Source organism: Triticum urartu, chromosome 1A (assembly GCF_056163025.1).
Source record: "Triticum urartu cultivar PI428250 chromosome 1A, HENAU_Tu73, whole genome shotgun sequence".
Classification (NCBI taxonomy): domain Eukaryota; kingdom Viridiplantae; phylum Streptophyta; class Magnoliopsida; order Poales; family Poaceae; genus Triticum; species Triticum urartu.
The window spans coordinates 122,769,045-122,841,133 of NC_141873.1; the positions used below are offsets into that span (position 1 = coordinate 122,769,045).

At 48.3% G+C, this 72,089-nt stretch overlaps 1 protein-coding gene, 1 long non-coding RNA gene and 1 pseudogene across 2 annotated transcripts; 2 read left to right on the forward strand and 1 right to left on the reverse strand.

The window, feature by feature from the left end:
• The first annotated feature begins 8,619 nt into the window (after window positions 1–8,619).
• LOC125531599 (uncharacterized) lies at window positions 8,620–12,400 on the forward strand. The gene is made up of 3 exons (XR_007293353.2): window positions 8,620–8,816; window positions 8,883–10,908; window positions 11,983–12,400. It is a non-coding gene; the product is annotated as an uncharacterized LOC125531599 (long non-coding RNA).
• A 4,907-nt stretch (window positions 12,401–17,307) lies between these two features.
• On the forward strand, window positions 17,308–18,409 carry LOC147990331 (uncharacterized; annotated as a pseudogene).
• Window positions 18,410–21,976: 3,567 nt separating this feature from the next.
• LOC147990332 (uncharacterized) lies at window positions 21,977–24,441 on the reverse strand. Its single transcript, XM_087538070.1, has 3 exons — window positions 24,185–24,441; window positions 23,279–24,097; window positions 21,977–23,213 (listed from the first exon to the last, which is right to left on the reverse strand). The coding sequence occupies exons 1-3, from the start codon at window positions 24,439–24,441 to the stop codon at window positions 21,977–21,979; spliced, it is 2,313 nt and encodes a 770-aa protein (XP_087394196.1).
• Between the last annotated feature and the right edge of the window lie 47,648 nt (window positions 24,442–72,089).

Sequence of the window (72,089 nt, forward strand, 5' to 3'; positions counted from 1 at the left end):
TCGGGATCTCGTTTAATTCGAGATGGCTACTCATTTAAATCCGAGAATAATGGTTGTTCTATTTATATGAGAGATATGTTTTATGGTCATGCTCCTATGGTGAATGGTTTATTCTTAATGAATCTCGAGCGTAATGCTACACATATTCATAGTGTGAGTACCAAAAGATGTAAAGTTGATAATGATAGTCCCACATACTTGTGGCACTGCCGCCTTGGTCACATAGGTGTCAAACGCATGAAGAAGCTCCATGCAGATGGACTTTTAGAGTCTCTTGATTATGAATCATTTGACACGTGCGAACCATGCCTCATGGGTAAAATGACCAAGACTCCGTTCTCAGGAACAATGGAGCGAGCAACCAACTTATTGGAAATCATACATACTGATGTGTGCGGTCCAATGAGTGTTGAGGCTCGCGGTGGCTATCGTTATGTTCTCACCCTCACTGATGATTTGAGTAGATATGGGTATATCTACTTAATGAAACACAAGTCTGAAACCTTTGAAAAGTTCAAGGAATTTCAGAGTGAGGTTGAGAATCAACGTGACAGGAAAATCAAGTTTCTACGATCAGATCGTGGAGGAGAATACTTGAGTCACGAATTTGGCACACACTTAAGAAAATGTGGAATAGTTTCACAACTCACGCCGCCTGGAACACCTCAGCGTAATGGTGTGTCCGAACGTCGTAATCGCACTCTATTAGATATGGTACGATCTATGATGTCTCTTACCGATTTACCGCTATCTTTTTGGGGCTATGCTTTAGAGACTGCCGCATTCACTTTAAATAGGGCTCCGTCGAAATCCGTTGAGACGACACTGTTTGAATTATGGTTTGGGAATAAACCTAAGCTGTCGTTTCTGAAAGTTTGGGGATGCAATGCTTATGTCAAGAAACTTCAACCTGAAAAGCTCGAACCCAAGTCGGAAAAATGCGTCTTCATAGGATACCCTAAAGAAACTGTTGGGTATACCTTCTACCTCAGATCCGAAGGCAAGATCTTTGTTGCCAAGAATGGATTCTTTCTAGAGAAAGAGTTTCTCTCGAAAGAAGTAAGTGGGAGGAAAGTAGAACTTGATGAAGTGTTACCTCTTGAACCGGAAAATGGCACAACTCAAGAAAATGTTCCTGAGGTGCCTGCACCAACTAGAGAGGAAGTTATTGATGATGATCAAGATACTTCTGATCAAGCTCCTACTGAAATTTGAAGGTCCACAAGGACACGTTCCGCACCAGAGTGGTACGGCAACCCTGTCTTGGAAATCATGTTGTTGGACAACGGTGAACCTTCGAACTATGAAGAAGTGATGGCGGGCCCGGATTCCGACAAATGGCTAGAAGCCATGAAATCCGAGATAGGATCCATGTATGAAAACGAAGTATGGACTTTGACTGACTTGCCCGTTGAGCGGCGAGCCATATAAAATAAATGGATCTTTAAGAAGAAGACAGACGCGGATGGTAATGTGACCATCTATAAAGCTCGGCTTCTCGCTAAGGGTTATCGACAAGTTCAAGGGGTTGACTACGATGAGACTTTCTCACCGGTAGCGAAGCTGAAGTCCGTCCGAATCATGTTAGCAATCGCCGCATTTTATGATTATGAAATATGGCAGATGGACGTCAAAACTGCATTCCTTAATGGTTTCCTTAAGGAAGAATTGTATATGATGCAGCCGGAAGGTTTTGTCGATCCTAAGAATGCTGACAAGGTGTGCAAGCTCCAACGCTCGATTTATGGGCTGGTGCAAGCATCTCGGAGTTGGAACATTCGCTTTGATGAGATGATCAAAGCGTTTGGGTTTACACAGACTTATGGAGAAGCCTGCGTTTACAAGAAAGTGAGTGGGAGCTCTGTAGCATCTCTCATATTATATGTAGATGACATACTTTTGATGGGAAATGATATAGAACTCTTGGACAGCATTAAGGCCTACTTGAATAAAAGTTTTTCAATGAAGGACCTTGGAGAAGCTGCTTATATATTAGGCATCAAGATCTACAGAGATAGATCAAGACGCCTCATAGGTCTTTCACAAAGCACATACCTTGATAAGATATTGAAGAAGTTCAATATGGATCAGTCTAAGAAGGGGTTCTTGCCTGTGTTGCAAGGTGTGAAATTGAGCTCAGCTCAATGTCCGACCACGGCAGAAGATATAAAAGAGATGAGTGTCATCCCCTATGCCTCAGCCATAGGTTCTATTATGTATGCCATGCTGTGTACCAAACCTGATGTAAACCTTGCCATAAGTTTGGTAGGAAGGTACCAAAGTAATCCCGGCAAGGAACACTGGACAGCGGTCAAGAATATCCTGAAGTACCTGAAAAGGACTAAGGAAATGTTTCTCGTTTATGGAGGTGACGAAGAGCTCGTCGTAAAGGGTTACGTCGACGCTAGCTTCGACACAGATCTGGATGACTCTAAGTCACAAACCGGATACGTGTATATTTTGAATGGTGGGCCAGTAAGCTGGTGCAGTTGCAAGCAGAGCGTCGTGGCGGGATCTACATGTGAAGCGGAGTACATGGCAGCCTCGGAGGCAGCACATGAAGCAATTTGGGTGAAGGAGTTCATCACCGACCTAGGAGTCATACCCAATGCGTCGGGGCCGATCAAGCTCTTCTGTGACAACACTGGAGCTATTGCACTTGCCAAGGAGCCCAGGTTTCACAAGAAGACAAGGCACATCAAGCGTCGCTTCAACTCCATTCGTGAAAATGTTCAAGATGGAGACATAGAGATTTGTAAAGTGCATACGGACCTGAATGTAGCAGATCCGTTGACTAAACCTCTCCCTAGAGCAAAACATGATCAACATCAGAATTCCATGGGTGTTCGATTCATCACAATGTAACTAGATTATTGACTCTAGTGCAAGTGGGAGACTGTTGGAAATATGCCCTAGAGGCAATAATAAAAGCATTATTATTATATTTCCTTGTTCATGACAATTGTCTTTATTCATGCTATAATTGTGTTATCCGGAAATCGTATTACATGTGTGAATAACAGACACCAACATGTCCCTAGTAAGCCTCTAGTTGACTAGCTCGTTGATCAACAGATAGTCATGGTTTCCTGACTATGGACATTGGATGTCATTGATAACGAGATCACATCATTAGGAGAATGATGTGATGGACAAGACCCAATCCTACACATAGCATAAGATCGTATAGTTCGTTTGCTAGAGTTTTCCAATGTCAAAGTATCTTTTCCTTAGACCATGAGATCGTGTAACTCCCGGATACCGTAGGAGTGCTTTGGGTGTGCCAAACGTCACAACGTAACTGGGTGACTATAAAGGTATACTACGGGTATCTCCGAAAGTGTCTGTTGGGTTGACATGGATCAAGACTGGGATTTGTCACTCCGTATGACGGAGAGGTATCACTGGGCCCACTCGGTAATGCATCATCATTATGAGCTCAAAGTGACCAAGTGTCTGGTCATGGGATCATGCATTACGGTATGAGTAAAGTGACTTGCCGGTAACGAGATTGAACGAGGTATGGGGATACCGACCATCGAATCTCGGGCAAGTAACATACCGATTGACGAAGGGAATTGTATACGGGGTTGCTTGAATCCTCGACATTGTGGTTCATCCGATGAGATCATCGAGGAGCATGTGGGAGCCAACATGGGTATCCAGATCCCGCTGTTGGTTATTGACCGGAGAGCATCTCGGTCATGTCTACATGTCTCCCGAACCCGTAGGGTCTACACACTTAAGGTTCGGTGACGCTAGGGTTGTAGGGATATGTATATGCAGTAACCCGAATATTGTTCGGAGTCCCGGATGAGATCCCAGACGTCACGAGGAGTTCCGGAATGGTCCGGAGGTAAAGATTTATATATGGGAAATCCTGTTTCGGCCATCGGGACAAGTTTCGGGGTCATCGGTATTGTACCGGGACCACCGGAAGGGTCCCGGGGGTCCACCGGGTGGGTCCACCTGTCCCGGGGGGCCACATGGGCTGTAGGGGGTGCGCCTTGGCCTACATGGGCCAAGAGCACCAGCCCCAAGAGGCCCATGCGCCTAGGGTTTCAAGGAGGAAGAGTCCTAGGAGGGGAAGGCACCTCCTAGGTGCCTTGGGGAGGAAGGATTCCTCCCCCTTGGCCGCACCCCCCTAGGAGATTGGATCTCCTAGGGCCGGCGCCCCCCCTTAGCCCTCCTATATATATTGGGGAAGGAGGGCTTTTCATCCACGCCTTTGGTTGCCTCCTTCTCCCTCTCCAACATCTCCTCCTCCTCCATAGCGCTTGGCGAAGCCCTGACGGAGTACCGCAGCTCCATCATCACCACGCCGTCGTGCTGCTGCTGGAGCCATCTTCCTCAACCTCTCCTTTCCCCTTGCTGGATCAAGAAGAAGGAGACGTTACGCTGACCGTACGTGTGTTGAACACGGAGGTGCCGTCCGTTCGGTGCTAGGATCTCCGGTGATTTGGATCACGTCGTGTTCGACTACCTCATCCCCGTTCTTTGAACGCTTCCGCTCGCGATCTACAAAGGTATGTAGATGCATCCGATCACTCGTTGCTAGATGAACTCATAGATGGATCTTGGTGAAACCGTAGGAAATTTTTTGTTTTCTGCAACGTTCCCCAACACGCCTATGATATATCTAGCATGGAAAGTGTTGGGAACTCTAAGTCGTTTTTGTTGGTGGGAAAAGTATGCCTCTCAAAATGTTTTTATCTCTCAATTTTCGCTTTGAGCTCTGGCACCTCTAGAAATCCCTACCTACCTCTACGAAGGGCCTTTCTTTTACTTTATGCAATTTTTATTTTAATTTGAGCCTCCATCTTCTCTTATAAAGCACCAACTAGGGGGCACTATGATCGTACTTGATCATGGGGTGTAGCTAATATGCGAGTGTGTTTCATGAATGGATCAATGATTGAGCATGATGGGCTAGGGATAGCTTATTTTAGTGTTGATATTTTGAAAGACATGGTTGCTTGTTGGTATGCTTGAGTATCTAAATTATCATGTCAAAACTAGACTATTGCTTTGAACAATATAAAAGTCCAAATGTCCATGCTATAAAGAAAAGAATATGAGATGACATGTTAGGCAGCATTCCACATCAAAAATTCTGTTTTTATCATTTACCTACTTGAGGACGAGTAGGAATTAAGCTTAAGGATGCTGATACGTCTCCAACGTATCTATAATTTTTGATTGTTCCATGTTGTTATATTATCATTCTTGAATGTTTTATAATCATTTTATAGCCATTTTATATCATCTTTTGGTACTAACCTATTGACATAGTGCCAAGTGCCAGCTGTTGTTCTTTGCATGTTTTTTACATCGCAGGAAATCAATACCAAACGGAGTCCAAACGCAACAAAACTTTTTGTGGATTTTTTCGACTAGAAGACATCCAGTGGGCCGGAGAAGCGCCTGGGAGTGCTTCGAGGGGAGCACAACCCACCAGGACGCGCCTGGAGGCCCAGGCGCGCCCTGGTGGGTTGTGCCCACCTTGGGTGCCCCCTAAACCGACTCTTTGCTCTATAAATACCCCAATATTCCAGAAACCCTAGGGGAATCGATGAAAATCAATTCCAACCGCCGCAGAGTCCAGAACCACCAGATCCAATCTAGACACCATCACGGAGGGGTTCACCACTTCCATTGGTGCCTCTCCGATGATGCGTGAGTAGTCTCTTGTAGACCTTCGGGTCCGTAGTTAGTAGCTAGATGGTTCCTCCTCTCGTTTGATTCTCAATACAATGGTCTCTTGGAGATCCATATGATGTAACTCTTTTTGCGGTGTGATTGTTGGGATTGGATGAACTTTGAGTTTATGATCAGATCTATCTTTTTGTCCATGAAAGTTATTTGAGTTTCTTTGATCTCTTATATGCATGATTGCTAATAGCCTCGTATTTCTTCTCTGATATTTGGGTTTTGTTTGGCCAACTCGATCTATTTATCTTGCAATGGGAAGAGGTGCTTTGTGATGGTTCGATCTTATGGTGCTTGATCCCAGTGACAGAAGGGGAACCGACACGTATGTATTGTTGCCATTAAGGATAACAAGATGGGGTCTATTTCTACATAAATAGATCTTGTCTGCATCATGTCATCATTCTTATTACATTACTCCGTTTCTCCATGAACTTGATACACTAGATGCATGCTGGATAGCGGTCGATGTGTGGAGTAACAGTAGTAGATGCAGACAGGAGTCGGTCTACTAATCTTGGACGTGATGCCTATATAATGATCATTGCCTGGATATCGTCATGATTATTTGAAGTTGTATCATTTTCCCAACAGTCATTTGTTTACCCACCATTTGCTATTTTTCTTGAGAGAAGCCACTAGTGAAATCAAGTGCCCCCGAGTCTCTTCTTTAATATATTTGCCTTTGAGATCTATTTGCCTTTGCTTTTATTTTCAGATCTATTAAACCAAAAATACAAAAATATCTTGCTACAATTTATTGAGATCTATTTATCCCATCTATCATATTTTTATCACAGCCGTTTGCCAATTTCCGTTGTCGTTACCCGAAAGGGATTGACAACCCCTTTAATACGTCTGGTTGCGAGTATTTGTTATTTGTGTGCAGGTGTTGTTTACGTAGTGTTGCTTGGTTCTCCTACCGGTTTGATAACCGTGGTCTCATCACCGAGGAAAATACCTATCGTCGATGTGCTGCATCATCCCTTCCTCTTTGGGGAAATACCGACGTAGTCTAGCAGACATCACTACTCACCGGTAACAAACCCCAAGTTGGGTACTTTCGAGTATTTGGCTCAAAGTGCTACATTCTTGATAAGCATCATCGTTCAAAATTTTCTCCTAAATCTCATGAAGGTTTCCTACTCGGTTATGGTTGAAACTCTCACACTTACCGTGTCTAAAACAATTTCACACGAAAGGTCGAAGAGAAGGTAGATGTGAAGTTTGATGAATCTAACAGCTCGCAAGTAGAGCAATTGCCAATTGATGTAGGAGACAAAGATCCATCGAAAGCAATCCAAGATTTGTCCATTGGCAAAATTCGCTTAACGGAAGTGAAGGAGAGTACTTCGTCCATTCAAGCCGGTACAGTCATCAGTCCCCACTATCAGACTCTCCATGTACAGTCATTTTCTGATGACTCTCGTTTGTTGACCACGCTGACCACACCCCGCACCAAGCCGGTGGGCGATGGCGAGGCCCCAGACTGGAACGCCCCGGAGATGGGAAAGACGCGGCAGTGGAGTCGCTGACAGAGAGGAGTGGGAAACTTGACTAGTTCGGGTGCGGGGTGGGCCTACACTCGGCACAGAATAACATGAGATGCAGAGGAGTGGAGGGATGGCCTGGCCGTCGTCCGGGTAGTGTTTCGCTGCGAGGCGCGCAAAACAGCGCCGCTGGATGCCGAAGGCTGGAGCTGGGGCAACGCTGGGATTGAAGAAGAATGCCGGCCGTTGGATGTAAATCCAACGCCTTGCTTAGGCTTTGACCTTTGTATTTTTATTTTTTGTGAAAGTGCTTAGGCTTCGACCTACTGGCCCACATGTCAGCCAGTCCATTTGGTGGGCTGGGTGAAACAGTGATGTAGCATCTATGCAGCCCGTTTATATATTATGATCGAACTAGCGGGTGCACCCGCACATTTGCGCGACTAGATTTTGATAGATTTATTCATTACCTTGTATGCAATTTCTTTTAGCTTTGTATATGGTTCTTTGTAACTCCATCTACTCTTCACTTTTTCATCTATTTTATCCTTTGATGGTTTTCTGGACTAACGACATAGGCTATAAATTCAGTCTTACAATATAATTACTATCGTCTAGTTTCTCTTTAACAGGAACCAATTCACATGATAATTTGGTAGCTGAAACTTTATTATTTTTTGGCTGCAAAATAAATATGAATTTCCAAAATTAGACAAAAGTCTAAAAATATAGAAGTGTGTGCTGTGAATAAATAAACCACCTTTTTATCAAGCATGTGTTGCTTGTTCATTCCATGTTTTAACACGATGCCCACCTCATCGTCCATCAATTCCTGTGTAAGATTTATAGTTAGAGAACTGTAAACATGATACTTTGTTTTTAAAAGAAAACATCATTACCTTAGCATGTGTACGCGCACATTTGCAAGGCTAAAAATTTAAATAAAAAGTGGTTTAGTAAAAAATGTCTCCAATTATATTTTGTAAAGATTAGTATGAATGTTGCTTGGGTGTTTATTGAGCACTACCTATTATACCTTTTAGCTTCTTATACGGTGCTCATAGGAGTAGGGTGTGCGTGTGTGTTTATAGTGATGAGTGTATGCGCGTATATATGAGTGTTTGCGTCTGTATTATGTTAAAAAACTTGATAGGGTGTGCGTATGTGTTCGTAGGGGTGAGTGTATGCGCGTATATATGAGTGTTTGCGCCTGTATTGTGTTAAAAAAAACTTGCTTATATATCTTCATATCTATTATTTTTGCATTGTGATAATTACTGTTATTTTATTTTATACCCACCCATCATTTTTACTACTACTTGTGTAGCCCGTGTATCAATTATAACGGGATGCTATAGACCTAGTGGTTGTGATGTGGGTCCATTTGAGTCAGTAATAATGCTACCACTCTGTACTTTTTATTTTTATCTCAGAGAAAACAGACGTACATGTTACCCCTCCCTCCAGGCTCCAGTAAAAAAAAGTCCCCTGTTGGCTTCGCTCGAAAAAGGATAAAAAAGTCCATCCCCACCAGGCTACACATCCAGATGCGCCACCGCACCACCGCCTCCGATTCGCAGCCGGGGATGGAAGATGTCGTTGCTGACCTTCACAGAAGTAATTCACAGGCTACCTAGCTCTAATCGTTGGTTCTTTTCCTCTAATTTCTGTTTGCGAACATAGGATGCAAGCCCTAATCATGGAGATCCGGGGTGGACCAAGAAGCAGGGTCGAACTCTTTGAGTTGGGTGTTAGGTCGTTGGTAGCAGGCCATCCATGTCTTGGCGGCATTGAGAACAAAAAAATGGTTGCTGGAGGGAGGCTGATTGTGATGGATCTGAGCAGAGGAGACACACCGGCCATGGTCCATGAGAAGTATGTATCGGAGTATATCCGTATAAGCATATTGGGGGAGAAATAGCTATTTGCAGCCTTTTTAGTTGCTCATGTTTTTGGATTTGTACCAATGTACGTGTTGTACTTCATTGTGTCCTTTCTAATGCAGATTATCTTATGTGCTTCCTTCTAGGATATTATATTAATCTTGTGTTTTAGGAGATGGTTATGCTATTGAAGATTTTCTCATGGACTTCTTAAATTGAAAAGGCCATAAGCTACCAGTTCACATGATAATTTGGTAGCTGAAACTTTATTATTTTTTGGCTGAAAATAAATATGAATTTTCAAAATTAGACAAAAGTCTAAAAATTTAGAAGTGTGTACTGTGAATAAATAAACCACCTTTTTATCAAGCATGTGCTGCTTGTTCATTCCATGTTTTAACACGGTGCCCACCCCATCGTCCATCAATTCCTGTGTAAGATTTATAGTTAGAGAATTGTAAACATGATACTTTATTTTTAAAAGAAAACACCTTTACCTGTAAAAGACCAACAAAAGTGCATGTATGAATGTATTTGAAAAGAATTACAGTTTGCATCACACTCTTATCATATGATAAGATTCTTCTTATCTTGGTAGCTGCCAAGTACTCATACTATATCTACGTAAATAAATAGTCTGCCTTTACTATTCGTAAGCTACTAATCAATCGATCTTTTGGATAAATTCCTTGTTCACTTAGGCCTTCCATTTTCCATAGGCAAATATCAGAGTCTTCATCTTCAAGAGTTGTAATTACCTTTTACTTTTGCATGCACCAGTTTTTTGTTCTCGCAGGTATTTTTGCTTTCTTTCTACAACACTTGTCTCGGTGCGTCCATCCTCCAAGACACCTAATAATGCAATACATCTTCGTTTATCATAGTCATTGAGGAGTCCATATGATGATGATATTTTGTCTCAATGCCTATCTTTGTTCAGCATAGTCCCATTAATATCGTGTGGTTCTTTTTTCTTAGGCACCAGTACACATAACCTTTTCCTTTGTCGGTCATCATTATTCTGTGACTGCAAAATGAAATGCATTTAAGAATAATACATGCTTAAAAATCTAAAAGTGTGTATGGTGGAAACATTAATCTCCCTTTTAGCTCGCATGTCTTGCTTCTTCGTTTCTTGTTCCAACACGGTGTCCACTTCGTCATCTATCAACTGTTTGGCATACTGCAAGATAAGTCAGTGAGTAAGAACAGAAAAGATAGCACTTAGTTAATTATTTTGATGAATTAAATGCACCTTTACCTCCTCAGCTTTATTATTCAAGTACAACATCTCTAGCGAGGCATAAATCTTCTTTTTACTGCCTAGTTTTGCTTGCCAAAAATAAGAATACTATTGTTGAGCTTGAATCTAAAGATAATTTAACCTCGCCATTAGATGACAGACATCGCGCATCTGAGTCTTCATTGTTAAACGTTGTATTTTTTTTACTTTTTCTTCGATGTGTTATTAGTAGACCAGAATAGATAGTGTTTCATACTTGTGAAGAAGATCTTGAATTTTGGATATATCTAGATCCCTATGTATTCTTCGCACATGTTGACTTTATGCACAAACCCATCAACAATTAATCTATTACATATTTTTGTTTTGTAATTAAAAGATGAGATTTCGAAATTTATTGGACTTACAATTGCATTTTTGCACCATTGTTTAGGTCACTGTAAGGACGGTTTGGTTTTGGAGTACATATTCATCCAAATAATAAGCAAACATTCCGATATTGTAACTTTGGTTTCATCCCAAGATGTTAAGCCTGAAAATTTAATGCCGACCGCAATGGAGGAAGTTAAAACTTAAGACATTGGTATACACTCTGCACTTACTCTGGTATTGGAAAATAAATATCACGGATATATGACGGTTTGGGGTTCTTTGTTGTTTTTTTTGTTCCATATGCTTCATCTGGGTAAGTAGTCCCATGACATCTTTCAATTTGGTGATTAATTACCTCATAGTTATAATGATTGATTAAACAAAAATCTGATTTATAACTGTAACATACCTGAGCATTGCTTACCTTCATATGCTTCTTGTTGTAGTATGACCTTGGTATCAGACTCAAAGTAGTAATTAAATTCTGAAAAACTTTCAATAATCCTACATCTGTCAAATTGGTGATTAATTGCCACATAGGTAGAGTGATGGATTAGCCCAAAATCTGATTTACAACTATGACATACCTGAGCATTATTTATCTTCTCATATGCTTGTTGTGGTATGTCCTTGCTAGCAAACTCAAAGTAGTAGTTATGAAAAATTTCTGATTATCCTTTCACCTCCTTTCTCTGTGTATTATATGCAAACTTTTTCTAATATCATTGCTCAGCGGGCCATATTTTGTGCCTCCCACAATCTATTGCTAAATGAATAAATATATTTCTTAGTTATCCTTTGATTTATAAGTATCCATCTAATTTTTACGTATGGTAGCATGAGTTGTTTGGTCCTCTATCAAAATAACTAAACTATATACTTGTCAACTGTTGTTTGATACAATAAAATAGTCCACATTTCAAATTGTATAGAACAAACCTGCTCATCTGTCAAGATCACATCAAGACTCACTCATCGATTGTTTTTGAAACAATAGAATAGTCTGCAATTAAATATGTATAGCATAAACCTGTACATCCATCAAGACCACATCAAGGCTCATAAGTTCATCGGTTGTAGGATTGATTGTATCCCATGTTCTTGTTACTTTCACTTAAACATCCCAGTTTTGTCTCTTGTTGAAGTCTCTCAGCTTCTTGTATTCCCTAGCATTTTCACTTCAAAAGGATTAAAAAAGTAGTTGTCAATTGATAACATAAATATGAAGATTTTAGCTGAAAAAGTGAGTTCATAGTAATAATAATTACTAACCTTGTTGATTCAGGTGAGAAGGAAACTCAGATGGCTGGGTGTAACTTCTATAGAAATCGAGTTGCATAACATTTCATAATTTGGGCTGGCTTCGATATTTGTTGTGCGCCGAGTCTGAACATCTTGCGTTAGAGTCTGTTGGCTTCAATTTTCTTGGTGGTGGCATAGTCAAGTCATGGCATCGTAGAGCTGAATGGCTTCAGTTTTCTTGGTATGGTGCTGAGTCGCGAGTTGCTGGGGATTTCCATGGTGGGCGTGTGCTGGCTGATGGCTGCGGCAGGCTGTATTTTTATGGATGAGTTCTTGCCGTTGTTTTTATGGAGTCCTTGTATGTTTATATTTCCAATTAAAGGACATATGTGACAACATGATGATGGAAGCGGCCAGCCGTGTATTTTAATGGTGACCGTGTCCGTATGCACTCCTTTGCATGTGTATGTGTTTACGTGCTCTTGGCTTACCGAGTTAGGTACGTGTCCTTCCAAGTTCTGATTAGGCATTGTATGTGACAATTGTTGACACGTAACTTCTACTTTTTTCAATCCGCGTGTTGTGTTTTTTTTGCCGAAAGCATTGTTTCTGAACCGGTACGCATAAAGATGTGACAGTTCAATTTGCCGACACGTACATATTTACATGTTACGTAAAATCTTTAAATCCGAGCCATTGTTACTCTGATCAAACGGTGGTAATAATATAAGTCTATGTGGATTAATGTGGTGTCTTATTTGTCTTCTATTTTAATTATATAATAGATAGATAGATTTAAAGCCCATTTGCATTTTTCTCGAAATCCGCAGACTTGTTGAGCTGGGTGAAAATATCATGTTGGGCTGGACGGAAAAATGTTATAAAAACATAAACACATGATTGCACGTCTATTACTGCATTGGTCAGTAAAATCTTTGCAAGCTTATATACGCAATCACTAGCAGTTAACTTGTCAAGTTATATAAAAACAATTATTATTTTTATTTTGTAAGAACTTTTGATATATGAAATAAAATATCATTTTAATTTGATGAGTTAATAGGATGTGAGGTATTATTATTTTTTAAGCTAGACATGGGACAGTTGAGTTGGTTATAGGGAAAAGTACTGGGAGAAAACTCAAATTACATCGAAAAAGAAAGTGGGAGAAAATTCAGATATAGGATTAATGAAAACGAAAAATAAAGGAAGTGAGAAGGTCTATAAAATGGTTGGACGAACGACAGGTTTAACGGAACCTTATGTTGTTTCTATTATATATATATATATATATATATATATATATATATATATATATATAGGGTCGCGCTATTCGTCATCCTGGGTGAGGAATAGTTATTCTTCACCCCCCTCTATTTTACCATCAATGTCCCGTAATTTTACGTTCCGTAACTTTTCTCTTATTTCCGACGTAAAAAGACACCGTAAGAAAATATATAATCATTGTAAAAATATTTTATGTTATGTAAAATTACAAATATAAAAAACATAGTGTAAAATACACATGAACTACAAATTTTCTTGTCTTATGACTTATATTTTTATTTTGTTATGCCAAATTTTACGTAATGAATCAATAGGAATGTAACTATTTAAATTGCAAACATAATTTAATTATGAAATTATCGTAAGATTACCTCGGGTGAAGAATAACTTATTCTGCACCCTGGGTGATGAATAGTAACACTATATATATATGTGTGTGTGTAATAAAATAAAATAATATATATATATATATATATATACTATTATAGAAGGGAAAACATAGGTTTAATTTTGCTTTCTTATAGAAAAATAGATCTGAGTTGTGCATCGTCTTGAAAAAACAAACATAACTTGGACTGCTTATGTTATAGACAAGCTAGGCTGGGAGACCCAGAGACCGCTTGATACCTACTGGATCCAAAAAAAGTTGAAACATGTCATGGGCTGCCCATGTTAAACAACAAAACCTAGGCCATGGACATGGTGGGCCCGGGACTGTCAGCCTCTCGATGAACAGTCGTCTCTCGATTCCTCTTGTTTTGCTGACTATGTTGGGAAAGACAGACGGGGGAGCCGTGGCGAGAGCACCAAGGTGGAGGACGACGTCAAGACCTCGGACCGAACGAACCAGAGCGGGGGAAGACGCAGGCGGAGGGGAGTACGAGGGTTGACTTGTTCGGTGCAGGGTGGACCGGTGGAGCTGCCGCCGCTGGACAATGTGTGGGAGTAGATGGGTGGCCTGGCCAATGCCATAGGCTATGATGGGTCATCGAGGCGTGCGCGGCAGCGCCGCCAGCCGCTGTATAGGAAGAGGACGAAAGATTGAACAAAAAAAAAGAAATACAAATGGATAGGTGGTTGGTCCCATATGTTTGTGTACGAGACCTGCTGGGTCCACCTGAGAACGGGAATATGTTGGGAGGAAGGAGATTTAAAGCACAGCAACCGAGTGAACTAGTTACATACATAAGCAAATAGCTACTAAAAAACAAACAGGTTAATGGGTTTTTAGAAGAAATATTTTGAACAAAACAGATAATTACGACACATAGGCTAATGCATGAAACACTCAGATGATAAAGGTGCTTAAACAGATAAAGTACAACATCTAGACCTTCCTGGCACCCTCGATCATGACGCCACGGCTGTCTGTGTACTCGTCGGTTACGGGAAGCAGACACGCACTCATGTCCAAGATCCGCGTGTACATGTCATACCATGCGTATGCATCCTTGGTCGCGTAGGTTATGTAGGCTAGATTCAGAGGTACCTCCCACGTGTTCAGGTCCTTGGTATCGTTGTCTTCTTTCATGTTGGCATAGTAGGGGTCGATGATGGTCTCGGCGGGGTCAACCATGGAGTCCTTCTCCTGCCCGTTGCCGATGATCTTGTATTGCTTCTGGATGTTGACAAGCTTGTTGCACCAGATGGTCGAATCGTCGCGTCCTTCCTTCTCTCCACCATAGCGAAAGTGCAGTCGGCGCTGCCGATGAAATGGGCGAATGCTCCAGAACCTCTGATGACCATACAACAGAGGTAGACGAGAACCTCGTCCCGCACGCATACCTGGGCGACGGCGATCCGCTGGTCCCTGTCAGGAGACGAATGGATGGGCACAAGGTCTAGTCATGCAACCTTGTGCTTTGTCGTCCTGTAGGTACTGCTTGAACTCGGTGAGGCAGAGCTTCGCCGAGTCCGGATCATTGGTGTACATCACATTCAACTTGATGCAGCCATGGGACTGAATAGCGAACTCAAAGGTGAACTCCTTGCTGAAGTCCATATCCAGCAGGCTCACCCCTCGGATCACCATTGGAGTCTCTTCAAGTGAACGAGTGGGTAGGCGGCGGCAGTTCATTTTTCAGCTCTTGGGGAACTGGATTCAACAGTAAACTGAGTGTGTGCAGGTGACAACAGTTACTACCCCTCCCTCGCCCGCTGCACGCCCGACAGAACATGCACCCTCAGCGCATTCAAACGCCTCCACTAAGAAACCTATTCCGGCCACACGTCGGTTCACGAGCGGGTCTGTATTGGTATTGTAATAACAAGTGTTAGTGGTCACTTTACTTAAATTTAATTAGCTTTAATTGAAATTTATTCTGAAAACAAGCAATGCATTGGCTCGTTCTATCAGTGCCACAGGATCAACATGCACAACAATTAGAATTATTATTCTCAGGACACACATGATGAGCACATTTGTCGCACTTTCACACAGATAATACTACTGTCGTGGTGGGCGCACGACAGATGCCAAGGGATGGCTAAAGAGAGGAGGAGGCTCGAGGGCGCTGGTGGGCTCCAGAGGCGAGGTTGGCATTAGCAGGCGCGGGACGCCGGACATACCCAGGTTCGGGGCTCTCCGGAGAGATAATACCCCTAGTCCTGCCGAGTGTAGTTGGATGGTCGATAGTACAATGTTGCTCCTGGAGCTGTATGGAGGAGGAAGGAAGCTGGCCAAGGCTTGGGCTGCTCCTTCTCTCTGGTGTTGCTGTTTTGTGGCTAGTTCTATGCTTACTTGCTTTTCTCTCGTATGTGTCTTCTGCTTGCTTTCTCGCTCGCCTCTGATCGTGGGCTCCCGGGGGGTTTATAGTCCACCCCCCCGGGGGTACAATGGTAATGTTACAAGTCGGTGGGTCCGTATTGTTGGTGTCCGGGGACCCGGGCTAGGTCCCGCTGAGGGCTCGTGGTTCGCCAGGTTCCCCTAGGTGCGGGCCCCGCATGCCTAGGAGGACTGTGCGCCGTCTTGTCGATCGTCAGGGCGTGGCCGAGTCGAGTCGCGTATAGTGCTCTCTGCCAGGTTGCCGCTTGCTGTCGTCAGCGGTGAAGGCGGGGCACTGTAGCCACGCCGGCCCTGGTCAGCGGGTAGGTGAGGGGCACTGTTGCCACGTTCCTATTGACTAGAGGCATGGGCGGGGCATTGTTGCCTCGGTCACCGTTGATTAAAGTCTCGTCCCCATCATACGGCCTGGATGGGACGGGAGTTAACCCGCGGCTGGATTGCGTAGCACGCCACGGGCGGCGCTGGGTTGTTGAGGAGGCTTCGGTCGTGCCGGGTTCGGTTGTCTTGCGCTAGTTGTTGGGGCCGAGTCGACGTGTCTTGCCGGGTCGGCTAGTCTGGCCGGCTTGCGGGGCTTGGCCGGGTCGAGCGACCCGGCCAAGCGCGTGCCGGTATTGTGGGGTGGTGCCAACCCCATTGTTTTTTGAAGAGGATCCGGGTTCCATTGCCTGCCCGGGGTCCAGCCCCCCGACAGTAGTCCCCGAAGCTATGAAGGTCCGTCGTCTTCGGATGAGTGGGCCTTCGCAGTTTCCCCCTTAAGCAAGGTGGATTCTGCGAGCGCCGGGTCCGGCAACACCCACTGTGTGCCGGTTTTCTCGGAAACCGGATCGTGGCATCCCGGCCGTGGCAGGGACCGAGAAGTCCGCCGAATCTTGGGGCAATCCCTCGGGCTTTGCGCGGGCGCCACATGGTGCCCGGAAGTCGGAGGGGCCTGATAGGCCATGCGCGTGACGAGACTGGGCGGCGGGCTGGGGCCCACCATCGCGCGCCCTTGGCCCAGGCGCGCGGATTTATTGCGGCTTCCGGGGGCCGGTTGCTCTTCCCCGGGCAGTTACTACGCGTGTACGTGCGCACTTATTGCGGGGTAGTAGAACGGGTGCGTGCAGACGATCCCACTTCCCCACTTCCCCACGTTCAAACCGAGGGTTATAAATCGGGGGGCAGGGGGCGGACATTATACACGTTCGCGCCCTCCTGTCCCTTTGCTCTCGCTCCGCTCTTTGCAACTGACGCACAGCGACGCCCGCTGCTCCGAGTAGAACTCCTTCGCCGTCCATCTTCCTTCTTCTTCCTTTGATCATGTCGCTGCCATCGGGCTCCTGGATGGGTTCGAATGTTACCTCCGAGGACATCACCCAACTCTGGGCGACGCGGCGCCTGCCACGGGAGAGGGACGTCGGCGTCGGCCTACCGCGCGGCGAGCAGAGGCCTCGGCCCGAGGGGCAGGAGCGTGTGGTCTTCCTCACGCACTTCGAGCGCGGGTTTGGGCTGCCGCGAGCACCTTCTTCCGTGCGTTCCTGGAGTTCTTCGAGCTCCAGCCGCATCATCTTGGCGCCGGCGCCATCGTCCAGCTCTCCGGCTTCGTCACCCTCTGCGAGGGGTAACTAGGGGTCGAGCCTACGATCGACCTCTGGGCGCGCTTCCTCTTCTTAAAGCAGCAGGGCCTATCGGCCAAGGAGTTCGCCGATTGCAGCGCCACCGTCATCTCGAAGCGGTCGGGGGCGGATTTCCCCAAGATCCCGCTGGAGGATTCTACCAAGAAGTGGCAGAACTCCTTCTTCTACGTCCGCAACCTTGGTGCAGATCGCATCAACCTTCCGGCCTTCGCCATCGCACCGCCGCGGGCGAAGACGAACTGGGCTACTTGCCCAGGCGCCCGTCGCAGGAGATCGTCAATCTCTGCGAGCATGTGACGGTGATGAGGACGCAGGAGGGGCTCACCGGCACCGACCGCTTCGCCACGTTCGTCATGCGCCGGGTCCTTCCGCTTCAGGGGCACTCCTGCCTCATCGGCGAAATGGTCGGCCTTCAAGACCCCAACCGCATGGGGTCCACGCGGCTGTTCGCGGAGCAGATCACGCGCGGCGTGAATGACATCTCCAAGGCCAACCTTGGGGAGGACCGGCGGTTCGGCAAGGCGCCGCACAGCCAGTCGAACCCGGCGCCGCAGGTGAGTGTCCGGTCTTCTTACTTTGCTGCCGCGCACCTTCTCATCCATCCCGACACGACGCGTGGGGTACTTCTGAACGCGATTCGGCATCCTTATGCCCGGGCCTCGTCGCAGGTGGCGCTGGTGACGCCAGAGGAGCCCGCGGCTCATGGTGGGGAGGAGGAGGCCGAGTCCGACGCCGGCACTGGGCGTCGCGCGGGTAAGTCTTGTGTTTTTCTTCATGTGTCTTGAATTCCTGACCGAGGAACGGAACGGTCGGTGCCGACGCTAGTTGTCGGTGTAGTGGCGTTGGGCGGGGGAGGCGGCGACGCGGGCGGAGCCGGGTCCTCGCATGGGGCGCCGCCGAGCCGCCCGCATGGTAAAGACAGCGTCGCGCCGCGACCCCAGGCCCCGAAGCGCACGGCGGACCCGGCCGGGGCTGGGAGGCCGGCCAAGAGGAAGCGTGGCGGCGGGGACGGGAGGCCAACCCTGGTCCCAGTCTTGGCGGGGTAAGCTTCATCTCTCGTTTGCGCTCAGATTGTTTTCTTGAGCTAGTCTTGTTTCTTTTCTGCTCATTCTGCCTTCTTCTTCAGGTCGCCAATCGCGCTGGCGAGGGCGGCGACGGAAGCCGCGGCCGCCAAAGGGGCCGCGTTCCGCAAGAGCCGGTCCGACCTCGCCGACCAGGCCGAGGTGGAGGGATGGGCCGACTCGGACCTCGGCCTGGATCCGAACGACGCCGAAGCCTTGGCCTGGCGGGACAGGAACCGGGCCGAGGCGGAGCTGGAGGCGGCATCGGTCCGTGGTTGGACCGACGCGACAGCGGCATGGGCGCGAGCCGGCGCGGAGCCGGCCTGGCGCGAGATGCCGGAGGGCACGGTGGTGGCGGTGACGGTCTTTGAGCCGTCGTCAGTGAGGGAGCGCGGCCGTGGAGGCCGGGCTGAGGTGGTGATCCCCGATCGGAAGGTCGTGGAGGTGGCGGATGACACCCCGCCGCAGGCCGACGTGGTCAAGCGAGCAGGGACTGATGGTGGTGGAGGCGGCGTCGTTTTGGAAGAGACGCTGCGGACGGCGGTGTCGGAGGCGCCGCCGGTTTTGGAGGAGGCACCGCGGGCGGCGGTGCCGGAGGCCACCTCGGCAGCTGGGCCAGAGACGGCGACGCAGGGCGTCCCGGCGTCCGGGTCGTCGTCGGCACCGGGAGGGGCATCGGAGAAGGTGCTGGCCGCGTCATGAGCGGCCAGCGGGGAGTACGCCTTGGTGCCCCGACAGGGAGGGCGTCGAGCTACCGTGCCGCAGCCGGCGCGAAGCGGGGGTGCCGTTGTCTTCGGGCCTCAGAACCAGGAGGAGGCAGCGCTGGACGCCGTTAGTCGCCGCCTGCGAGGCCGGACGGAATGGCTCGAGGCCTTCGCCCAGGCCGAGGTGGAGCGGACGCGCGACCTGGAGTGCGCCGCTCTGGTAAGTCTTCTTGTAATTTCTTCTTTGTGGGGGCGCGCCAGCGCACCCACTGGGTGTAGCCCCCGAGGTTCGGGCCAATTGCGTAGTAGTTGGGTCGAATCTTTAGAGTATTGGCCTTGTTCTGATTTCTGCTTTCTTTAGCATCTCGATGCCTTCCGGATCGCCGCCTACAATCGTCTCCTGGCCAAGCACCGGGAGCTCATAGAGCAGCTTGTCGCCAAGGAGGAGGATCTCCGCGTCGCCGCAGGTATTCTTGTGCTCTTTTCTAGTGGGGGCGCGCTAGCGCACCCACTGGGTGTAGCCCCCGAGATTCGGGCCAACTGTGTAACAGTTGGGCCAAATCTTAAGTCTTGCTTTTTTCTTCTGCCGAGTCCTTCTTTTTCACAGCCGAGGTGCTGTCCTGGCGGACTCGTTGCCGAGACCGACTCATTGCCGAGACCGGCCGTCTTGGCGTCGAGGCGGCGCAGGCGAGGGCGGAGGCGGCCGTGGCTCGGAGGTCTCTTGACGAGGCCAACCGGCTGCATGAGTAGCTGGCGGGTCACAAGAGCCGCCTCGAGGCTGAGGCGGAGCACCTTAAGGCGGAAGCCACCAAGGTGGCAGAGGCTCAGCAGGCCCTGGTGGAGGCGGACCAGCAGCGCGGCCAGTTGGCCGACGACAAGGGCCGACTCCAGGCCGAGGTGGATCGCCTGCGGGGGCAGGTCACCGCGGCTGAGGGGGCCCGTCAGGACGAGGCCCGTCGCCGCGAGGCGGCCATGAAGGCGGCCGAAGACAAGGACGCCGAGCTAAAGGCGGACCTTGCCAAAGCGGCCGATCTGGAGAAGGCGCTCAAGGAGCGTGATCGCGCCATCGAACGGGAGAGGCGTGGTACGTTGCTTGAGGTGCATCACCTGGAAGAGTCCTTCTCCAGTAAGTGCCTTTTCTTGTCGTTTGCCGGGTCGGGATTCGGCCTTTCTTCCTTGTTGTTCTTCTTCTAACTCACTTCTTCCTTTGCGGCAGGGGCCTTCCCGGAGATGCAGCGGCTGGCAAAGGAAGCCGTCCGCCATCAGCGCGACCCGACCGGTGTCGTTGGGTCCGGGACGGATCCGCGGCTGGCCTGGACCTTCCCGGAGATCATCGCCACTGCCGAGGCCCGCCTTTAGGTCCTGGGAACGCAGTTGGGGCGGTTGTCCTAGGCCGGCACCGCAATGACGGCGGCCCTATGACCGGACTCCGTCCAACCGAGCAGCTTCTCGCGCCTAGCGCGTTGGTTGGAGATGGGGCCGGACCAACTTGGTGAGTGGCGCGTCTCCGCCGCTCATGCCGGTGCTGAGATGGCACTCCGGTTCGTGTTGTCCTGGCATCCGGACCTGCAGCTGGACGCGTTGATGGGCCAACGGGCCAGTCCGGAGCAGCTCTTGCAGGAGCAAGCCGGCCGGATCGCCTCCCGGGCCAGCTACATTGTCGAGTTTGCCTTCCACGACGAGTTCCATCCGGAGCGGACGGAAGACGGCAGGGCCGTGCGGCAACGACTACGGCTTGCTCCTCTACGATCCGGAGGGGAGCTCGGAGGAGACGGGCGTCTACCGTGACGCGGGTGCTGAGGAGGACACCGGCGCCTCGCTGGACCCGGAGGCTGCCAGGGGAGAGCCGTCGACGTCGCGACGCGGCGCTGGAGATGCCTGAGACACTTTGTGTAAAATCTGTTAAATAGCAGGTCCAACCACCCACTAGGGGTTTTAGGGTGTAATGAACTCGGGTCGTGGGCCTTTTCTTAAATACTTGTGTAGATGTCATGGGTGCTTTTGCTTTTTGCCTTCCGTTCTTTGGACCGATTTCGCGCGTTTTTCCTTTCTCAAACCTCCCCCCCGCGAGTCAGACGGCCAAGGCTCCGGTCCGTGACAAGGAGTTCGGTTCTTTGAAAGGAGCGTGTAGGACTTGGGTCCCTCGAAATGTTGAGCGTGAGCGAAACACCCACTGGGCCGGTTGGCGAGCAGCCGGTCGTGCGGCTGTTCATTTAATGAATGGTGAGCTGGGCTGATCGACCCGGCAGCCTTTGACTTAGTGTATGAAGCGTAAAGGAGCTTTGGCCCGTTGTGCTTGCCAGCCGACAGCCAAATTTGGATCTGTGGCTTTAGGGCGAAGTGGGGGACCGCGGCATCCTAACTTTATCAGGAATCACCAAGTAAGGCGGTGGGGTGGCGACCGAGCCGGCCAGCCCCCGAGCCCCTGGGTCGAGCGAGTCAGACCGGTGGCCGGGTTCAGTGGTATAGTGATGCAAGAAAATAGGGACATGATAAACTGGTCGACAAAAGGCAGCCCCCGAGTCTCGTTCGGGAACCCCATGGTTTCATGCGTTTACAAAAGGCGACGATACATACGCTCGTGCGGCTAACTGTAAAATGGGCAGAGGAGTTCCGCGTTCCATGGCCGGGTCGTTTCTTCACCGGCGGTGTCCTTCTTGCGCTTCCTTGACTTGCGTGCGTCGATGAGGTTGTAGGCGTTGCGGTCGCGCAAGGCCCTGCTCATGATGAATGGGCCCTCCCATGGAGGGGACAGCTTGTGCTGGCCTGCCTGCTCTTGGATGAGTCGCAGGACTAAGTCGCCCTCGCGGAACGCGAGGGGCTTGATCTTCTTGCTATGGTAGTGCCTCAGGCCTTGCTGGTAGATGGCCGAGCGACTGAGCACCAGGAGGCGTGCTTCTTCGAGCAGGTCGACGCCATCTTCGCGGGCTTCTCTGGCTTTGGCTTCGGTGTACATCGCGACGCGCGGCGAGTCGAACTCGACGTCGGTGGGGATGACGGCTTCGGCTCTGTAGACGAGGAAGAATGGGGTGAACCCGGTCGACTGATTCGGCGTGGTGCATAGACTCCAGAGAACGGCTGGCAACTCGTCAAGCCAACTGCCGGGTGAGCGGACGAGTGGCTCGACGAGTCGCGGCTTGATGCCGGATAGGATGAGTCCATTGGCCTGCTCGACCTGCCCGTTGGACTGTGGATGCGCAACGGAGGCCAGGTAGAGGTGGATGCCGGAGACGGAGCAGTATTGTTCGAGCGCGCCCTTGGCGAATTTGGTGTCGTTGTCGGTGATGATGTTGTTCGGCATGCCGTAGCGCACAGCTATATCCTTGATGAACCGGACGGCTGTTGGCCCGTCCAGTTTCTTGATTGGTCTTGCCTCGATCCACTTGGTGAATTTGTCCACTGCCACCAGCAAGTGCGTCATGCCGCCTCGAGCGGTTTTGAAGGGTTCCACCATGTCGAGTCCCCAGACCGAGAAGGGCCAGGCGATCAGTATGGTGCGGAGTGCTGACGCCGGCTGGTGGTTGCGTTTGCTGAAGCGTTGGCATCCCTCACACTTGAGGACGAGCGACTCGGCATCTTGGAGGGCCATGGACCAGTAGAAACCGTGGCGGAATGCCTTGGCCACTAGGGATCGTGATCCGGTGTGGTGCCCGCACTCACCCTGATGTATGTCGAGGAGGATGTCGATGCCCCGTTCCTGCTCGACGCAGTGCTGGAACACGCCGGTGGAGCTGCGCTTGATGAGCTCGTTGTTGATGATGCTGTAGGCGGATGCCCGGTGCTGCACTTGTCGAGCTTCGGTCTCGTCCATGGGGAGAACCCCGCTCTCCAAGAATTATGATATTGGGAGGGCCCAAGATGGGGCCGTAACCACGGCGAAGACGGCCACCAGGGTGGTTCCGAGTCAGCAGCCCCCGAGCCGGGTTGAGCAGCCCCTAGGTCGGGGATGGCGACGGCCGGGTCTGGGACGATGGTGGCCGGGTCGAGCTGAGCAGCCCCTAGGCCGGGTTCAGCAGTCCCCGGGCCGGGTTGAGGTGCGGCCGGGTCGTCTGGAATGTGGATGGACTCAGAGTCCGGCGAAGGCTTGACGGACGGCTTGCGCAGGTGCTCGAGGGAGACGCCGGACGGGATGGCTTGTCGTGACGAGGCGATCTTAGCGAGCGTGTCGGCTACTTTGTTCTCCGCAAACAGGACGTGGAGGAACTCGCAGCCCTCGAAGGATCCGGACAGCTTCTGGACGAGGAAGCGGTATCTTGCCATGTTGGAGTCGCGGGCGTCCCATTCGCGGGAGCACTGCTGCACCACCAGGTCCGAGTCGCCGTAGCACAGGATGCGCCGGATGCCGAGTTCCTCGGCAAGCCAGAGGCCGTGCACAAGGGCTTCGTACTCGGTGACGTTGTTGGAGGCGGCGAAGTGGATCTGGAGCACGTAGCAGAGCCGGTCGCCCTTCGGTGATGATAGTACGATGTCGGCCCCCAAGCCGAGTCGCATCTTGGACCCGTCGAAGTGCATGCGCCAATGCGTCGAGTCGGGAGGTGACGACAAGTACTGGGTCTCGGTCCAGTCGACGAGGAAGTCGGCCAGGGCTTGAGACTTGATCGCAGTGCGGGGCTCATAGAGGATGGTGTGGCCGGCTAGCTGGATCGCCCACTTGGCAACCCGGCCAGAGGCATCCCGGCACCCGATGATTTCTCCGATAGGCGCCGTGCTGACCATAGTGACAACGTGCTCTTGGAAATACTGCTTCAGCTTCTTGGCGGTGAAGTACACGCCGTAACACATCTTCTAGTAGTGCGGGTAGTTCTGCTTGGAGATGGAGAGCACCTCGCTCAGGTAGTAGACTGGGCACTGGACGGCTTGGATCTTGCCCTTCTCTGGTCGCTCGACCACCAGCACCGTGCTGACCGCCCGCGAGGTCACGGCTATGTAGAGCAACAGTGGCTCCTTGTCAGTCGGCGTGGCCAGGACTGGTGCGGTGGAGAGCATGCGCTTGAGGTCTTGGAAGGCCTCGTCTGCCTTGCTGTTCCATTCGAACGGGCTCGTCTTCTTCATCAGCTAGTACAGGGGTAGCGCCTTCTCGCCCAGCCGGCTTAGAAACCGGCTGACCGAGGCCAAGCATCCGGTGAACTACTGGACATCGCGCAGCCGAGCTGGCTTGCGCATGCGCTCAATGGACTTGATCTTCTTCGGGTTCGCCTCAATGCCGCGTTCCGAGACGAGGAAGCCGGGTAGCTTTCCGGCCGGGACGCCGAAGACGCATTTTTCCGGGTTAAGCTTGACCTTGTATTCGCGGAGGTTGGCGAAGGTTTCCTTCAAATCGTCGAGGAGCGTGAGGTGCTGCTTGGTCTTCACCACGATGTCGCCCACGTATACGTGGATATTGCGGCCGAGTTGCGGCAGCGGGAATTTCTGCATGTAGTGCTGGAAGGTGGCGCCGATGTTCTTCAAGCCGAACGACATGGTGATGTAGCAATACGCCCCAAAGGGCGTGATGAAGGACGTCTTCAGGGCGTCGGCCGGGTCCAGCTTGATCTGGTGGTAGCCGAAGTAAGCGTCCAGGAAGGACAGGAACTCACACCCACGGGAGGGCGAACGGATCCTTGGGACGGGCCTTGTTGAGGCCGGTGTAGTCGATACACATGTGCCAGGTCTTGTTCTTCTTCAGGACGAGGACTGGATTGGCCAGCCACTTGGGGTGAAACACTTCCATTATGAAGCCGGCCGCCAGAAGCTTGGCGACCTCTTCACCAATGGTTCTTCTCTTCTCTTCGGAAAATCATCGTAGGGGTTGACGGACAGGCTTGGCGTCCTTGCGGACGTGAAGTTTGTGCTCAACGTACTTCCTCGGGATACCCGGCATGTCCTTGGGGGTCCATGCGAAGATATCCCGATTCTCACGGAGGAACTCGACGAGCTCGCCTTCCTATTTGCTGTCGAGGCGGGCGCCTATGACAACATATTTGCTGCAGCTGGGGTCTTCTGGGTTGAGCTTCACTTTCTTGGTCTCCTAGGAGGGCTTGAAGGCGGCCTCATCGGCCGGGTCCGGGGTCGGGATCGACGCGGCGGAGGCCTCGCCTGCCAGGGCGACGATCCGGTCGAGCGCTTCTGGCGGCCTCTTCACCAATGGTTCTTCTCTTCTCTTCGGAAAATCATCGTAGGGGTTGACGGACAGGCTTGGCATCCTTGCGGATGTGAAGTTTGTGCTCAACGTACTTCCTCGGGATACCCGGCATGTCCTTGGGGGTCCATGCGAAGATATCCCGATTCTCACGGAGGAACTCGACGAGCTCGCCTTCCTATTTGCTGTCGAGGCGGGCGCCTATGACAACATATTTGCTGCAGCTGGGGTCTTCTGGGTTGAGCTTCACTTTCTTGGTCTCCTAGGAGGGCTTGAAGGCGGCCTCATCGGCCGGGTCCGGGGTCGGGATCGACGCGGCGGAGGCCTCGCCTGCCAGGGCGACGATCCGGTCGAGCTCGCGCCGCTCCTCGGCAATGACCAGTGACTCGGCCAACTTGGCGCCGTCTCGGGCGCACTCCAGGGATTTGCGGTAATCGCCGGTGATGGTGATGAGGCCCTTGGGACCCGGCATCTTCATCTTCAGGTACGCGTAGTGGGGAACCGCCATGAACTTGGCGAGCGCGGGCCGGCCCAGCAACGCGTGATACGCGCTGGACAGGTCCACCACCTCGAACCAGATCGGTTCGCGCCGAAAGTGGCCGCTGTAACCGAACAGGACATCTAGCCGGACCCGGCCAATGGGGGAGCATGAGAGGCCGGGCATGATGTCGTGGAAGATCGTTCGGGTCGGCTCCAGGTCCTCGGCCTTGAGGCCGAGCTTGGTCATCGTGTCGCGGTAGAGGATGTTGATGCTGCTGCCGCCATCGATGAGGACTCGGGAGAACTTGCATGTGCGCCGCGCGACGATTGTGGGGTTGAGGACGAGGGCGTAACCACCCGGACTCGACATGACTGCCGGGTGATCCTCCCGGGTCCAGGTGATCGGGCGATCCGACCAATGCATGAACTCCGGCTTGGCCGGGACGACGGTGTTCACCTCCTGCCGAAGGAGGCGCTCGCTGCGCTTGTCGTCGCCGAGGCTGGTGAAGACGATGTAGGCCGCGTTCTGGTCTGGGTAGGCGTCGTTTCCCATCGCGCCGCTAGCTGGAGGCGGCGGTGGAGGCGGAGGCGGCTGCCCCGCGCCTGGAGACGGAGCCGGAGGGGGCGGGACGTTGCCCCTCATGATGCGCTTGGTGATGGCGCACTGCCTAAGCGTGTGCGTGGAGGGTCTTGCGCCGCTATGGTGCTTGCAGGGGGCGTCGAGCATCTGCTCGAAGCTCATGGCGCCATGCCGTCTTGCCGGTTTGCCGGTGCTTCATCGCCGGGTCCGCCGCGGGCTCGGTGGCCGCGATGAGCCGGTTGTCGTGACGTGGCGCTGGCTGGTTGGCCTTGTGCTTGTTGTTCTGGTGATGCAGCTACCGGCTGCTTTCGCCGGCCGGCTTCGGAGGGGGAACCGGCTTCGCCTTGCCGGCTTCATCCAGCGCCACCTGGATCTTCATGGCGGAGTCGGCATTGGCGTACTTGTCCGCCATCACCATGAGCGTGGCCATGGTGGCCGGCTCGGAGCGTAAGAGCTTGTGCTTGAGGAGAGTGTCGTCTCGGCACCCGCTGATGAAGTACTGGATCGCCTGGACTTCATGGACGCCCTCGCAGCTGTTCCGGAGCTCGGTCCAGCGTGCGAGGTACTTGCGACCGGTCTCCGTAGGCCCTTGCATGCACATGGCGAGCTGGCTAGGGTGGCCGGGTCGCTTGTAGGTCCCCGTGAAGTTGCGGATGAAGGCTTCCTCAAAGTCCACCCACGTGTTGATGCTGCCCATCGGCAGGCTGTTCAACGACGTGCAGGCCGACCCTTGGAGCATGGGCGGTGCGTAGCGCACGGCGAGACGACGATTGACACCGGTGATGCCAATGGCCGTGGTGTAGTCGGTGAGCCAGTCTTCTGGCTTCACCGTCCTATTGTACTTGGGGGTGTCGCGGGAGAGCATGAATCCTTTGGGGAAGGGCTCCTCCCGGATGCGCGGGCCGAAGCATGCCGGCCCGATAGCGCCGCTCTCCTCCACCTCCAGGGAGCGAGCGAGCCGATCGAGGCGTTGGTGAGCATCGGCGTCGTCGATGGCGTGCGGGCCGAGTCGACTTGCGGCTAGGCCACGGGGGGCCGGGTCGGTTGGAGCCGGACGCCGGCCATGCTGGCCGGGTCCGCGCTGGATCTCTAGGACGGACTCGTCGCCCAATCTGCCGGCGGCTGGGTCGCGCCGAGTCCGGGCTCGGCCGGAGTGCACCTCGCTGGGTGGCGAGGAAGCGGTGTGCAGAAGTTCGCCGGGCCCGCCAAGGCGGGTGGAGCCGGATCCCGCCAGCTTGGCGAGCTGGTTGAGGCGGTCTTGCTGGGTGTTGGCGGCGTGGAGGAGTTCGCGCATCCGTCCGATGCGCTCTTTCAGCTCCTCACCCGCGAGCTGGTCCAGGCCCGCTGTGGCTGCTTGGGCAGCGCACATGTTCTTCGCTGGGGTCTCGTAGACGGTTGGGACGGCGCCGAGGGCCCGGCCGATCGCTCCTCCCCGGGCACGCACATCGGTGACCCGGCTTGGCCCGGCCGCGGCGGGCGTGAATCTGTAGGCGGCATCGCGCTCTAGCTGAGCGGCGTCCAGGCGACGCTGAGTGGCGGAGAGCGTCTTAGACAGGTCCAGCATCTGCTGGCGCCTTTCCTCGAGCTGGGTTCGGGCCTTAGCGATGTTGGTGGCGTCGACGTCGGTGCCGATGGGGATGCGGAGGCTCTGCCTCGTGGCACGCAACGGATTGGATGGCTTGATCCTATCCGCTGCGGCCCTGGCTTCGGCAGCCTTCCTCGTCTTGCTCGATGAGGAGGAGGTGCTGTCGCCGGTGACGAAGACCTCCACATGGACGTCCATTGCCCTGGTGGAAATGCCGCCGCCGAGGGAGAGGGGAGAGTCGGAGTAGCTGAGCACCTCGCTGGGGTACTCATCGGCCGCGAACGCATTGGAGATGCGCAGCTTGGCGAAGGAGGTGACAAGCGCGCCGATGACGTCGTCCGCCAGCGCGACGGACTCATCAGTGTAGGAGAAGGGCCCCGTCTGAAGCATGCTCCTGGACAACTCCTCGAGCTGCCCCACGGTGGGCGCCAACTGTCATGGTGGGCGCACAGCAGATGCCAAGGGATGGCTAAAGAGAGGAAGAGGCTCGAGGGCGCTGGTGGGCTCCAGAGGCGAGGTTGGCATGAGCGGGCGCGAGACGCCGGACATACCCAGGTTCGGGGCTCTCCGGAGAGATAAAACCCCTAGTCCTGCCGAGTGTAGTTGGATGATCGATAGTACAATGTTGATCCTGGAGTTGTATGGAGGAGGAAGGAAGCTGGCCAAGGCTTGGGCTACTCCTTCTCTCCGGTGTTGTTGTTTCATGGCTAGTCCTATGCTTACTTGCTTTTCTCTCGTATGTGTCTTCTGCTTGCTTTCTCGCTCGCCTCTGATCGTGGGCTCCCGGGGGGTTTTATAGTCCAACCCCTGGGGGTACAATGGTAATGTTACAAGTCGGTGGGTCCGTATTGTCGATGTTCGGGGACCCGGGCTGGGTCCCGCTAAGGGCTCGTGGTTCACCGGGTTCCCCTAGGTGCGGGCCCCACATTCCTAGGGGGACTATGCACCGTCTTGTCGATCATCAGGGTGTGGCCGAGTTGAGTCGCGTACAATGCTCTTCGTCAGGTTGCCGCTTGCTGTCATCAGCGGTGAAGGCGGGGGCACTGTAGCCATGCCGGCCCTGGTCAGCGGGTAGGTGAGTGGCACTGTTGCCATGTTCCTGCTGACCAGAGGCATGGGCGGGGCACTGTTGCCTCGGTCACTATTGATTGAAGTCTCGTCCCCATCATACGGCCTGGATGGGACGGGAGTTGACCCGCGGCTGGATTGCGTAGCACGCCATGGGCGGCGCTGGCTTGTTGAGGAGGCTTTGGTCGTGCCGGGTTCGGCTGTCTTGCGCTAGTTGTTGGGGCTGAGTCGACGTGTCTTGCCGGGTCGGCTAGTTTGGCCGGCTTGCGGGGCTTGGCCGGGTCGAGCGACCCGGCCAAGCGCGTGCCGGTATTGTGGGGTGGTGCCAACCCCGTTGTTTTTTGAAGAGGATCCGGGTTCCGTTGCCTGCCCGTGGTCCATCCCCCCAACAACTACTAAGTTTGGAATGTTTGTTATGGTTGCTGTCCTCTGCATCATCATGTCGCGTTTCTCATTTTGCAAGATTCAGAACCAACAAATAAGATTCAAATAATAAGTACAATAAATATGCCTACACATCTCATTGATTCCCAGCTTGCAAGATTCAGAACCAACAAATAAGATTCAAATAATAAGTACAATAAAGATGCCTACACATCTCATTGATTCCTAGCTTGCAAGATTCAGAACCAACCCATTAGAGCCTTTTGATAAAGTGAATATCGGGATTAAATCCATCTTGGCTAGCCGTGTCATACAACCCAAGAACTTGGCGAATGCTCTTGACCATCACAACATCTGTAGTTGAGTATTCCTGTTTGCACGACACAGATATTAAGGAGCATGGTTACTATAATAGTGGCACTACTGGAAGTCAACCTGCAGCTCCACTCGATGATTCAATTCATGCGACTTTTCCTGTAGTTCACCTGAAATCAAGTAAATATTGCATCATTCAGCTAGCAAGAAGTACTTGCTCTCGTGAGCTGGCAGGTTCTTCTTTAGTAGTTGCACAAAAAAATGAGTAACATTAAGGTTGGCTGTCCTGCTCATGTAAGGTGCAACTATAATTTGCTTATCCTTTTGTGCAGTTCCACTAAAATAAAGTGCCATTATGTTGACAGTGACGGCTCATCTTGCAAAGGCTAATAAAATGTTGCACAAGATTACCAGAGAATTTGACGAAGATTTTAGAAACTCCAATCACCATTTTTGTAAAGTTCCACCAAAATTGAGAGATGTTGTCCATGTGACATTTTAGTTGAACTGCACAAGACACTCATTCAAAAAAAGTGTTTTGTGCGGTTCACCAAAAGGTCACAATAGCAACAAGGTGAAATGGATATCCCTATCTGCACAAAAAGATAAAAAGAAAACAGTTGCTGGTCAATAAGAAGATACGGAACATACACGAAATGAAAAGAAGCATCTTAATTACGTCCATGGCAATCACGCAAGGACAGTAGAAATTTTAAAACGTCAGCAATGCTTCATGTTACCGGAAGCATTACGATCAACAATGACATCCCTCAAATATGGGATTACTTTAATGGTGGCGTTGCTTGTTTACCAGATACAGTAAATCAACAGTAGCTAAAGAGTTGGTTTAAGGGCATGGGACCGTGGGGACACCAGGACACTTCAGCAGCGTAAAGAAGCAACTTACTTATCATACTGGTGAAAACAACAGGAGTACCATTTGTAACACAGTTTAATTGCATCATATCACTGGAGGCATTAGATTAACAATAACACTGGTTAGACATGTCCGTAAGGTAACAATGTGATCGCTTCATTTTACATGCGCCCTTACATTAACAACAACAAAGAGTTGGTATAAGGACATGCGGCAGTGGACGCATCAGCACAATGTACCTACTAGGAGGCATAAAGTGGTGATGTCGAGTTTGTTCATATGCTGTGAGGGCAGCAAATCTAATCCTGGAGACCTTTTACTATGTGAGGGTAGCAAATCTAATCATGGACATACGCTGTTGACTTGTCCACCAGCCTCCACTTTCTATCCTTTTTTCAACCAATAATAGATCTGTTCCTTATCCAGTTTGTATTATGTTTTCCCTTTATTTCCCTTTTCAACCAAGAGACCGGTTGGGTATCCGGTCTCTACTACTTTCCCCTTGTTATTTCCTCTTTGAATCAAGTCCTAGATTCATGCTACGACATTCCCCCTTTCTTCATTGTTTGAACCAAGTCCTAGATTCGAATGCATGAAGTAGCTTTACCTCTAATAATACTAAAAATTTAGGTGGCTTTGGAAAAGCTGGTGGAAGTAGAAAAAGATGCACATGCAGACACGTGGGGAGCTGGGGCAGTAGAGCAAGGCCGCTTTTGAAGAACTTATGCCTAAGGGTCGTCGGGATGTCGGTGGCGGCATGTCGGATCTGGCACAATACGACAGGGAGGAAGAAGGGTCGAAGGACCTCCTGAGTCGGTGTTGTGTCGGAGAGAACAGCATGGGCAGAGGATTGGGCCCGGCCGATAGCTGTGGGTTTCCTCCCTCGTCGGTGATGACCGCGTGAATGATGCACCTAGTCCTCTACACACATCGGCCGAAGGGATCCGTCCGGATCTGTGACCAGCGGTGAGCAGAGAGAAAATGTCGCTACTGCTGTCTTGTTTAGACCTGGAGAGGATGAAGAGAGAAACCCTAGTAAAGCAAGTGCTCAGGCCCCCGTCTACATATATAGTGGAGTGATTGTCTTTTTCTCTCCACAACAAGCGTTTCAATTTGTGTACGTGGCATTAAAGAAAAGAAACTCTCTATTTAACGTGACTAACTGTACAACTCCTACTTACTAGTAGTAGTATTGTTCACTTGTGCTCCCCGGCCCTCCATTCATTAAACAACCCTGTCGGTGTCAAAACCGGCGGATCTTGGGTAGGGGGTCCCGAACTGTGCGTCTAGGCGGATGGTAACAGGAGGCAGGGGACACGAAGTTTTACCCAGGTTCGGGCCCTCTTGATGGAGGTAAAACCCTACATCCTGCTTGATTAATATTGATGATATGGGTAGTACAAGAGTAGATCTACCACGAGATCAGAGAGGCTAAACCCTAGAAGCTAGCCTATGGTATGATTGTCTGTAGTCCTATGGACTAAAACCCTTCGGTTTATATAGACACCGGAGAGGGCTAGGGTTACACAAGGTCGGTTATAAAGGAGGAGATATGCATATCCGTATTGCCTAGCTTGCCTTCCACGCCAAGTAGAGTCCCATCCGGACACGAGACGAAGTCTTCAATCTTGTATCTTCATAGTCTAACAGTCCGGCCAAAGAATATAGTCCGGCTGTCAGGAGACCCCCTAATCCAGGACTCCCTCAGTAGCCCCTGAACCAGGCTTCAATGACGATGAGTTCGGCGCGCAGTATTGTCTTCGGCATTGCAAGGCGGGTTCCTCCTCCGAATACATCATGGAAGAATTTGAACACAAGGATAGTGTCCAACCCTGCAAAATAAGTTCCACATACTACCGTAGAGAGAATAATATTTCCACAAATCTAATCTATTGACACGTTTCGGCAACACGGCATTATGCCATGGCCCGGTAATTATTCGAACCGTTTTTCTTCAACCAGCTCCACACATAACGCGAGGCGGTTTCTTGACACGTCTTGTCAAAGCAGAGATCGTGTTCCCCTAATTATGGGATTCTCATCAATACGGTCGTGGGTAACCCAACCGTATCTAGGACTCCTAGATTATAGGCAAGTCCCAAACGACTACGGAGAGGACGCTTGATATTCGCCTCTTTATAAAGGGACAAGACTTTTACTTTTTCCCTCCCGTGCTCAATCGAATCCTTCCCCCGCCTTGAGTTCTAACACCCAAAGCCCAGGTCAGGTGCTTCGGACCTTCAATCATGTCCGGATCTAGCCTTCAAGGCTGGTGGATGCCCTCCTCCGTTACGGAAGAAGATATCAAGAAGTTGAGGGAGGCTAGATACCTGACCGCCGAGGTTTCGCATCGGCTTCCCGCCCGAGGGCAGGTTATCCCTACTCCTGAACCCAACGAAGACGTCGTGTTCATCTCCCACTTCCTCCGAGGTCTAGGCCTCACTCTGGATCCCATTGTTAGGGGGCTGATGTTTTATTACAGGCTAGATTTCCACGATCTAGCCCCGGACTCCTTTCTCCACATCTCAGCATTTATTGTTGTATGTGAGGCTTTCCTCCGCATTACCCCTCACTTCGGCCTGTGGCTCAAGACCTTTGACGTGAAGCCGAAGATGGTCGAGGGGCAGCATGTAGCATGCGGAGGCACATTAATAAGCAAGTTTGCTGGAGCTCCATGGCCAAAGGGTTCTATTCTAGAGGTGTCCGGATTATGGCAACGGGAGTGGTTTTACATCACAGCTCCCAGAAGTGCCAAGTGGGCGGCTGCCCCTGCTTTCCGCTCAGGCCCTCCACCACAACTGATGTCATGGATTAGCAGAGGGCTGAGCTAGGGTCCAGCCAAGGACATGCCTGTACTACAGAGCCGCATTCAAGATCTCTTCGAAGGAGATTTTAGTTTGATTATGGTGATGGAAGTCATGCTGGTTCGACGAATCCAGCCATGAAAACGCCGGCCCCTTCGCATGTGGGAGTTCAACCCAGAAGGACCACGCGCTATTCAGAATTTCCTCGGCCTGACGCACGAGGAGATGTATAGATCATTCTTTGGACCCCAGATAGAGTGTCCGGATACTACCGAGGACGTGGGCCTGAGCAGCAACCGCACCGCCGACCAAGTAAGCTAGCCTCTAGCCGGACACACCGTCTTTCATTTATCATGGCATTATTCTGAGAAATCACTTTTTGACTAGGACTGGATAACAAAGGCGAAGATGATCCGGTGTTCGGGCCCCCTTCCGGAAGGCTTGGAGAATCCGATACTTGAAAAGATGCTCGAGCTAGCACCTTGCCCGGATCCCTCACAGGAAGATAAAGGGGGGAATAAAGGAGGAGAAAGCGGGCCTCCACCGCTACCCATTCCGACTGAGGGAATGGGCGCCTCCATGAGGGAGGATAACCAAGGGGAGGAATCTGGCATTCTCTCACCCCGGGGAAGGAAGAGGACTACCCCTGAAGATCCGGAAACCAAGGTTTCCAAACGGGAGAAGAAGTATCCGCCAGAGGGTCCTGCCTTGGAGGGTGCTCTTGCCGCACAAAGTCCGCGCGGGGATCTGCCTTCTAACGAGTCGTAAGTAATCAAAAAGTGCTTTAATAGTGAGGATATACTACTTTACCTCTGAGGAAAATAACCGAAGCATTTATCTTGCAGTTTGGATCTTAGCCCTTCTCAGCAGAGCTCGTCTTCGGGGGATCTTCTTCCGGAGATGATGGAGAGCGAAACGCCTCCCCCGGACTCCCCCGCTCAAGAAACGGGCGACCTTGAGGTGTTGTCATGGAGGGCCTCTCCGGATCCGGTGAGGCCAGAAGATAATCCTTTAGTCACCCGAAGTCCTCAGCGTCCGGCTCTTGAAGAGAGCAAAGAAAAGAGTCCGACACTGTCTGGTGTGCGGTCGAACGTACTGAGGGAGCTGTTGGAGTGAGCGGCCATCTCAGAAGAACATCGTACGTTAATGGGTACGGTGATGGAAAGAATTTCATCCGCCGAAAGCGGATTGCATGAAGCCTTTATGAGTCTACTGACCGGCTTTGAGGTACGTGATACTTTTTGATAGTACCGCACATTTTTAGGTGTGCCCTGTGTAGATAGTAGCCCCTGAGACTCTGGTTGTCGTCGAGAACGGCGGCGAATAGAGGATCATAGTCCCAGGTAGTAACCAAACCGCCTTTATGTGCAGGTGGTGGAAACTCCGGTGGCTAGTCGGACTAATGAGTTTGCCGAACTAAAGCGGCAACTGGATGCGGCAGATGCCGACATCGAGCTTGTTAACAAGCGGCTTGACGAGGCACAGGGTAAGTAATGCTTTCTGGTGAATGTCACATAGTAAGAGCAGCATGATGCCAGTATCTTTAATATGTTGTGACTGCAGATGGATCTGCCACTGTGGAGACCCTTCGGGCGGAACTTGCCCGAGCCAAAGAACAAGCAAGGAGGAGTAATATGGCTGCTTTGCAGGCGACCGAAGAGTTGAGGGCTGGGAAGGCCGCGCATTGCGAGACCAAAGAGAAAATGGCCAAGATGGCTGTAAAGTTAAAAGACACTGCCGACTGTTGCCAGTTCCCTAAAGAAGAAAACAGAGTGAAGGCGACGGACCTTGAAAAGGCCACGATGACGACCAAAGACACCTGCTCTGCTATGAGAGCGAAGAAGGAGGAGCTGCGTGAAGCCGGGGTTATTGCGGCTGGGAAGCCCTTCATGTTGCGGAGGAAGTTCAGAGATCCACGGTATGCCCCTCTGGATCGGCTGTGGAGTTCGGCAGACGCATATATGGACTTGGCGGCGAGCGCTGTCGATGCGGCCAAATACTTCCGAGATCAAACAGATCGTGAAGTGGACAAGCTGTTCTGGTCGCAATTTAACGTTCTAGAGCGTCCGCTTCCATTGACTAATCAGCTAGCCGAATGGGCCGAACTCAATAGGTTGTCTGGACTCTCCATGAGGTCTGTCGTGGATCAGCTGTGGCCGGAGAAGCCGAAGCCGAACAGCTATTTCAGCTTAGTGCAGCAGTTCCTTGGTGCGGTGCCGCACGTCAATGCGATGAAGAGGTCGGCGTGCATAGAAGGCTCGCGGATGGCCCTTGCCCGTGTTAAAGCATACTGGGCGGAGATGGATGCTACCACTGTGGCGGCGCAGGGTTCGGCCATAGGCCGAGTGGATGCCGAGCACTATTTCGAAGAGGTTCTCGAGGGTGCTCGTTTGATAGAGGCCCAGTGCTCAAAGAATATTATGTTTGAGTGACATGTATTCCCATTGTAAAAACAATGTTTTTATGAAATTTATTAGGGTTGTGTTTATACTTTTGCCTGAAAGTGATATGATGCCTCCTGTGTGGCCGTTTTATGTATACATGTGTATAACCTGAAAGATTGCAGTCGTCGGCTTCAGCCCCCACGCATATAATGCAGAGGTGTTCGCAGAAGATACGTGTTCACACTTAACCCAACGTCTTGGCCCTATTAAGGAGGTGATAGCGCAGCGAATGAGGCAACCAGACTATAATGCTTTAACACTTTCACTTAGCCATAGGAGTTTGACGGTGGGGCTACTATATAGCCCCTGGTGGCTCTGCACTCTCCCGAATTCGGGGTGCGTACATGCCTGGCCGGGAAACGGCCCTTCGTTAAGGCGGAGGAATTCTAACATTCCGATAGGTCATCGAGTGGTTGATCAGTCTCACGCTATATCATGACAGTCACTTTTCGGCTTTCTCTACTGAGGCGCTCGTCTGGGTGACCCGGGGCACAATCGCAGTAGTTCTCCTAGTGCTACCTTAGCCGATAGAGCGGAACGTAAGGTACCAAAACATAGGAGCCGGGCAAACCCAACATTTTACCAAAGACATGATTCGGAGCTGATGCATATAAGGCCAAACTCGCGACGCCGAACAATCCCTAAGGTATTCGGTCTTTATGGTATAAACCGGGCCTAAACAGTGCCCTTTGTAAGAAGCCACTGGTGTCCAGGTACGTGCATTATTCTGACTTGGCCACATGCCAAGATGCCAACATCCTTCTCAATTATACTGAGAATCCGAGGGATGTGTATCAACAAGAGACAGTAAAAAAGGTTGACGCAGGGTCTTAATCTAAAAAGAATCCTTGGGACGGGTCCCTGCTGCACGTCTGCGCCTGTGTCTCCGTTGTGCCGTATCCTGGACGGGTGTAGCACGGTGGTTATCTGTAAAAGAGAGGAACTTAGGTGAAAAGTTGTCGTGCAAAAAGGTAGGTTTTAAAGAAACCGTGTAAATTTCAAGATGAGTAAAAATTGCCACTTGTCTGCACGCGTTGAGCCCCTTGTATTTGTGATAGGGGTGTGGCCATCAATCCTGTACGAATTACATATAGCTGTGCCGGACTCGTCTAACCGTGTCCGTGGTCTTGACGACCTATCGAATACTTTAGTTGGTGAGGCCATGTTAGTGTGCGGCTGCCGAGGCAGCCGCACCCTCCTTGGTGCGTAGGGATCGCTCAATATTTCCATTTACTGTAATGATGCCATGTGGACCGGGCATCTTAAGCGTGAGGGAAGCATAATGCGGTATTGCATTAAAGCGAGCGAAATCTTCGCGTCCAAGTAGTGCTTGATAGCCACTTTGGAACGGAGCAATGTGGAAGGTTAAATTTTCGCTACGGAAGTTATCGGGGAAGCCGAATATAACTTCTAGTAGCAGGGAGCCCGTGCAATGAGCCCCTGGGCCCGGCGTTACTCCTTTAACGGTAGTATTGCTGAGGCAAATTTTCGTTGGGTCTATCCCCATTTTGTAGATTGTGTCCTGATATATCAGGTTTAGACTGCTGCCACCGTCCATCGGGACTCGTGTGAAGTGGTATCCGTCAATTATTGGGTCTAATACCAAGGCAGCCCGTCCTGCACGCCGGATACTTGCTGAGTAATCCCGATGGTCAAAGGTGATCGGTTGAGACGACCAGTGGCAGGACTCCGCGGTGATAGGCCCTTGGGCATATTTCTCTGGGAGTGCCGCTTTGTTTCTCCCCTTGATCACGTGTAACATGTTTACTGTTTTGACTTCTGGTGGAAATTTCTTTTGTTCATCAGTGTCTTGCTTGAGAGGCTCATCCTCGTCTTCGCTTGGTGTATCCTGCCCCTTGTGTACGACGTTGATCTTGCCGGACTGCTTGAAAACCCAACATTCTGTGTGGGTGTGATTAGCGGGTTTACCAGGGGTGCTATGGATCTGATATATTTGGTCCAGTATTTTATTTAAGCTGGACAGTTCATCTCTGGCGCCTTTAGAGGGCGGCTTTTGCTGACCTGGCCGAGAGCTTCTGAATCCGGCGTTTACCGCGGTGCTCTTCGGGCTGTCTTCTTTATTCCGGCGCTTATTATTTTTGCTGCGTCGTGATTTCCCGTTTTCATCTCTAACTTTGGATGTACTTGGGTCGCTGGTGCTGCATCTGGCTAGCCAGCTGTCCTCACCCGCGCAAAAGCGGGTCATGAGGCTTGTTAATGCTGCCATTGTTCTCGGCTTTTCTTGGCTGAGGTGTCTGGCAAGCCATTCATCGCGGACGCTATGCTTAAAAGCTGCCAAGGCTTCGGCGTCCGGACAGTCGACTATTTGGTTCTTTTTAGTAAGAAACCTGTTCCAAAGCTTTCGGGCTGACTCTCCGGGCTGTTGAGTTATATGACTCAAATCGTCCGCATCCGGGGGTCGGACATAAGTCCCTTGAAAATTTGCCCGAAAAGCGTCTTCGAGCTCTTCCCAGCTTCCAATGGACTTTTCCGGGAGGCTTTTAAGCCAGTGCCGAGCTGGTCCTTTGAGCTTGAGGGGTAAGTAGTTGATGGCGTGGAGATCATCTCCTCGAGCCATATGGATATGGAGGATATAGTCCTCAATCCAGACCCCAGGGTCTGTTGTTCCGTCGTATGCCTCTATGTTTACGGGTTTGAATCCCTCTGGAAATTCATGGTCCAGCACCTCATCGGTGAAACATAGGGGGTGTGCGGCACCCCTATATCTGGGTGTACCGCGTTGTTCAGATGTTTGTTGTGTTGCGTTGTATGCTGGAGCGCGCTTGCGTGGTCCGTAGATGGATTTGGTTGCGCCGTCCTTTTGATGCGAGCCCACGCGTGGATCGCGTATTGGCTTATGTGCGGTGTTGTTTGCCACTCTATGTTGGCCGTGAGGTCGTCTGTCCGGCCAGGTGGCCATTTTAATTTTTGGTTGCGGGGGGTCTAAGGCCTCCTCATCGAATTTAGGTAGCAACTTCCGCTTCGGGTAGCTCTTAGTGGGGAAATTACCGCCGTACTTCGCTACTGTGTCGAGTACTTTACTCCATCTGATTTTAAGTGTGTCTTGCGCAGCCTTGAGCCTTTGCTTCTGCTTTTATAGACTCCTCGCGGTGGCAACGAGCCTTTGACGGGCATTTTGTTGCTCCGGGTGTCTGTCCGGTGTGATGTCGTCCGGACTATTATCTTTGACAGAATCGGGTTGTTCGGTTTGATTCTCCGTGTTGCCGTGGTCCGGTGATGGTTCAGCCCACTCTAACGCTGGGTCTATATGATCGTTGTTTCTGCCGAGGCGGGATTTGGAGCGGCTCTTACGCCGCCGCTTTGACTGCTTCTCGAGGGGACAACCCTTCGTTGCGTCCTTCTGTTCCTCATCGTCGTTTTCTTTTGGTGTGTCCACCATGTATACGTCATGTGATGAAGTGGGCGTCCAGTGCCCCGTGGGCAGTGGTTCCTGTTCGTCTCCTGCATCGTCGTCCATACCGTCGATGTCTTCGGAGTCGAAGTCGAGAATGTTGGTTAGGTCATCGACAGTGGCTACTAAGTGGGTGGTGGGTGGGCGGTGAATTTTATCCGCATCCCAATCCTGCCGGACATAGTTCGGCCAGGATTCTCCTGACAAGGAGAGAGACCTTAATGAGTTTAGTATGTCTCTAAGGGGAGAGTGCTGAAAAATATCCGCGGAGGTAAACTCCATGATTGGTGCCCAATCGGATTCGCTAGGAATGGGCACAGGCGGTTTGGAGTCCGTGGCCGGAGAAGAATCCGACAGTTTAGCAACACGGCTCTCGTGCAGGGTAAGGTTGATGTTCGGCTCAATCATCACTGAGGGTAAGGCCTCCGTGGCGGGGTCCATCCACCCGTCCATGGAAGGCGCAACTGGCTCCGAATTAAGGGTCGGAGTAGCTGCCGGTGTGATCTCCTGAACACTGTATGATGGTAGAGCTAAACCGTACTCATCGTGATCGCATGACGCACAAGGCAGAGACTCGATTCTGTCGAAGATCAAGTCTCCGCGGATATCAGCCGTGTAGTTTAAGCTTCCGAACCTGACCTGATGGCCAGGGGCGTAGCTTTCAATCTGCTCCAGATGGCCAAGCGAATTGGCCCGCAGTGCGAAGCCGCCGAATACAAAAATATGTCCGGGGAGGAAAGTCTCACCCTGGACTGCATCGCTATCGATGATAGAAGGGGCCATCAAGCCTAACGGCGACGACACAGAGGAACTCTCAATGAAAGCACCAATGTCGGTGTCAAAACCGGCGGATCTCGGGTAGGGGGTCCCGAACTGTGCGTCTAGGCAGATGGTAACATGAGGCAGGGGACACGAAGTTTTACCCAGGTTCGGGCCCTCTTAATGGAGGTAAAACCCTACGTCCTGCTTGATTAATATTGATGATATGGGTAGTACAAGAGTAGATCTACCACGAGATCAGAGAGGCTAAACCCTAGAAGCTAGCCTATGGTATGATTGTCTGTAGTCCTATGGACTAAAACCCTCCGATTTATATAGACACTGGAGAGGGCTAGGGTTACACAAGTTCGGTTACAAAGGAGGAGATGTGCATATCCGTATTGCCTAGCTTGCCTTCCATGCCAAGTAGAGTCCCATCCGGACACGAGACGAAGTCTTCAATCTTGTATCTTCATAGTCTAACAGTCCGGCCAAAGAATATAGTCCGGCTGTCCGGAGACCCCCTAATCCAGGACTCCCTCAAACCCCATGGGTGAATAAACATACAATACTAGTATTTATATAGAACGAACAAGCTCAAACTATTTTCGCGCAGTTAAAAGTTGAGGGCAGGGCTTTTCGTGGGCAGTACGTGCGGCAGTTTTCGCGTACGCGGTTTGACAGAGAGGCGAGGAGGGTGAGAGAGTAGCGGATTCAACTTACTTACTGCTGGAAAGGTAGGGCTGTGGGATTTGACAGTGCGTTACTGCTGGAAAAACTTGTGATATGACTACTCACTATAGTCATGAATTACTGGTGCTACGACCGGGGTGATGCCCCCCTTCCGTTCCCCACTCTTATCTGGTGCATGACACGTCGACCCGGATGCTGGCTCTCCCACATGTCGGCGAAGTTGAAAGGATCGAGAAGACGAGTCTAGAGGGGGGGGGGGTGATTAGACACTAAGTGCCAAAAGTTGCAGTTTTTAATATTCTTAAGTTTAAGTGGAGTTTAAGCACAAGTTTAACAAACACACTACATATCAAGTAAGCATGCAATGAGTATATGAGCAGCGGAAAGTAAAGCATGCAACTTGCAAGAATGTAAAGAGAAGGGATTGGAGTATTCAAACGCAATTGGAGACACGGATGTTTTTGTCGTGGTTCCGATAGGTGGTGCTATCGTACATCCACGTTGATGGAGACTTCAACCCACGGAGGGTAACGGTTGCGCGAGTCCACGGAGGGCTCCACCCACGAAGGGTCCACGAAGAAGCAACTTGTCTATTCCATCACGGCCGTCGCCCACGAAGGACTTGCCTCACTAGCGGTAGATCTTCACGAAGTAGGCGATCTCCTTGCCCTTACAAACTCCTTGGTTCAACTCCACAATCTTGTCGGAGGCTCCCAAGTGACACCTAGCCAATCTAGGAGACACCACTCTCCAAGAAGTAACAAATGGTGTGTTGATGATGAACTCCTTGATCTTGTGCTTCAAATGAGAGTCTCCCCAACACTCAACTCTCTCTCACAGGATTTGGATTTGGTGGAAAGAAGATTTGAGTGGAAAGCAACTTGGGGAAGGCTAGAGATCAAGATTCATATGGTTGGAATGGAATATCTTGACCTCAACACAAGTGTAGGTGGTTCTCTCTCAGAAAATGTGTATTGGAAGTGTAGGTATGTTCTGATGGCTCTCTCCACGAATGAAGAGTGGGTGGAGGGGTATATATATCCTCCACACAAAATCTAACCGTTACACACAATTTGCCAAACTCGGTGGGACCGAATGGTTAAACTCGGTCGAACCAATTCAGCAAACCTAGTGACCGTTAGGATTTTCGGTGGGACTGAGATGCAACTCGGTAGAACCGATATGGTTAGGGTTAGGGCATAACATAATCTCGGTGTGACCGATTACACAAACTCGGTGGGACCGAGTTTGGTAATAAGCTAACCAGAGAGTTGGTCAGGCAAACTCGGTGGGACCGATTACACAAACTCGGTGGGACCGATTTTGGTAATAAGCTAACCAGAGGGTTTGCATTGTAATCTCGGTAGTACCGATTGCTCAAACTCGGTGAGACCGATTTTGGTAATGGACATACACAGAGAGATTACAATCCCATCTCAGTGAGACCGAGATCCCTATCGGTGAAACCGATTTGCTAGGGTTTGTGGCAGTGGCTATGACATTTGAAAATCGGTGGCGCCGGATAGATAGAATCGGTGGGGCCGAGTTTGACTTTTGGTTTAGGTCATATGTGGATGTGGGAAGGTAGTTGAGGGTTTTGGAGCATATCACTAAGCACTTTGAGCAATCAAGCCATTAAGCCACACCTCATCCCCTCTTGTTAGTATTGGCTTTTCCTATAGACTCAATGTGATCTTGGATCACTAAAATAGAAAATGTAGAGTCTTGATGTTGAAGATTGAGCCAATCCTTTGTCCTTAGCATCTTGAAGGGGTTCCACATCCTCTAGTCCATGCCACTCCATTGTTGAACTTATCTGAAACATAGTAGGTAAAAGTGTTAGTCCAACAAGAGATATGTTGACATTAATTACCAAAACCACCGAGGGAGCACTTGTGCTTTCAATCTCCCCCTTTTTGGTAATTGATGACAACATACATCAAAGCTTTATATAAAGATATAGAGAATAGCAAGTAAAGCTTTGGAAAGACATGTAACATGCATATGCTCCCCCTAGATGTATGCAATCATGTGAATATTGAATATAGGAGCATGTGAATGCGTAAACATGACAGAGTAAGCAATGTGTTACATGTATTTTGGCTATATGCATCAGAGCAAATGATGTGAATGTGAGAAATGTACCTTCATGCTCATGAGTCCTTCTTGCAAACAGTATGTACATCAACAAGAACTTCTCATTCACATGACTGTGATGCATATACTTACCTTGTGGTCTTGAGTTGGCTTAGGATGGGATGAACCTGCGCAAACAAGGTTAAATAACACAGATACACCTATTGACCAGAGCAAGCAAGAGAAACCACAAGAGAACCAAGACTAGGATGACACGTAGAGTGAGTACTAAGTACCACATTGAATATAGACATGTCCCCAAAGGTAAAGATATGCAATAAAATCAGAGATTTCCTTCCCTTAGATGTCTTGCTCCCCCTGAATCTGCATGGGATATTGGGAGAAGATAGGGAACAGAAAATCAGAGCAACAAAAAAGAAACAACAGAGCTTGAGCTAAAGCAAGCGACCAAACATGTCTTTCCCCTCTTAAAGACATGTGACATCTCTCCTCTTGAACACCAAGCATCTGGGGTCTTTGATGATATTACTTTCTCCTAGTTGAGAAACTCTCTCCCCCTGAGTATTCTCTCTTTCTCCCCCTATAGGAAGGATTAAGCTTTGATGTGATCTCTCTCTCCCCCTTTGACATCAATTTCTAAGAAGGGCTCTTCTGGACATGTGATACAAATGGGTTGGTCCTCGAGTCACAGAGCAAAGCAGCATGTCTAATATGATGCTGGTAGAGGACAAGAATCATTGAGTGGAGCTGGAGCAAACAGAAATCAGGAATAAGTGGCAAGTTGGTTTCCTGTGATGGAATCGGTGACTCCGAGTTGTGTGCTTCGGTTGCACCGAAAGATTTTGGTTGTGCCGAAGAGAACAAACCGGTGTGACCGAGTTCATCAGAGTGAAACCACTTGTCACCTCAGCTCACTAGACAAGTAAGATCTCACAAGGATATGCAAGGAATTTACTGAAAGATTTGCAATGAATTGGATGCAGAAAATGCAGAACAAAAAGGAAAGAAAAGAAACTAAAAGTTCTAGATGAAGTTTTTTTGAAAGGGGAAACAAATACGCAAATGCAAAAGCACGGCGAAGCACTAGAGAACTTCATCTAGAAATGGTCGGCGACAAAGTCACCTATGTTAGAGTATATTGACTTAGGAGTCAAGTGAGAGCACTTCATCATAGGTCATACTCATCGTTTAAGCTTAAAATGGGGTTACCATTTTTCGTTTAAGCCTTTTGATGTATTCACATCTTGTCGATTTGCTTTGACTCATGACTTGGAGTAAAGCTTCTCTAAGATGGAATAACATACCTTGGGTGGTGGTGTTGATATTGCTCATGTAGTTGAACTTGTGTGGGTTGCTCAAGGTTGATGTAGTTCATCAAGGGTTGGGAGCACCACTTGGAGTTTGAGTTCATCTACCTACATGGGTTAGCTTTGCAAGGAAGAGCACTTGTGTATCCAACATGACAATCATGAGACTCAACATAGAATTTGCTAAAGGATATGTTTGAATGGTTTCGTGCTTCCTTGTCTTCAACCACCATTGTGTAGAGACTTGGTGATGTAGAAATTTCTCAAGATGTGAGTGTGTGGCAATATCATAGATTTAGATTCATCCAAGTACCTACACGGGTTAGATACCATGCAAGGTACAAATATATCCAAGACATATGAATAGCATCATAAGAGAAATATCGAGGATTAGTCATAGGCTCATGCCCCGCATGTATCAAATGGAGTTCCTACTCCAAGTTTGAAGCATCAATGATGTTCAATTCACCTCTTAACCTGCAAAACACTTTCTCATCAAGTGGTTTAGTGAATATATCCGCCAATTGCTTATCGTTGCGAACGTGCTTAAGGTTAATGTCCCCTTTTGCAACATGATCTCGAATGAAATGATGACGAACTTCAATATGCTTAGTTCGAGAATGTTGCACGGGATTGTGAGAAATCTTAATAGCACTTTCATTGTCACATAGCAATGGAACGTGTTTCACATATATCCCATAATCTTTAAGAGTTTGGGTCATCCAAAGTAATTGAGCACAACATGAACTAGCGGCAATGTATTCTGCTTCGGCGGTGGATAAGGATACCAAGTTTTGTTTCTTGGAAGACCAAGATACAAGAGATCTACCAAGGAATTGACAAGTACCCGAAGTGGATTTTCTATCAACCTTGTCTCCGGCATAGTCCGAATCGGAGTAGCCAACAAGATCAAAAGAGGACCTCTTAGGATACCAAATGCCAAAATTTGGTGTATGGATTAGGTATCTCACTATCCTTTTCACAGCCTTAAGATGACACTCTTTAGGAGCAGCTTGATATCGTGCACACATGCACACACTTAGCATAATATCGGGACGAGAGGCACATAGATATAACAATGAACCAATCATAGAGCGATAAACCTTTTGATCAACCGATTCACCATCTTTGGTTAAATCAAGATGTCCACTAGTAGGCATGGGTGTAGTCATACCTTTGCATTCTTTCATATTGAACTTCTTGAATAAGTCCTTGGTGTACTTCGTTTGAGAGACAAAGGTACCTTCCTTAGTTTGCTTGATTTGCAAACCGAGAAAGAATTTGAGTTCACTCATCATAGACATCTCAAACTTCTCCGACATTAGCTTTCCAAACTTCTCACTAAAATGAGGGTTAGTTGAACCAAATATGATATCATCAACATAAATTTGGCACACAAATAGTTCTCCATTAACCCTTTTAGTAAAAAGAGTAGAATCAATTTTATCAATTTCAAAGCCTTTTTCAATAAGGAACTTGGTCAAGCATTTATACCATGCTCTAGGAGCTTGTTTAAAACCATAAAGGGCTTTGTGAAGTTTGTAAACATGATTAGGTTTCTTAGGATTGACGAAGCCGGGAGGTTGCTTAACATAAACTTCCTCCTCGATTTTGCCATTTATAAAAGCACTTTTAATGTCCATTTGGTACAAGGTGATATCATGGTGATTAGCATAAGCAAGTAAGATGCGAATGGACTCAAGTCTAGCAACGGGAGCATATATCTCACCATAGTCCATACCTTCAACTTGTGTATAGCCTTGGGCGACGAGACGTGCTTTGTTGCGAACCACTTGTGCATCTTCATCTTGCTTGTTGCGAAACACCCAGTTGGTACCAATGATGTTTTGGTTGTTGTCGGGCTTCTCGACCAATGTCCACACTTGATTTCTCTCAAAGTTGTGTAGCTCTTCATGCATAGCGTTTATCCAGTCCGGATCCTCCAATGCTTCTTCAACCTTCATAGGTTCAATGCTAGAGATGAATGAGTAATGTTCACAAAAGTTAGCTAAACGGGTTTTAGAGCGAGTGATTCTCCCGGTTTGGATATCATTATAGATTTGCTCGACGGGATGATCCTTAGCAATTCTTGCTCGAACTAGTGAAAGCTTTTGCTTGGGTCGGGGTGGAACATCCTCTTCATCTTGTGCTTCTTCTTGGCCTTCTTCATTGTTGACATTGTCGTTCTCTTGTCGTGGTGGAGAAGGAGGTTGTTGATGTTCATCTTGGTGCGCTTCCTCGTTTTCTTCATCTTGGCGTGTCCCACTTGTGGATGCTTCCGTATCAACTCTTGGTTCACCTTGTCGTGAGGTAGAAGCTTCCACCTGGACGGACGAGGTACTCTCCTTCACTTCCGTTGGACGAATCTTGCCAACGGACAAGTCTTGAATTGCTTCCGAAGGGTCTTTGTCTCCTACATCAATTGGCAATTGCTCTACTTGCGAGCCGTTAGATTCATCAAACTTCACATCTACCGTCTCTTCAATCTTTCGGGTGAAATTGTTGTAGACACGGTAAGTGTGAGAGTTTGAGCCATAACCAAGTAGGAAACCTTCATGAGATTTAGGCGAAAATTTAGAACGATGATGCTTATCAAGAATGGAGCACTTTGAGCCGAATACTCGAAAGTATCCAACTTGGGGTTTGTTACCGGTGAGGAGCTCGTATGCCGTCTTGCCGAGTAGCTTGTGAAGATACAAGCGATTTTTTGCATGACAAGCTGTCTCAACCGCTTCCACCCAAAAGTGCTTTGGCGTTTTGTACTCATCAAGCATCATTCTTGCCATCTCGATAAGAGTCCGGTTCTTCCTTTCAACAACTCCATTTTGTTGAGGTGTGTACGTAGCCGAGAACTCGTGTGAAATCCCTTCTTCGTCAAGAAAGGTGTCCACATTTGCGTTCTTGAACTCCGTTCCGTTGTCGCTCCGAACCTTCTTGATCTTCACGTCAAACTGATTTTGGGCCTTCCTAGCGAAGTTTTTGAAGATCTTTTGGACCTGCGATTTGTCATCAAGAAAGAACACCCACGTAAATCTTGAAAAATCATCAACTATGACTAGACCAAATGAGTTACCACCGAGACTCTTGTAGGCATTTGGACCAAAGAGATCCATGTGAAGTAGCTCAAGTGGTCTTCTTGTGGTCATGATGTTCTTCACGCGGTGACTTCCTCCAACTTGTTTCCCTGCTTGACAAGCACTACAAAGTCTATCCTTGTCAAATATGACATCTTTTATTCCAAGGATATGATCACCTTTAATAAGCTTATCAAGATTTCGCATACCAACGTGACCTAGTCTTCTATGCCACAACCAGCCTTTAGAAGATTTAGCAATTAAGCAAGTTTTAGGTTGAGCCTTTTTAGTGAAATCAATAATGTAAAGATCTCCTCTACGTATACTGGTAAAGACCATTTTATGATTATCTCTACGAAACACTTGGCAGTCTACTTCAGTAAATAGGACATTGAAACCGAAATCAGCAAGTCTAGATACTGAAAGTAAGTTGTAGCCAAGAGATTCAACGAGCATGACATTTTGTATGGAGCTATCATGTGAGATGGCCACCTTACCAAGGCCAACCACCTTACCCTTTGAATTATCACCAAAAGTGACATACTTTCGAGGGCCGTCATTTTCAGCAAGCTCACGGAACATGTCTTTATCTCCGGTCATATGATCAGTACATCCACTATCAAGGACCCATTCCTTTCCTCCAGCCATGTAGCCGCGAAGATTTGCCATAAGACCAAAGTGTCTCATCGCATCATCGATATCATAGTCACTATCATCATCATCATCCTCCTCATCCGAGTATACATGTTCAACATCATCTTGTGATTGATCAATTCCTAGAGAGGGCAATTCATTAGATAAATGATCATTTCTATAGTTATCTTTATGAATTCTAATAGCTCTAGAAATGATATTGCTAATGATTCCAACATCTCCTTTGGCACTCGTAAGATTAGTAAGCTCAATTAAGCAGTCACCAAATTTGGGATCATTGGAACTCATCTTAATCAAAGCAATAGACTTATGGAGGATTTCATCTAGATCTTTCAAGGAGTAATTTGGAAAGAGTTCCTAAAGAAATTTCCATATGGTGTAGGCACACTTAAGAGTCGGCAAACATCCAATCAAGTTTCTAGGCAAGCCTCTAATGATGAGCTCAACAGTTCTAAGATTGTGAATCATGTCAATATCTTCATCTAGGGTAGGGTGCAAAGGATCAGCATGAGGTGCACAAGGGCTAGTAATGTACTTGTTCAAATGATATTCATTGAAAATCTCAAGCATTTCATTTTTCCACTCATGAAAATACTCTCCATCAAGAATAGGCACTCTATGTCTAAGACTCCCCAAAGTAGACACATCCATCTTCCTCCAATGGTGTTTAAACCAAGGCAATGGAGACCAAAGCTCTGATACCAATTGAAAGGATCGAGAAGAGGTGTCTAGAGGGGGGTGATTAGACACTAAGTGCCAAAAGTTGCAGTTTTTAATATTCTTAAGTTTAAGTGGAGTTTAAGCACAAGTTTAACAAACACACTACATATCAAGCAAGCATGCAATGAGTATATGAGCAGCGGAAAGTAAAGCATGCAATTTGTAAGAATGTAAAGAGAAGGGTTTGGAGTATTCAAATGCAATTGGAGACACGGATTTTTTTGTCGTGGTTCCGATAGGTGGTGCTATCGTACATCCACGTTGATGGAGACTTCAACCCACGGAGGGTAACGGTTGTGCGAGTCCACGGAGGGCTCCACCCACGAAGGGTCCACGAAGAAGCAACCTTGTCTATTCCATCACGGCCGTCGCCCACGAAGGACTTGCCTCACTAGTGGTAGATCTTCACGAAGTAGGCGATCTCCTTGCCCTTACAAACTCCTTGGTTCAACTCCACAATCTTGTCGGAGGCTCCCAAGTGACACCTAGCCAATCTAGGAGACACCACTCTCCAAGAAGTAACAAATGGTGTGTTGATGATGAACTCCTTGCTCTTGTGATTCAAATGATAGTCTCCCCAACACTCAACTCTCTCTCACAGGATTTGGATTTGGTGGAAAGAAGATTTGAGTGGAAAGCAACTTGGGGAAGGCTAGAGATCAAGATTCATATGGTTGGAATGGAATATCTTGACCTCAACACAAGTGTAGGTGGTTCTCTCTCAGAAAATGTGTATTGGAAGTGTAGGTATGTTCTGATGGCTCTCTCCATGAATGAAGAGTGGGTGGAGGGGTATATATAGCATCAACACTGAAAGTGCGTTATATCGACTAGAGGGGGGTGAATAGGCGATTTTTATGAAAGTCTTCAAAACTTGGGAGTTCTGAAGACAAACAGTGAAGATTATGCCTATTACTACGCAGCGGAAGTTAGATTACACTAGGCCAGCCATGGTCATGTATTCACAGAGTGAAAGCACAGTGACAAACAGCTTCAGTGTAATAAGGATCAAGTGGGAAGAAGTTATGAAGCCACACAGATCATGCATTCACGTTAAGACAAATGATAAAGCAAGCATGCAATGACTTCACAATAAGTAACAGCAAGGGAAGGAAGTGAAGATGAAACCAGTGACTCGTTGAAGACAATGATATGTTGGACCAGTTCCAGTTGCTGTGACAACTGTACGTCTGGTTGGAGCGGCTAGGTATTTAAACCTTAGGACACACAGTCCCGGACACCCAGTCCTGAACACACAGTTCAGGACACCAAGTCCTCACCGTATTCTCCTTGAGCTAAGGTCACTTAGTCCTCGCCCAATCACTCTGGTAAGTCTTCAAGGTAGACTCCCAAACCTTCACAGACTTCGTTCACTGGCAATCCACAATGTCTCTTGGATGCTCTGAACGCGACGCCTAACCGTTTGGAGGATTCATAGTCCTCAAGTGTAATAAGTCTTCAGATCACACAGACAAGAAGACTCAAGTGATGCCCAATTTACTCTGGCTCTGGGCGGTTAGGGCTTTTCTCCTCACTAGGAATTTTCTCTCAAAGGCTTCGAGGTGGGTTGCTCTCAAACGACAAAAGCCGTGGACTGAAATCTGAGCAGCCAACCGTTTATGGTTGTGGGGGTGGGCTATTTATAGCCACTTGGCAACCCGACCTGATTTGTCTGAAATGACCCTGGGTCACTAAGGAACTGACATGTGTCTCAACGGTCAGATTTCAAACTCTCATGGCAACTTTACTTGGGCTACAAGCAAAGCTGACTTGTCCAGCTCTGGACAAGATTCGCTCTCATTGTCTTCACTCGAAGACATAGGTTTTTGATTTAGGCATCACTTCAGTCATTCTGACTGGTTCTCCTGGACCCCACTTAACAGTACGGTGGTTCCTATGACTCAACAAGAATAAAAAGAACTACGAAGGATCTAAGTCTTCGATTTCCATAGGCTTCATAACGTGTCTTCTGTTGTCATAGTCTTCAATGTGAATATCTTCATATACCACCTTTGTCTTCAATGTCTTCATTCATTTTTAGGGGTCATCTCTGGTAGTAAAACCGAATCAATGAGGGACTTCTACCTGTGTTTTCCTGCAATTCTCACAAACACATTAGTCCCTCAACTAGGCTTGTCGTCAATACTCCAAAACCAACTAGGGGTGGCACTAGATGCACTTACAAACACAAAATCTAACCGTTACACACAATTTGCCAAACTCGGTGGGACCGAATGGTTAAACTCGGTCGGACCGATTCAGCAAACCTAGTGACCGTTAGGATTTTCGGTGGGACTGAGATGCAACTCGGTAGGACCGATATGATTAGGGTTAGGGCATAACGTAATCTCGGTGTGACCGATTACACAAACTCAGTGGGACCGATTTTGGTAATAAGCTAACCAGAGAGTTGGTCAGGCAAACTCGGTGGGACCGATTACACAAACTCGGTGGGACCGATTTTGGTAATAAGCTAACCAGAGGGTTTGCATCGTAATCTCGGTAGTACCGGTTGCTCCAACTCGGTGAGACCGATTTTGGTAATGGACATACACAGAGAGATTACAATCCCATCTCGGTAAGACCGAGATCCCTATCGGTGAAACCGATTTGCTAGGGTTTGTGGCAGTGGCTATGACATTTGAAACTCGGTGGCGTCGGATAGATAGAATCGGTGGGGCCGAGTTTGACTTTTGGTTTAGGTCATATGTGGATGTGGGAAGGTAGTTGAGGGTTTTGGAGCATATCACTAAGCACTTTGAGCAAGCAAGCCATTAAGCAACACCTCATCCCCTCTTGATAGTATTGGCTTTTCCTATAGACTCAATGTGATCTTGGATCACTAAAATAGAAAATGTAGGGTCTTGATGTTGAAGATTGAGCCAATCCTTTGTCCTTAGCATCTTGAAGGGGTTCCATATCCTCTAGTCCATGCCACTCCATTGTTGAACTTATCTGAAACATACTAGGTAAAAGTGTTAGTCCAACAAGAGATATGTTGACATTAATTACCAAAACCACCTAGGGAGCACTTGTGCTTTCATAAGTACGTAAGAAGGAGCAAAGAATCATGCGGTATATATAGTGTATATACTAGTACTACTACTCACGTTGGAGGAGTGTGAACCACGGCAGCCTAGTGAACCAGCAGGCGATAGGCCATACTCCTCTTTGTTTGGATCCTTGAGTGAACCAGCAGTGTGAACCACAGCAGCCCAGTGAACCGGCAGTAGAAAACAATGTGGTGATATGGCCATAAAAAACAATGTGCTACAGTCCAGTCTGTAGCATGTACAGTACTACTCCTCTTTTGTTTGGATCCCTGAGTTAGAGCTAGTTTGGGCTGAAATAGCCTCAAAGTATCCAAATAGGAGGGGTTAGTTTGAGCTAGTTTGCTCTAGCCCAGCTAAAAAACTAGCTCGATGGAGAGGTTCTAATTGGGTTAGTTCTCCTTGGGCCCACTAAAAGAGAACTAAAAAATCTCCCCTGCCCGCACCAGATCGCTCCCTCCACCCCCCCTCGCATGACTCCTCTTTGTTCCCCATCGCGCCGCCCACCCAAGCGCTGCTCCGCCGCTCACCCTCTCCCTTCTCCGACCGGCTTCTCCCTCCGGCCTCCGACGCCCTCCTCCGGTCACCCTCTCCCTTCGGCCACCGAAGCTCGCCCATCTCCCCCTTCACCGGTCGTTTTTCTCCCTTTGTCATGCGCGGTGGCGGAGCATCTACCAGGGAGGTCGCGAGAGGGGTGAGTTTGTTCATTCCTTCTCTGTCTCACAGCCATATCATTGATCTTGCTCGCTCTAGCGCTAATTCTAATTTGGAAAAGTAGATCCTGACTAAACTTGGTATAGATTTGTGGTGCACGCATTGAATTGTTTGATGCTGCTTGAGGAGGTAATAAATCTTTCTAGAGGCCCAAAGATGCAATTCACTTTTCTTGGTATTTCAGTTTCAGGCTTGCATTATTTCTGGAGGCCCAAAGATTCAGTTCACCCTTCTAGGTATTTCTGTTTCAGCCTTGCATTATTTCTAGAGGCCCAAAGATTCGGTTCGCAGTCGTCGGCAAGCAGCCCTACTACCCATGTCAGTCTCGACCTCAACTCGCAAGTTCCCGGGGCTTGGGCTCTATAGAGCCTTCCTCTAGAGCGACGATGACGAACTCCTCCCTAGGTGCGTCGGGTTACGACTCCCTCCCTATCGTGAATGCCTTCCATGATGAATTAGCTCATGCTGTGTTTCATGGAGTGTAATTTTTTGTGAATCTTGATAGACGACTTGTATGTTTAAGTGGGATATCTCATTTGTATGACAAAATAAAATTTATCATGTTTTGCATGCTTGATTTGTAAACATGGTTCATTTATGTCAATTGTGAGCGGGAGCAGGCCACACAAGAGTCGGCCACACCAAATCCGGCAGGAAATAGGGTCCAAAGTAGTCAAATTATTGAGAAAAGAGCATTTATTGTCAATCTAACCCTGCCATCCAAACACCTCTTTGGTTAGAGTTAGTTCAGGGTTAGAATCTAACTCTAACCTCTAACTGAGTTAGAGTTCTTCTCATCTCGGTTCATCGCCATCATACTTTTCCCATTCCTGTGTTTTCAGTATCCTGCGAATCAAAGAGCCCCTTAGACTGGTTTAGGTCCGGTCATTTTTTATAAACGTGTTATGTCCAAAATTTAATGAACGTGCTCCAGTTTCTACGAAGATAATCCGGTTTCATGTAGTAATTCATTTTTTATTTATTCTTCTGCGCGGGGGGGGGGGGGGGGGGTTGCATGTAATTCGTGAGGTCTGAAATGTAAAGTACCCCGGCATGGTTGCATATGCTCCGAGTCGCAGTGCTCAACACTCCTATTCTACAACATGAGTCCCACCTGACAACTGCGTTCGTGCTACAGCTAGCTCTTCTCCCTCGTTTCTCTCTTCTAATTCTAAACTCAGCCGACACGCAGTGGGCGGGTGGGGATTTGCCGATGGTCGGTTAGCTCAACTACGGCCCCACCTCACAGTGAAAATGTTACAACTGGAATAAAAATGCCATATACTAATAAAACATTAAGGCCACGAGGCGATGCAGTGTTGGTTACAGGAGGCAAGAAGAAAGATGCATCCATCGACGATGTCCACCTCCTCGACTCAGGGCGTCGACCCACCGAACGGCGGCTAAGTAGCAGCGGTTTTCGTGGATGTTCTAAACAATATCGTTTCTAAGAGAGATGATCTTAGCGGGAGGAAAATACTTAGAGATAAAAGCATCTTTGCACTTATTCCATGAATCAATACTATTTTTAGGCAAAGAAGAGAACCAAGTTTTAGCACGATCTCTAAGAGAAAACGGAAATAGTAACAATATCATTATCCACATCTTTCTTCTTTTGCATATCACACAAATCAACAAAGTTGTTTAGATGGGTAACGACATCTTCACTAGGAAGGCCAGAAAATTGTTCTTTCATGATGAGATTCAACAAAGCAGCATTAATTTCACAAGATTCAACATCGGTAATAGGAGCAATCGGATTGCTAATAAAATCATTTTTGTTGGTATTGGAAAAGTCACATAATTTAGTATTATCTGGAGCCATCGTGACAAACAATCAATCCAACACACAATCACATAAGAAGCAAGTGAAAGAAGGAAAATGAAAAAGGGACGAATAAAATGACAAAGGTGAAGTGGGGGAGAGGAAAATGAGAGGCGAATGCCAAATAATGTAATGCGAGGGAGAAGAGTTTATGATGGGTACTTGGTATGTCTTGACTTGAGCGTAGATCTTCCTGGCAACGACGCCAGAAATACTTCTTGCTACCTCTTGAGCATGCGTTGGTTTTCCCTTGAAGAGGAAAGGGTGATGCAGCAAAGTAGCGTAAGTATTTCCCTCGGTTTTTGAGAACCAAGGTATCAATCTAGTAACGCAAGTCACCTAGTACCTGCACAAACAATTAAGAACCTCGCAACCAACGCGATAAAGGGGTTGCCAATCCCTTCACGGTCACTTGCGAAAGTGAGATCTGATAAAGATAGTACGATAAATATTATTGGTATTTTGTGGTATAGATTGGAAAGTAAAGATTGCAAAATAGTACATGAGATGCGATGTAAATAAAAGACATGCAATATAATAAGAAAGAGACCCGGGGGCCATAGGTTTCACTAGTGGATTATCTCATGATAGCATGTATTATGGTGGGTGAACAAATTAATGCCGAGCAATTGATAGAAGAGCACATAGTTATGAGAATATCTAGGCAATGATTATGAAATATAGGCATCACGTCCGTGTTAAGTAGACCGAAACGATTCTACATCTACTACTATTACTCCACACATCGACCGCTATCCAGCATGCATCTAGAGTATTAAGTTCATAAGAACAGAGTAATGATTTAGGCAAGATGACATGATGTAGAGGGATAAACTCAAGCAATATGATATAAACCCCATCTTTTTATCCTCGATGGCAACAATACAATATGTGCCTTGCTGCCCCTGCTGTCACAGGGAAAGGACACCGCAAGATTGAACCCAAAGCTAAGTGAGGGAGTCCTGGACTAAGGGGTCCTCGGGCGTCCGGCCTGCTAGCCATGGGCCGGACTGATGGGCTATGAAGATACGAAGACCGAAGACTGCACCCGTGTCTAGATGGGACTCTCCTTGGCGTGGAAGGCAAGCTTGGCGACCAAACATGTAGATTCCTTTCTTTGTGACCGACCTTGTGTAACCCTAGATCCTCCCGGTGTCTATATAAACCGGAGGACTTAGTCCGAAGGGGGAGATATTCATTACCATAACCATACAAGCTAGGCCTTTAGGGTTTAGCCATTATGATCTCGTAGTAGATCAACTCTTGTAATACTCATATTCATCAATATCAATCAAGCAGGACGTAGGGTATTACCTCCATAGAGAGGGCCCGAACCTGGGTAAACATCGTGTCCCCTGTTACCATCGACCTTAGACGCACAGTTCGGGGCCCCCTACCCGAGATCCGCCAGTTTTGACACCGACATTGGTGCTTTCATTGAGAGTTCCACTGTTTCGTCATTAAGAGGTTCGATGGCTCCTTCAATCATCTACAACGTTGCTGTCCAGGGGGGAGTCTTCCTCCCCAGACAGATCTTCATGTTCGGCGGCTTCGCACTGCGGGCCAACTCACTTGGCCATCTGGAGTAGATCGAAAGCTACGCCCCTGGACATCAGGTCAGATTTGGGAGCTTGAACTACATCGCGGACATCCGTGGAGATTTGATCTTCGCTGGATTTGAGACCGCGGTGACCGCTCCTGGTCACCTCGATGAACATGACCTAAATCTGTCATCGGACCGCATTCAGGAGATAGCTCTCAACCGCTTTGGCCTTAGATCCGGAGCATACTGTGCCATCCAAGGATCAGAGGCTCAACCTCACCACTGAGGCCACAGATTCCCCAATGTTGGAGCCGCACATGGACTTAACCTCACACGATATCTGTGTCACCAGAACTCCGGACTCGTCTCCGGTCATAAGTTTCAAAGCATGTGAGCCCACAGACGCCGAACTTGATTGTTTATCGATCTTCGAATTCAGCGCCGCAGACATCTTCCAGCACTCGCCTTTGGGCGATGTGCTAAACTCATTAAAGAACTTGTCCTTGGCGGGGGACTCATAGCCAAACTATGTTCAATTCGAACTAGGGGCTGGCAATGGAGAATTTTGCTTCCCACCTATCGTGGAATTGTCATGGCAGATGTCCTAGTGTGAGGACTTAGTCGTGAGGCCAACGCATCTATGTAGTAGCTTGAAGAGGTTGGTCGGAATCGAGAGACGCAAGGTTTTACCCAGGTTCGGCCCCTCACAATGGAGGTAAAAGCCTACATCCTGCTTCATTGATATTGATGATGATGATCACAATTACACAACTTCTCTAAATTGAGAGCTATAGACTTGTTTGTCTAACCCTAATCTATCTAACTTGTGGAACTTCTCCCTCTTGGGGAGCCCTTCCCCTCCTTATATATGTTGAAGGGGCGGCTTACATGACTAGTCCTATTAGGATTAGGATTACTCCATTACAAGTGGAGTCCTAGTCTTGCTTCCTTTGTAAGGGAATATTCCTTATGCTTTCCTCTTAAACCGGCCCACCATAATACAAGCCAGACTTCCATGAACCTGTTAGGGAACGTAGCAGAAATTCAAAATTTTCCTACGTGTCACCAAGATCTATCTATGGAGAGACCAGCAACGAGGGGAAGGAGAGTGCATCTACATACCCTTGTAGATCGCTAAGCGGAAGCGTTCAAGTGAATGGGGTTGATGGAGTCGTACTCGTCGTGATTCAGATCACCGATGATCCTAGTGCCGAACGGACGACACCTCCGCATTCAACACACGTACAGCCCGTTGACGTCTCCCATGCCTTGATCCAGCAAGGAGAGAGGGAGAGGTTGAGGAAGACTCCATCCAGCAGCAGCACAACGGCGTGGTGGTGATGGAGGAGCGTGGCAATCCTGCAGGGCTTCGCCAAGCACCACGGGAGAGGAGAAGAACTTGGGATAGAGGGAGGGGCTGCACCAAAGGCATAAGGGGTGTTCCAAGAGGCCCTCCTACCCTCACTATATATAGGGAGCCCAAGGGGGGGTGCGCTAGCCCTAGGAGATCCAATCTCCTAGGGGCGGCGGCCAGGGGAGGTTTCCCTCCCCCCCAAGGCACCTAGGAGGTGCCTTCCCTCCTTGGGACTCTTCCTTAGGGTTCCCCCTTCACCCTAGGCGCATGGGCCATAAGGGAAGTGGAGCCCCAGCCCACTTTGGGCTGGATCCCTTCCCACTTCAGCCCATGGGACCCTCCGGGATAGGTGGCCCCACCCGGTGGGCCCCCGGGACCCTTCCGGTGGTCCCGGTACAATACCGATGACCCCGAAACTTGTCCCGATGGCCGAAATAGGACTTCCTATATATAAATCTTTACCTCCGGACCATTCTGGAACTCCTCGTGACATCCAAGATCTCATCCGAGACTCCAAAAAACATTCGGTAACCACATACAAGCTTCCTTTATAACCCTAGCGTCATCAAACCTTAAGTGTGTAGACCCTACGGGTTCGGGAGACATGCATACATGACCGAGACGTTCTCCGGTCAATAACCAACAGCGGGATCTGGATACCCATGTTGGCTCCCACATGTTCCACGATGATCTCATCGGATGAACCACGATGTCAAGGACTTAATCAATCCCGTATACAATTCCCTTTGTCTATCGGTATGTTACTTGCCCGAGATTCGATCGTCGGAATCCAATACCTAGTTCAATCTCGTTACCGGCAAGTCTCTTTACTCGTTCCGTAACACATCATCCCGTGATCAACTCTTTGGTCACATTGCGCATATGATGATGTCCTACCGAGTGGGCCCAGAGATACCTCTCCGCTTACACGGAGTGACAAATCCCAGTCTCGATTCGTGCCAACCCAACAGACACTTTCGGAGATACCTGTAATGCACCTTTATAGTCACCCAGTTACGTTGTGACGTTTGATACACCCAAAGCATTCCTACGGTATCCGGGAGTTGCACAATCTCATGGTCTAAGGAGATGATACTTGACATTAGAAAAGCTATAGCATACGAACTACACGATCTAGTGCTATGCTTAGGATTGGGTCTTGTCCATCACATCATTCTCCTAATGATGTGATCCCGTTATCAACGACATCCAATGTCCATGGTTAGGAAACTGTAACCATCTATTGATCAACGAGCTAGTCAACTAGAGGCTTACTAGGGACATGGTGTTGTCTATGTATCCACACATGTATCTGAGTTTCCTATTAATACAATTATAGCATGGATAATAAACGATTATCATGAACAAGGAAATATAATAATAATCAATTTATTATTGCCTCTAGGGCATATTTCCAACAGTCTCCCACTTGCACTAGAGTCAATAATCTAGTTCACATCGCCATGTGATTAACATTCACAGGTCACATCGCCATGTGACTAACACCCAAGAGTTTACTAGAGTCAGTAGTCTAGCTCACATCACTATGTGATTAACACTCAATGAGTTCTAGGTTTGATCATGTTGCTTGTGAGAGAGGTTTTAGTCAACGGGTCTGAACCTTTCAGATCTGTGTGTGCTTTACAAATCTCTATGTCATCTCCTAGATGTAGCTACCACGTTCTATTTGGAGCTATTCCAAATAACTGTTCTACTTGGAGCTATTCTAAATTGTTGCTCCATTATACGTATCCGGTATCTCTACTCAGAGCTATCCGGATAGGTGTTAAGCTTGCATCGACGTAACCCTTTACGACGAACTCTTTTACCACCTCCATAGTCGAGAAAATTCCTTAGTCCACTAGTTACTAAGGATAACTTTGACCGCTGTCCTGTGATCCATTCTTGGATCACTCTTGTACCCCTTGACTGACTCATGGTAAGGCACACTTCAGGTGCGGTACACAGCATAGCATACTGTAGAGCCTATGTCTTAAGCATAGGGGACGACCTTCGTCCTTTCTCTCTATTCTGCCGTGGTCGAGCTTTAAGTCTTAACTTCATACCTTACAACTCAGGCAAGAACTCCTTCTTTGACTGATCCATCTTGAACACCTTCAAGATCATGTCAAGGTATGTGCTCATTTGAAAGTACTTTTAAGCGTTTTGATCTATCCTTATAGATCTTGATGCTCAATGTTCAAGTAGCTTAATCCAGGCTTTCCATTGAAAAACACTTTCCAAATAACCCTATATGCTTTCCAGAAATTCTACGTCATTTCTGATCAACAATATGTCAACATATACTTATCAGAAATTCTATAGTGCTCCCACTCACTTCTTTGGAAATACAAGTTTCTCATAAACTTTGTATACACCCAATATCTTTGATCATCTCATCAAAGCATACATTCCAACTCCGAGATGCTTACTCCAGTCCTCAGAAGGATTGCTGGAGCTTTGCATACTTATTAGCATCATTCAGGATTGACAAAACCTTCTGGTTGTATCACATACAACCTTTCCTCAAGAAAATCGTCGAGGAAACAATGTTTTGACATCCTATCTGCAAGATTTCATAAATAATGCAGTGACTGCTAATATAATTCCAACAGACTCTTAGCATCGCTACGAGTGAGAAAGTCTCATCGTAGTCAACTCCTTGAACTTGTCGGAAAAACATCGTAACGACAAGTCGAGCTTTCTTAACGGTGATACTTACCATCATTGTCCGTCTTCCTTTTAAAATCCATCTGTTCTCAACAGCCTTACGACCATCAAGTAGTTCTTCCAAAGTCTACACTTTGTTTTCATATATGGATCCTCTCTCGGATTATATGGCCTCGAGCCATTTATCGGAATCCGGCCCCACCATCGCTTCTCCATAGCTTGTAGGCTCATTGTTGTCTAGCAACATGACTTTCAAGACAGGGTTACGTACCACTCTGAAGTAGTACGCATCCTTGTCATCCTACGATGTTTGGTAGTGACTTGATCTGAAGTCTCATGATCAATATCATAAGCTTCCACTTCAATTGGTGTAGGTGCCACAGGAACAACTCTTTGTGCCCTGCTATACACTAGTTGAAGTAACGGTTTAATAACCTCATCAAGTCTCCACCATCCTCCCACTCAATTCTTTCGAGAGAAACTTTTTCTCGAGAAAGGACCCGATTCTAGAAACAATCCCTTATTGCTTTCGGATCTGAGACAGGAGGTATACCCAACTGTTTTGGGTGTCCTATGAAGATGCATTTATCCGCTTTGGGTTCGAGCTTATCAGCCTGAAACTTTTTCATATAAGCGTCGCAGCCCCAAACTTTTAAGAAATGACAGCTTAGGTTTCTCTAAACCATAGTTCATACGGTGTCACCTCATCGGAATTACGTAGTGCCCCTTTTAAAGTGAATGTGGTTGTCTCTAATGCCTAACCCATAAACTATCGTGGTAATTCGATAAGAGACATCATGGTATGCATCATATCCAATAGGGTGCAGTTATGATGTTCGGACACACCATCACACTATGGTGTTCCAGGCTGTATTAGTTGTGAAACAATTTCCACAATGTCTTAATTCTGTGCCAAACTTGTAACTCAGATATTCATCTCTATGATCATATCATAGATCTTTTATCCTCTTGCCACGATGATCTTTTAACTTCACCCTGAAATTACTTGAACCTTTCAATAATTCAGACTCGTGATTTATCAAGTAAATATACTCAACATCTACTCAAATCATCTGTGAAGTAAGAACATAACGATATCCACTACATGCCTCAGCATTCATTGGACTGCACACATCAAAATGTATTACTTCCAACAAGTTGCTTTCCAGTTCCATTTTACTGAAACCGGGGCTTTCAGTCATCTTGCCCATGTGGTATGATTTGCATGTCTCAAGTGATTCAAAATCAAGTGAGTTCAAACGGTCCATTTGCATGCATACATACCAATAGACATGGTTCGCATGTCTCAAACTTTTCAAAAACGAGTGAGCCCAAAGATCCATCAACATGGAGCTTCTTCATGCGTTTTATACTGATATGACTTAAGTGGCAGTGCCACAAGTAGGTGGTACTATCATTACTATCTTTTGGCATGAACATGTGTATCACTACGATCGAGATTCAATAAACTATTCATTTTAGGTGTAAGACCATTGGAGGTATTATTCAAATAAACAGAGTAACCATTATTCTCCTTAAATGAATAACCGTATTGCGATAGACATAATCCAATCATGTCTATGCTCAATGCAAACACCAATCTCGATGGTAGAGGGAGCATGCGATGCTTGATCATATCAACATTGGAAACACTTCCAACACATATCGTCAGCTCACCTTTAGCTAGTCTCCGTTTATTCCGTAGCTTTTATTTCGAGTTACTAACACTTAGCAACCGAACCGGTATCTAATACCCTGGTGCTACTAGGAGTACTAGTAAAGTGCACATCAACACAATGTATATCCAATATACTTCTATCGACCTTGCCAGCCTTCTCATCTACCAAGTATCTAGGGTAATTCTGCTCCAGTGGCTGTTCCCCTTATTACAGAAGCACTTAGTCTCGGGTTTGGATTCAACCTTGGGTTTCTTTACTAGAGCAGCAGCTGAATTGCCGTTTCATGAAGTATCCCTTTGTTCCCTTGCCCTTCTTGAAACTAGTGGTTTCACCAACCATCAACAATTGATGCTTCTTCTTGATTTCTACTTTCGCGGTGTCAAACATCGCAAATATCTCAAGGATCATCATATATGTCCCCGATACATTATAGTTCATCACGAAGCTCTAGCAGCTTGGTGGTAATGACTTCGGAGAAACATCACTATCTCATTTGGAAGATCAACTTCCACTTGATTCAAATGATTGTTGTACTCAGACAATCCGAGCACAAGCTCAACAATTGAGCTTTTCTCCTTAGTTTGCAGGTTAAGAAAATCGTCGGAGATCTTATACCTCTTGACGTGGGCACGAGCCTGAAATTCCAATTTCAACCCTCAAAACATCTCATATGTTTCGCGACGTTTCAAAACGTCTTTGGTGCCTCAACTCTAAACCGTTTAACTGAACTATCACGTAGTTATCAAAACGTGTATGTCAGATGTTCACAGCATCCACAGACAACGTTCGAGGTTCAGCACACTGAGCGGTGCATTAAGGACATAAGCCTTCTAAGAAACATTGAGGACAATCCTCAGTTTACGGACCTAGTCCGCATAATTGCTACTATCAACTTTCAACTAATTTTTCTCTAGGAACATATCTAAACAGTAGAACTAAAGCGTGAGATACGACATAATTTGCAAAATCCTTTTGACTATGTTCAGGATAATTAAGTTCATCTTATGAACTCCCACTTAGATAGACATCCCTCTAGTCATCTAAGTGATTACATGATCCGAGTCAACTAGGCCGTGTCCGATCTATGCGTGAGACGGACTAGTCAACGTCGGTGAACATCTTCATGTTGATCGTATCTTCTATACGACTCATGCTCGACCTTTCGGTCTTCTGTGTTCCGAGGCCATGTCTGTACATGCTAGGCTCGTCAAGTTAACCCTAAGTGTTTTTGCATGTGTAAAACTGTCTTACACCCATTGTATGTGAACGTAAGGATCCATCACACCCGATTAACACGTGGTGCTTAGAAACGACGAACTGTAGCAACGGTGCACAGTTAGGGGAGAACACTTCTTGAAATTGTTGTAAGGGATCATCTTATTTACTACCGTCGTTCTAAGCAAATAAGATGTATAAACATGATAAACATCACATGCAATCAAATAGTAGTGACATGATATGGCCAATATCATATAGCTCCTTTGATCTCCATCTTGGGGCTCCATGATCATCTTGTCACCGGTATGACACCATGATCTCCATCATCATGATCTCCATCATCGTGTCTTCTTGAAGTTGTCTCGTCATCGACATGCAAGTCGTGATTCCCTTGACAAGAACATGATCAATCTCATACATCACATATATCATTCATCACATCCTTTTGGCCATATCACATCACACAGCATACCCTGCAAAAACAAGTTAGACGTCCTCTAATTGTTGTTTGCATGTTTTACGTGGCTGCTATGGGTTTCTAGCAAGAACGTTTCTTACCTACGCAAAGACCACAACGTGATAAGCCAATTGCTATTTACCCTTCATAAGGACCCTTTTCATCGAATCCGATCCGACTAAAGTGCGAGAGACAGACACCCGCCAGCCACCTTATGCAACTAGTGCATGTTTGTCGGTGGAACCGGTCTCACGTAAGAGTACGTGTAAGGTTGGTCCAGGCCGCTTCATCCCACGATGCCGCCGAATCAAGATAAGACTAGTAACGGCAAGTAAATTGACAAAATCAACGCCCACAACTACTTTGTGTTCTACTCGTGCATAGAATCTACGCAATAGACCTAGCTCATGATGCCACTGTTAGGGAACGTAGCAGAAATTCAAAATTTTCCTACGTGTCACCAAGATCTATCTATGGAGAGACCAGCAACGAGGGGAAGGAGAGTGCATCTACATACCCTTGTAGATCGCTAAGCGGAAGCGTTCAAGTGAACGGGGGTGATGGAGTCATACTCGTCGTGATTCAGATCACCGATGATCCTAGTGCCGAACGGACGGCACCTCCGCGTTCAACACACGTACAGCCCGGTGACGTCTCCCATGCCTTGATCCAGCAAGGAGAGAGGGAGAGGTTGAGGAAGACTCCATCCAGCAGCAGCACAATGGCGTGGTGGTGATGGAGGAGCGTGGCAATCCTGCAGGGCTTCGCCAAGCACCACGGGAGAGGAGAAGAACTTGGGATAGAGGGAGGGGCTGCACCAAAGGCATAAGGGGTGTTCCAAGAGGCCCTCCTACCCTCACTATATATAGGGAGCCCAAGGGGGGGGTGCGCCAGCCCTAGGAGATCCAATCTCCTAGGGGGCGGCGGCCAGGGGAGGTTTCCCTCCCCCCCAAGGCACCTAGGAGGTGCCTTCCCTCCTTGGGACTCTTCCTTAGGGTTCCCCCTTCACCCTAGGCGCATGGGCCATAAGGGAAGTGGCGCCCCAGCCCACTTTGGGCTGGATCCCTTCCCACTTCAGCCCATGGGACCCTCCGGGATAGGTGGCCCCACCCGGTGGGCCCCCGGGACCCTTCCGGTGGTCCCGGTACAATACCGATGACCCCGAAACTTGTCCCGATGGCCGAAATAGGACTTCCTATATATAAATCTTTACCTCCGGACCATTCCGGAACTCCTCGTGACGTCCGGGATCTCATCCGGGACTCCGAACAACATTCGGTAACCACATACAAGCTTCCTTTATAACCCTAGCGTCATCGAACCTTAAGTGTGTAGACCCTACGGGTTCGGGAGACATGCAGACATGACCGAGACGTTCTCCGGTCAATAACCAACAGCGGGATCTGGATACCCATGTTGGCTCCCACATGTTCCATGATAATCTCATCGGATGAACCACGATGTCAAGGACTTAATCAATCCCGTATACAATTCCCTTTGTCTATCGGTATGTTACTTGCCCGAGATTCGATCGTCGGAATCCAATACCTAGTTCAATCTCGTTACCGGCAAGTCTCTTTACTCGTTCCGTAACACATCATCCCATGATCAAATCTTTGGTCACATTGCGCATATGATGATGTCCTACCGAGTGGGCCCAGAGATACCTCTCCGCTTACACGGAGTGACAAATCCCAGTCTCGATTCGTGCCAACCCAACAGACACTTTCGGAGATACCTGTAATGCACCTTTATAGTCACCCAGTTACGTTGTGATGTTTGATACACCCAAAGCATTCCTACGGTATCCGGGAGTTGCACAATCTCATGGTCTAAGGAAATGATACTTGACATTAGAAAAGCTATAGCATACGAACTACACGATCTAGTGCTATGCTTAGGATTGGGTCTTGTCCATCACATCATTCTCCTAATGATGTGATCCCGTTATCAACGACATCCAATGTCCATGGTTAGGAAACCGTAACCATCTATTGATCAACGAGCTAGTCAACTAGAGGCTTACTAGGGACATGGTGTTGTCTATGTATCCACACATGTATCTGAGTTTCCTATCAATACAATTATAGCATGGATAATAAACGATTATCATGAACAAGGAAATATAATAATAATCAATTTATTATTGCCTCTAGGGCATATTTCCAACAGAGCCTTCTGGGTCACCGGGCCTTGTCGTCCACTTGACCCGCCCGCCGGGTTACTAATGAGCCACCGAGATCGGGCGGGTTACCCGTGAATCGCCAAGCTCTGGGCGGGTCACCAGTGAGTCGCCAAGATCCATCCGGGTCATACATCCAGCCGGGTTACACCGCGGGGTATATCCCTCACATTAGCCCCCAGTTTAATTTGGATTTATCCATGTTAAACTAATCTGCAATATAAACACAAGAACAAATTTGACAGGTTGTGCTCCGGGTTAAATATTTTGTAAGCCGACACCTGATCATCGTTAAGTCCTTGTCATTTCCTTGTTGATATATACATGTCCATGATCTCATAGCAAATCTCCCTTAGCAGATATATTTCAACTTTGTCAATGTAAAAAAAATCCAGATACCTTTTTTTAGAAATTCGGGTTAATAGGCCAGCTTTAGAGTCAATATGCTAATATTGGTCTCTTGTAGAGAAATATTGTAAGAAATAATCCACTTGAATTGGCTTCCAAAGCACCGGCTTAAAAATATTGGTCTTGAAATACTCATCTGACTTTCAGCCGGCTTGTAGAACTTGCCGATTTATCATTGCCAAAATATCCGGTTTGTAAATATTGATAGCACGGGGTCATAATTGTTGCCGACGCCGGGTCATAGTTATTGGTGACACCGGGTCAATCTGGTTTACTCAAAACAGAGAATTTGAAGATTTTTCTCCCTTATATCCATATTACCTGTAGCCCCCAAGTCTTAAGAGGAGAAAATAGTGATAGCTTAAGACTTGCTCCAATATAAGTGTTGCAACCTTTGAAGATATCCAGATTGTTCATCTTAGTCACTAGTCAAAACTGAATATTCCACATATGTAGCCCCCAAGTGCTGGGTTGTCATGCTTGCAGCAGTCTTGGACTTATAATTGCCTTTATGCTCATAAAAACTTCAACCAGTGTAGCCCCCAAGGGCCGGGTCATTATGCAATAATGAGCAGGGACTTTATAAATATGATCATGTAGACTTGAACAACAACGTGTAACCCCCAAGGGCCGGCTCAGTAAGATAATATTGAGCTGGGACTTTATATATACTTCTTTGAAAAGAACCTCATATGATGTAACCCCCATCATGGGGCTTGAACCCACATCCACAAGGTTAAGAGCTTTGTGCTTTACCAACTGAGCAGTGGACCCTTCAATATAATGGAATAAGACTTGTGTGCCTTGAATTGTTGACAGGAGCAATTGGTAGCCCCCAAGGGTCGGCTCATTATGATGTGATGAGTCGGGTCTTCAATAAGGCCATTAAAAATGAGTTTGCATTAGCCCTCAAGTGTCATGGTGCATGCTTGCAGTGACATGATACTTGCATATTTGATGTAATCTCAACTTGAATAGTGTAGCCCCCAAGTGTCGGGTCGTAGGCCTGCAGCGACTCGGGACTATTCCTTCCATTGTAGAATAAATTATATCCATTGATAAAATAATAGCCATTGCGCTGAAGTGACTTTGAAAACCTCCACCATAATACTGGTTATTGATAACCATAATAAAAATCCAACCATGGTGGCTATTCAATACTTGAATAATATAATCCGGTATGAAAACCTCAATCATTCAATATCATCATGACAAACTAGCCAAGTTTGGCTATTAAAGATTTGAATACCTTATCGGTTGACCAGTAAATCCGGAGTTTAAATACTAAGTGGCTCTTGGCCGATAGCGACTTAATACGCATCCATTGTAATCCGGGATGTTTGTAACCCGGCGGCTTATAGCCTTTGTGAAAATCAATAATTGATAACCCTTTTGAGGCACCAATTTCAATTTTTTATGATGGGCTTGAACTTAATCATTTGTGTAAGTCATAGCTCTGCAAATCCTGCATAGAGTTTAAACAACATATGCCCTGGCGACTTAACATCAAAAGCCAGGGCGGGTAACAACCCAAATATAATATAATCTTATGCAATTATGGAAAAGACTAGCATTAAGGCCATTCAAGCCTAAACATGCTGGCAACTTTGAAGTTAAAAACCAGGGCGGGTTATCCAACCTTGCATATTCATATAACCAGGAAAACATACCTGTAGGATTGATTTATACTGCTGGCTTACATTGCCATCCCAGTGAAGGTAATAATCCAATGATTTATAAGCGCATGATTCCAATGGCGCAATCCAAAATATACCGACGACTTAACGTCAAAACCAGGACGGGTTATCAAACCTCAGATAACAAAAATGAATATCATACCTTTGATAATTATGAGCATTGGTGGCTTATCTTGCCAGTAAGGGTAATAGCCCTGAAGATATAGAGCACAACACCCAGTCCACTTTAGTCACGCCGTCGGCTTATCATGCCATATGCAGGAAGGGGTAATATCCTAAAACTTTAGAGCACAGCGCTTCCAAGTATATAAGATCATCATACACTGGCGATTTATAGTCCACAGCCAGGCCGGGTTAATCAAAACCACATATATGCTTCAGATATGAACAAAAAGGTCTCAAGACAAAACCAAAGATTGTTTTCAAAAATCTTAAGCCAAACAGAGAAAAAATGAGGCTTCTAATTTGAATACGATCAGTAAACCGGACCAAAAGGGGTTAAGCTAGGATTCGAATACGATCATGAAGCCCCCTAGTGGTTTTGGCGTTGCGCCAATCAAGAGCGTACTGATAAGCTACGTACCTAGGGTAGGGTCATAGACCTGACCAAGACATCCTCCCCTAGGACAGCACCCTAAAGCCAGGATCATCCCAAGGGTACCATCATCCACTCGACCGAAAACGTTCCACTCGGAAGAATCGATGTCACTCGACCGTCGCAGAAGTCACTCGACGGGCAGAAGAGCTAAAGTCACTCTGCATATGCAACGGTCGAGCATTTACTCATAGGCTTAATTGGAATTCACAGCACTTAAATGTGGGTGTTACTAGTAACGTTCTCTCTTCAATGTACCTTAAACCCTCTGTGTCGTGGGCTAGCTGGGGTCCTGGCGCACTCTATATAAGCCACCCCCCTCCACAGGCACAAGGATTCGCACCCCCTGTAACACACACGCATATAATCCAGTCGACCGCCTCCGGGCTCCGAGACGTAGGGCTGTTACTTCCTCTAAGAAGGGCCTGAACTCATAAAACTCGCGTGTACAACTCCTCCATAGCTAGGATCTTGCCTCTACATCCCTACCCCCCATTCTACTGTCAGACTTAGAACCACGACAGTTCGCGCCCAACCGTGGGGCGGGTGTCTTAGCGACTTGTTGGAGAAGTTGCGATTTTTCCAATCCCCATCAACATGGTTTCGGGCGGAGGTTTGGCCGAGGGCCACGAGATCCGTCTCGGTGCGCTCGTATTCGTCGCCGACGACTCCGCTTGGCTCCAAGAAGCGCCACTTGACGTCGAGGCGCTCCCCGTCCGCGGGGCAACGCACTTTCGCGCGTGCGTCCGTGGCGTCCTCCTACGGCAACCGTCGACTTAGTATTGGCCGGCTCCTGTGCTGACCTCCCTCCCTGCAGCCTATCGAAGCAAGCGTTCCGGTCGATCGAGGCTTCAGCGGTGGGTGAGGCATGCGGTGGCTCGCCAGTCGGCCACCCCCAAGTCGCGGAAATCAAGCCCGACGAAACTCTCTACGGCATGTTCGACCTGTCGACTGGCTCCGTAGAGACTGCATCTAAGTGTGACAGCAGCGACCCCGCGGCGGAAGTCTTGATGGTTAATGGACCACGCAGTCCTCCTGGCTTCACTCGTGAAGACGGAGGCGGCGGAGGCGGCGATCCGTCGCGTGTTCACAAAGAGTACCGCCCCGAACCCCTCTCTTCGTAGCGGAGGGAAGAACTTCGCCGCCGGAACATGGATGCGCTTCACACTCCTATCGTTGGAGAAACCCCTGAGGCCCGGGCCTTAGAAGAGGCGCGCCTAGCCAACTTGGCTGAGCACACTCGATTGGAGAACCTCCAGCGCGCACTCGACGAGCGTGCTCAGCAGCGTATCCCCGAGTCCAGTCGACGCCAACTTTTTCCACCTCCGACTCAGGTATACTGTACTCCGATCCATAATCTTGCAGCTGCGGCCCAAATAGCGGAGTTAAGTATCTCAGTCGCGGGCTTTGCTCTGAGCAGCGGGAGAACAGAATATAGCAGTATCTCAGTCGCGGAATAGGATCCATAGCAGATTCGTGGTCGCACACACAGTCCAGTCGGCTCATAGTCCGAGATCGCCCCTGAGGCGCGAGGGACGTGGAGACCGGCAAGATCAGTATAGAAACCGCGAGCAGTATGATTACCGACTCGATCACGATGATCGTCGTTGAGTGCCCACGCCTCCCCCAAGGAGTGGGTCATACGTGCCTCGGCAGCAGGATGACAGACGTCCTCACAGTGGTGGGTGAAGGATTCCAGTCGACCCAAGGGAACCGGGCTTTGACGCGAGATCTATTCTCGTTCAGGGCCTAGTCGACAGAAACAGAGCTCACGGAGAAGACCGCGACAGGGATTTTCTAACCAGCAGCAGAGTGCATGTCTCAGGTCCAGAGTGCTTCAGCAGAGCCATAAGGGCTGTGACGATTCCTCCCAACTTTAGATTGGCGACTAGAGTTAGTAAGTTCACTGGTGAGTCCAAGCCTGACACTTGGCTTGAGGATTACCGAGTGGCTGTACAGATTGGTGGTGGCAACGATGAAGTGGCCATGAAGCACCTTCCTTTGATGTTAGAGGGCTCAGCCAGAGTGTGGCTAAATTAGTTGGCGCCTGGTAGTATTTATAGTTGGGAAGATCTTGCCCGAGTGTTTGTCAGAACGTTTGAAGGTACATGCAAACGGCCGGCAGGGCTGACAGGATTACAGTGTTGCGTTCAGAAACCGAATGAAACTTTGAGGGATTATATCCAGAGATGGATCACGTTGCACCACACAGTGGAGAATGTGTCGGATCACCAGGCAATTTGTGCCTTCAAAGAAGGCGTTAAGTATCGGGAGTTGAATCTGAAATTCGGTCGGACAGGAGATATGAATCTAACACGGATGATGGAGATTGCCACAAAGTACGCCAATGGTGAAGAAGAAGACCGACTCCGGAGTGGCAAGCACAAAATAGTCGCCCACGAAACCGGAGGAGGGAACTCCAGTCGGAAGCAGAAGCGCAAAGCCGAGCCAGCCGCTCCTGGTGAAGCCTTAGCCATGACTCAAGGAAAGTTCAAAGGAAACCCAAAGGGTCGTGGAACCCCAAGAAAGTAAAAGATCAAGATGGAAATGATGTGCTAGATTTACCATGCCACATTCACACCAAAAAAGATGAAGAGGGTAATTTCATTTACCCGAAGCATACCACTCGACAATGTCGACTCCTAATCCAGCAATTCCGAGAGAAACAGCCCAAGGAAAAGGAGAAGGAAGCGGACAAAGTTGAGGATGAGGAGAGGACGATGATGGTTACCCCCACGTCAATTCCACTCTGATGATTTTCGCTGATGTTGAGAGTAAGAGTCGACTGAAAGTCATCAACAGAGAAGTGAACATGGTAGCTCCGATGACACCCAGTTATTTGAAGTGGTCTCAGACTGACATTACATTCGACCAGTCTGATCACTCAGCGCACATAGCCACCCCTGGGAGGCAAGCACTGGTGGTCGACCCAGTAGTCGAAGGCACTCGATTGACCAAGGTTCTGATGGATGGTGGCAGTGGTATGAATATCCTATATGCAGAGACGTTGAAAGGAATGGGCATTCCGGTGTCCAGACTCAGTGAAAGTAATATGAGTTTCCATGGAGTTATTCCTGGCAAGAAGGCTACGTCACTCGGCCAGATCGCCCTTGATGTAGTTTTCGGTGATTCCAAGAATTACCGCAAAGAAAAGTTGACATTTGAAGTTGTGGATTTCCAGAGTGCTTATCATGCTATTCTAGGCAGGCCAGCTTATGCACGATTTATGGCTCGACCATGTTACGTGTATCTCAAATTGAAGATGTCTGGTCCTAAAGGGGTGATAACTATCACTAGCAGTTGAAAGAAGGCAGAAGAGTGCTTCCAGACGGGCTCAAAGATCGCCGATGCACAGATGGCAGTAGTGGAGTTGCAGGAGTATCAAAAAAATGCAGATCCGAGTGATTTGTTGCGAGCTAAGAAGCCTACCACAGATTCAGTATTCCAGTCGTCTGGTGAACGAAGCCGATTCATATTCATCCAACGGATCCCAATGCTGCTCTGACTCACATTTCAACAACACTCGACTCCAAATAGGAAGAAGCGCTCATCCAGTTCCTCTGTGAGAACTGGGACATCTTTGCATGGAAACCTTCTGACATGCCAGGTGTTCCTAGGGGATTGGCTGAGCATCGTTTGAGAGTCGACCCAAAGGTGAAACCAGTCAAAGAACATCTTCGACGGTCCGCCGTACGGAAGAGGAAGGCAATCAGTGAAGAAGTGGCTCAGCTTCTGGCAGCTGAGTTTATCCGAGAGATTTACCACTCCAAGTTGTTAGCTAATGTTGTCATGGTCCCAAAGAAGGACGACTCACTTCGCATGTGCATCAACTTCAAACATATCAATCGGGCCTGCCCGAAAGATCACTTTCCTCTCCCTCGCATCGACCAAATAGTCGACTCGACTGCGGGGTGTGAGCGTTTGTCCTTTTTGGACA

What these genes read in the sequence shown, in the direction of transcription:
- LOC147990332 (XM_087538070.1), bottom strand. Translation starts at nt 24,441, where the DNA reads ATGAAGAAGACGAGCCCGTTCGAATGGAACAGCAAGGCAGACGAGGCC. An exon ending in ATCTCCAAGCAGAACTACCC is followed by an intron (nt 24,098 to 24,184) that starts GCACTACTAGAA and finishes CACTATGGTCAG; the next exon opens with CACGGCGCCTATCGGAGAAA. An exon ending in GCTGACTCGGAACCACCCTG is followed by an intron (nt 23,214 to 23,278) that starts GTGGCCGTCTTC and finishes ATTCTTGGAGAG; the next exon opens with CGGGGTTCTCCCCATGGACG.